Source organism: Dioscorea cayenensis, chromosome 12 (genome assembly GCF_009730915.1).
Source record: "Dioscorea cayenensis subsp. rotundata cultivar TDr96_F1 chromosome 12, TDr96_F1_v2_PseudoChromosome.rev07_lg8_w22 25.fasta, whole genome shotgun sequence".
Lineage (NCBI taxonomy): Eukaryota > Viridiplantae > Streptophyta > Magnoliopsida > Dioscoreales > Dioscoreaceae > Dioscorea > Dioscorea cayenensis.
In genome coordinates, this window is record NC_052482.1 from 14247657 (window position 1) to 14319745 (window position 72089).

Here is a 72089-nt window from a genome sequence, read left to right on the forward strand (position 1 = left end):
TCAGCCACTTGTGAGTCGCTTGCGCCCATCCATATCAAACATAGAAATCAAACAATGAAAATGATATTTAAACAACATCAGTTATAGTTAAATGAGATACAATGTTATTTACATAGTATCAGTGTTGTGAATAAAAGGGATGTTGCCGTCGGGGGAGGGGGTGTCATTAAGTGAACGGCGTCGAGGGCGCATTCAATTTAAACAATAACATATATTTTTAAACAATTAAATGAAAATATTTAAACGGTTTACATATGTGTTTAAAAGGTATCCAAAATATGTAAATAATTAACCGATAGTTTGAACACTAAATCATATGTTTTAAACATAAAATCTTGAAGTTTAAACAGATACTCATGATTTATTGCCTCCTTTCCTTCGAGTGATGACAATATGGCTTCTATCGTCGCTTAGCTTTCTTCTCGGCGCATCTACGCTTGCGAGTCGAGCGGCCGCTTCATGGGGACGTCCTCCATCGAGCCACTTATGCGTCGCTTTGCGGTCGGCGCGCATGTCGTTCCATCATTTTTGCAAAAACCATAAACACAACTTCTTCAACGGCGTCCTCGGCTCATCTCCATCCTGCGCTATGAGCGTGAAATGCGAAAAACTTCTTGAGACAATGGTGGAAGCGAAGAAGAACTTTGAGACAAGGATGCCCGACCGAAAGAAAACACTGAAGGCGAGAGCAGGAGTATAAGCTGGCGCCCGATAATGATTGTCTCCTGGGATTACCTTGTCGGGTCGCTTCAGAGTGGGTCCATGTTATGAAATTCTTTTTTTGCCCTGGCGATGGAGGAAAAAATACCTCCAAATCATACCATGTCTAACCTTTATGCATATAATTGTGCACTTTTTTTGTTTGCCTTTCTGCTTGTTTTTTGTGAAACAAAGTTTAGAAGGCTCTTTACATCTTCTTCTTCTTCTTCTTCTTCTTTTTTCTTCTTCTTCTTCTTCTTCTTCTTCTTCTTCTTCTTTTACTCATTTGGTTTGTTTGATTTGAGTTCTACCATTATATTATGGAGAGTTTTTGTGGTATTGCTAGATACAACAGGGAGGGAAGAGTGATAATATTCACGGCGCTGACTTCTTGAGAGTCAGTGTTAGCTGAGATATGTGAGTGATGGGGTCTCGATGTTTCATGCGTCAGGGTGAATTTTATCACACCCAATGGATATAAAACAGTTTGTCCAATAGAAAATGATGTTGACTTCCAGCAGATGTGTCACGTGTACTCCATCTTCAAATGCGCTGTCGTCGATCTTGTTGTCGAGACAGACTATGTGCCATTGTCGAATCCAACTGAAAATGAGTTTTTCTCGTTGTAAGATTCTTATATTTTATGTTTATCTAGTTGTATAAGTTTATTAGTGTTTAACTTTGACAGTCTCTGGTTAAATATATTGCGTTTACATTTAAACTTTATCTTCTTCGTTTAATTTATTTGTCAATATTTAAATATTTCATTTAACATTTAAATTTTGAATTTATCATTTAAACACATTATGTCTCTATTTAAAATATTGATTTTTCGTTTAAACCGAAGTATTGGCGGGGAATTGGATTACTGCGAGTGCTCGGTCGACCCCATGGCGACCACGGCGGTGTGGGATGCCTTCCTTTCGTCGGATCATTACGAAGTGTTGTCGTTGGATATCGGACAATGTTTTGAAGGTGTTGAACATTTTCGGGGACATACTTCAAAATTTTTGCAATCAAAGCGGAATTTTTGACTTCAAATTCATAAAAGAGCGAAAAAAACATCGGGTGATTGTGGAATGCGCTGCCGATGGTTATCATTGGCGCCTTCATGCATCAAAAGAGTATAATAAAAATACTTTCAAAATCAAGACAATCAACCCATCACACACTTACGGTGGTGGGATAGGTTCGGCGTCACATCCAAAAGCGTCCAAAAAATGGGTAAGCGCACGAATGATTCAAAAGCTCAAGGACCGGCCCTTGTACAAGGCCATCGACATTCAGAAGGACATGTTGCGGGAACATGGTGCCCACATTCCATACAAGCAGACTTGGTTGGGAACAGAGCATGCCCGGGTAGTCCTCAATGGCAGCGACATCTCCAACTATGATTTGTTGCTTTGGTACGTGGATAAGGTGGTTGAGACAAACCTCGGTAGCATTGCGATTTTGGAAAGAGATGGTGAGTTTTTTAAACGTGTATTCTTTTCTTTCAGAGTGTGTATTGTTGGATTTAAGAGGGCTTGCAGGCCGCTACTGTTTCTCGATGGTACCCACCTCCTTGGAAAGTATTGGGGTACTCTAATGGGTGCCACAGGCAAAGATGGAAACAATGGTTTTTTCCACATCGCCTTCGGTATTGTCGACAATGAGACCGATGCCAATTGGACTTGGTTCATATCCAAGTTAGGTGATGCTTTATACGAGGATGGAGATTATCATGAGATAATTACATTCGTGTTGGACAGGTCCAAGGGCCTTGTGAACGCTATTGCGAGAGTCTTCCTTTCTTCCCCACATGCATACTGTCTTTGAAACTTGGAGGCCAATTTTATGAAAGCCAATGCCAGACTTGGGAAGGCATTGAGGGAGGATTGCTGGTCCATATACTTTCGTATTGCGTGGACATCCACGGCTAAATAATTTTATGATACCGTGAATGAACTGCAGGCTACATCACCCGAAGCCCATCACTGGTTGAATAATAAATCGGATATGACACATTAGTCGAATTATCTATTCATAGGTGAACGTTGGGGTGAGATGTATTCAAATGTCACAGAGTCATTCAATGCTTGGATCAAAGAAGCTCGGCATTTACCTGTGACGAAAATGGTCAACTCTATAAGGTACTCGAATGTTGATTTACACTTAAGAATTGGTCTTATCCTTTAACACATTTCAGAAATGTTCAAATATCATTTTCCATGTTTAACTATCTGCCTCATCGTTTAATTTATTATCCTACTGTTTAACAAAATGTGTTTCTGTTTAACTATCAATGTCTTTGCTTAACCTTCTTTTAAGTGTTCGTGTTCTACATTGTACAGGTTCAAGTTGATGCGCATGTTATGCAACCGCCGTGAGCAAGCGAATAAATGGGAGACCTACTTATGTCCGAACATACATTCAAAGGTAGAGATACTTGTTGAGGATAGCCAAAATCTTCGTATTGGTCGTTGTGTCGATGATCGTTATAAAGTGATTGACAAGTACAGCAACTCTGTAGATCTTGCCATCAGAACACGCTCATGTCGCAAATGGCAAGTTTATGGTATCCCGTTCAAACACGCTTGCAGTGCAATAATGCAGACAGACAGCAACATTCATCGATTTTTTAGCGGCTACTTCACCGTCGACAATTACAAACTGTCGTATAAGAAAGTTATATTCCCCATACCCAATGATGACAAGCCTACGGATGGAAATCGTGAACTGCTTTTTCGATCGCCTGTGACGAGAAGGCAACCTTGGCATCTTAGATGAAAGAGGATCGAGTCACAAGTGTTTGAGGTCCATGAGTTATATTGCAGTTGCTGCCACGCTCCAATTATAATCGCAGATCTTGCAATGAAACTGTCGCCAACTAGGCATTGTAAACAAACAAATTTTTAAAAAAGAAACAAACTTAATTGTGTCCCAACTTTTGATATTTAAACAGAGAAACTCTTATTCTTAATAGGTAACACATATATTTAAATAGAGACAGTGTTTGTTTAAACAGAGACTACTTTATTTTAACATATTATCCTATGTTGTTTGTTTAAACAGAGACTACTTTATTTTAAACGTAGACACTAATATTTAAACAATAAAGTTGAAAGTTAAACAAAGAAAGTCAAATACATAAGTATACAGACTAGTAAATTTACATTGAAAAATTTGTCATGTTCTTCGAAAACAATGAATTGAATTTAAATTTATAACGACATCATTGAATTACATTTGAAAACAAACAAGATCATGGCAATTCTATTTCCCCGTAGTCGAAGACCCCCCTTTCTCAGTGATGCCGGCTGCCCTCCCTTCCTTAAGTATGCGGGCAACATACTTTAATCTCAGATAAGGGACGTCCGTCTGCGGTAGTCGTAGCTTTTCATCGTTGAGTAATTGCTCGATAAACCGTATGACATAAACAGCGCAGTCGACACTTCCTATTTTTTGTCGTGGGGTTTCAATGTCGTGCACTAGTGGGCACTTTGTCGTCACCGTCTCGCCGAACTCCATATCGATACACGTGTTGAATAGAGTACGCTGTCGAGGTATACAATTTCAGATTAGAATACTGATGATTTACCAAACACTATTAGTCAAACTCTATTTAGTAAAGAACTTACCATTTCTAACGCGTCTTTGTCGTACTCCTCACTTTGGCGTGAAGAATAATGCCTGTATTCTTGTTTGTTATTGTCAAGGACCACGACATGGAAGTGGCCATTCATAATTATCGAGAGGATGACAATGTCAACATCATGCATCTTGCGCGCGGCTTCTCCGATCATAGCGAAAGTCGTGTCAGACGCGTCATCTTGCTTTGACATAAACGGAGCTAGTGATCGTGTGATGGAGACGCGCTTCTTATAAGGATATGGTACTCTGCTCAGCGATTTTTGTATTATGCATACAAAAGCGTCCATCACATCGTCTAAGACCATCTCCTTCCCCTCAAACAGCGTGAATAGTCTGGACCGTATGGTGCTTAGACAGTCATTCATCCACATGACAGTCCTACAGTTAAAAAGTAAAAGATATAATTAAACGACATTGTAAATATTTAAACGACATAGCAAATATTTAAATGATATTATACATATTTAAACGGTAAGTATATAAATTTAATTTTAACATACAAATTTAAATAATAACATAAAAACTTCAAACTTACTTGTCCATAGAGCAGTTGAAGAAGATCCTTATCAACTCCTGCTCGAATTTGTTGAGGCACGATTGTCCAATGTATTTTTCTTCTTCGGAACAAAGTCTTTCCGAACTTTGTCATATTGTTGGTTGGCAAGGATGATATCTCTCGTTGCGTTTTCGGTGGCATTCCCTTGCCCCTCGTCAATAGTTGTTTTGGGATCATCATGCGGTACTGTTGTTGATGGTTGTTGGTGTTCAGCACCAGCAGCATCATCCTTCGATGCGGGCACGACGACAGCATCAACCGGAGACATATCCTTACATGCTTTTTGTTGTTGTGGGATTGCGTCTGTCTTTGATGCGGCACTGTTGGCCGCTGGTTCCACGTGGCTATGATTTTGTTGATAACGGAGTTAACGATCTTCTCAGCCGCGCCCACGGCAACAGCATCAACGGGAGACACATCCTTAGCTGGTTGTTGTTCTTCAAGGATAGTGTCCACCTTCAATGCCGTATTATCGGCCGCCGGTTCCATCGTGACGGGAATTTCATTAACAATAGAGTCAACGATCTTATCAACGACGGCAACAGCAACATAATCTATGATCTTCTCCACCGTGACGGCCATGTCATCAACGACAGCAGACTCAATAATAGCATCAGCCGCCAATGGTGCCGTTGTTGTTTCATCACCAGCCTGTGATGGAGACAGAGGCATTATTGTTTTCCTCTTTTTTGCAAGTCTCTTCGAATGTGGCCGTCTTGGAATGGCCATCCCGATGCAGTCGTCGTCGTCAAATTCTCGACGCCCTCGCCCCTCCCGAAAGTGCTTCATTTGTTTGGAGGGACGGCGCAGTCGATTATAACCATCCTTCCAATGCCTTATCCTGAGCGACAAGCCGAGGGAACTCGGTCATCAATATCTGGCATGCCTGCAGAAGAGTTGCAGTGACATCATCGCCTAGTGCCGTCCGGGGGGCTGCCACGGTCGGGAGGTGCTGAGGCGATCAGGGGACTGTCGTTGTCGTGGTCGGGGGAGGGGAGTGTTACAATCTGGCGGGGTGGGGGAAGGCTTATCCGGCGTCGAAGAATGCGTGAGCGCGTTGGCCTAGAAGTAGGAGAACGACCTTGAGCTAGCACGGAAGAGGTTGGCCTCTCATCTTGCCTTCAAGCAAGTGGTTCCAGAGCAATACCATCCACCCGGCGGTTGCTCCGAACAAATATAACTTCATCAACATTCACCCGGATCAGCTCGGGAAACTAACATATGTAAACCAAACAATCTCAGCGAAATCATTCAGTTTAAACAATAACAAATATATTTAAACATTTAACTAATATATTTAAATGGTATCGCATGTTTTTAAACGGAAAACAAAATGTTTAAACTCTGATGAATAATTTTAAACTGAAAATAAACACCGTTAAATGCTAAATACTATATGTAAACATTAACTACTACTGTTAAACACATTGTTCATGATTTATTACCTCTTTTCCTTCGAGAGATGACAAACTAGTTTCTATCGTCGCTTGCTTCTGGTAACTACTTTCACCGTAGCACAGCATCCTTGGGGTCTTGCAGAAAAGGAATTTCTTTCCAGTTCCAGTCAGCTTGTAAAACCAGATGTTTAGCGTGACTAAGCAACCCTTAATATACCCTGTGTTGGTCTTCTTCCTCGCACATCTAGCTTGCACTTGAACGGCTACTTGTGGAATGTCCTCCATAAGCCACTTTTGTGTAACCTGCGCCCATGCGTATCGCCCCATGCCAGGTAGATCTTTGACATAATCAACGATCCAATTCAGAACCAAGCATGAGGTATTTGGGAAGAGGATTGTACCCATGAGGTACACCATCATGAGTTTGACAAAATTTTCTTCTTCTTCCATCTGTCGAAGAAGTTGCTCAAGAGTGCTCTTGATGGAGTCTCTGTGTCTCTCGTAGGTTTTTGATAAATACCACTCTTCGAAAGCTGAGTGTGTTTTCTTCTTCTGAAACACGACTGCGTCTCCATCGCAATGCAGACCAAGAACGAGGGCCACATCTTCAGGCCTGAAACTCAACAGGCTTTCCCCGATCCTGAATTTATTGTTGCGGCCATTGTACCTTTGCAATAGAGAATCGAGAAGGGCCCTCTTATGGAATACAGCTTCCAGCTCAGTAAATGTTGCAGACGGTGTCTTTTAGATGATCTCCCAGTGTCGAGGGGTCATGTGAACTTTCAATTCAGCCAAGGTCTTCACTACCGGTGTCAAGTAGCATCGCCCATTAACTAGGTTGACTGCCATAATCACAAGCATGCGATAATAACAACACATTCAGAAGTATTCACAAATTTTTAAGCGGAAATATAAGGTTTTAAACGGTAATATCTCAAATCTTAAACAAAGATATCACTTGTTAAACAGAGACTTAGTTTCTTAAACAGAGACAATAATACTTAAACAGAGACAACAATATTTAAACGGTAACCTCTCATTTCTTAAACGTAAACCTCATTTGTAAAACTGCAACCATATCAAATGAAAGGGGAAACATACATTATAAACATTACAAAAATCATAATAATCAAAAAACTATTTCGATCGTGTACACAGATGAAAGTGTAAAACAAAACAAAACCCTAGCCGACAAATCCCCCTGCAGACTAACAAAACCCCAACTGACAAATCCCTCTGCAAACTTCAATATCTTGCAATAAAAACAGAACCACAAAACAAAACCGAAAAATCTTTCTTTGTAACAAAATAGTTAACATAAACCCATAATCAATACCTTAGATTGCAAACTGATGAAATGCCGAATACTTGCACGGGACTTCTCATTCGAGACACCGGTGGAAAGAGAAAAGCTGAAATTACAGAGGATGTGCCGGTAGAGACAACTTTGGATAGGGAAAAGCTGAAGACGTGAGTTGAGAAACAACAAGTATACGGCTCCAGTAAAGTCATCTCTTGGGGTTACCCTAACAAAAACCCCCACTTCCTCTCAAACCGCCGAAATGGTTGCAGTACCACGACATCCCATGCAAGGGCAATTTCGTCCATAAAATTTAAAAATAACTCAATTAATCTCCATTACATGGTTTGGGGGTTTGGAAAACATTGAGTTTCAAAGAAAGGGGTTTCTAGGGATTTCCAAATTAAGGGGGTGTTTTTGCCAATATTGCAAACTTAGGGGTTTTTTTTGGCAATTTCCACTAATTTTATTATTATTATTATTTTCTTTTAATTAATGATTATTTTTAAAATTATTTATTTATTTTTTAAAAAATAAAATTATTATTTTAATTATTAAATAAATGGGTAAATTGGTCATTTCTCACTAAAGAGTGAGGGGGGAATGAGCAATCCTCTCATTTTTTGGGAGGATTGCTCACTCCTCACTCACTCCCCACCCACTCCTCTTTCATTCTCATTCATGCTATCCAAACAAAGACTTGGGTTTACTCCATTCCTATTCCCATTCCAAGCATGGCAACCAAACACCCCCTTAAAGATATTCATGAAACCATAAATGGGGGTATGTGTGTGATTACATGTTTTATAGAGGGTGCATATCTAAAAATATTTTTATACCTATATATTTAGTGGCACATATATAATCCGCTGCCAAAATTTGTCGCCATAGCCCAACTTTCTTGTAATAATAAAAATCTGTAGAAACATATAACACTTCATAGAGACAGAAGTATTCAGGTCTTCAATCACTCCAATAGACACAACAATTAGCTAACAAGTGAAAGGACTCTTTTTTTTTTTAAAGTTTTAGAAGATGGTTGTTTTGCTTTCTTCACCACTAAGAAAATTCTCATTAATTTTGTTTTTTTAAGCATAAATTGGAAGAAGGAAAGAAGGATACTTGGGCATAGATCTATGCAAGCTTGTCAAACAGTGTGCATGATGACATAAAACAGGAAATTTTTTTCTTTACCAACTTCATTTATTGTTTTTGTATGTATATATAAGGTGGGCATGCTTAGTAGATAGCTCAGTTATTGTTTATTTTCTCCTGGGAAGAAGGAAGAACTAGTGACATTCTACAATTAATGGATCGGAAGATAACCACCCATGCAAGGTCGTGAAAGGATTCGCTGCCTCCTACTCCTCCACCGTGTTTCTATAAAGCCATTTTTGTTCTCCGTACTTTCAAAATGTTCAATATCATGTGTTTCATTCTTTTGTTCATTTTAAGTAACTTTAAACGTAATTTGACATATCATTTAGAGCGTATGACTATTTTTTTAATTTTTTCAATTGAGATGAAATTTAAAATGAAAGTAAATGATAATATAAATTTTTAATTAAATAGATCGGATGTCATCTTCACTGACAGCTAGAATCACTTCCATGGATGAAATTGGGAAATATATATATATATATAAGGATCACATTAAACATTTTCAAAATAAAGACACTACAAGAAAAATCACAAATTTGCACGGTAAAATTGGCACGGAAATGAATTTAAAAACGGTGCCAAAATAAGTTTGGCACCGTATTTGGCACCAAAAAATAACCGTTCTTATAGCCATCATGACAAATATATTTTGGCACCATTTTTAATACCGTGCCAAACTTTGTCACTATTTTTGCTACGGTTTTTTTACTATTGTGCCTAACATTACCATTGATTTTTGTGCACAGACTTTGGTTCCATATTTGTCACGATTTTGGCACGATTTTATCTTTTTAGTATTTCGCACGGTTTTTAGCATGATTTTATTGGTTCGGTATTTGGCACAATTTTTCGCATAATTTTACATGCTATAGTTTTTTCACGGCATTTGGCACAGTTTTTAACGAGATTTTTTTATTACGCTTTAGGCACGCTTTTGTTTATTTTGTAAAAAATAATAAATTATATGAAATTAATTTTATTAAAATATATTTTATATTTTATACTGATTTATTTGCAAAATGAACAAAAAAGTTACTAAAATCACAAATTTACTAACAACTTTAAGTTAAAACTCAACAAAATAGGTAGAAGTTGAATGAAAAGAATAACAAAACATCCAATGAATTAATAACAATTTTAGTGCTCAATTGTGAGTTTTCTACAAGACTATAAAGCAATTCCTCAATCTCATCAAATAAGTAAAGCTTCTTCCTTATTGCCCTAAAGTCCAGTGGATGCTCAATCACATCAAGATAACAGGAACTTACAAAAACAAAACAACCGATACAAAATCACGATCAAAGCACCCTTCAAATCTCACCAATAACTCCCTGATTATCCCATCATGATAATCAGGGAGCTACAAATATTAATTACTGCATTTGTAGACAATAAGCAAATTTCTTGCCGTAGTTTTCAAGCCAATCCAAGGTCACACTCTTGGGCCTCTTAATAGACCAAAGTTTTTGGTTAGGTGAGGAGATAAAGCCAGTAGGTTTAGAAATGATCATGCATATACTTAGTGATGACAAGCTAGCTCTTACCTATCTTCACTTAAACCAAAATGGTTCAGTGATAATCCACTAAGTATATCCAGTGGCGGAAGGAGGGGGGCAAGGGGGTGCTTGAGCACCCCCTTGCTTGAGAAAATTCCCTTCCCTCCTTGCATAAATAAAAAGCAGCACCCCCTTAAATTTCATTTAAGCCCCACTGCCCATGTTAACATCCAGCCATTAAGCATATAAATGGATTGATAATGGCTTGTTAAAGTTAAGTAATCAAGGTTATGTACTTTACTTATTGTATTGTGTGATGAGATTCAGACACAAATCTCAATGTTGTTAAAAGTTAAACAACCAACTGTGAAGCATGTGACTTTGTGTCTTTGTGTTGTCTGATGTTTCTTCTCTCTTCTCTAAGTGTTCATCCAATTAAAACTCATAATCTCACACAATCATAATTCACAAACAATTAACCAAGTTAGGCTAAAGTTTGGACCGTTGGAGCAAGAAATCTCAGCATCATCTCCTCATCAGATCGGCAAGTTGGTGAGTGGTGCTCTAATTGTTTTCCTTTTTTGTGTGTTTTTTAAGGGTTTATTGGATTTGATTTTTATTCTTGTTTAGTGTGGTATTTGATACATGAGTGATATATATATTTTTTTGGGAATGGATTTAGTGATGGAGTGTTTATGTGTTTGGAAATTGGAATCATTGGAATTTGGATGGTTCATGGTTGATGGTTCATCCGTTCATGGTTGCAAAAATAAGGGATTTTTAATTGGTTGATGGAAATTATGGAATCATGGAAATCATGGAATTTTGGACTATGAATGACATATGAAAAGCAAATAAGCAATGGCTAGTCTCAGTCTCAAACTCTTAGATGATAATCATTAATCATGATATCATGATAATAAGAATTTACTAGTATTCAATTTTCACACTAAGAAAATTTGCAATTTTTCACTCAAAAAACAGTTCAATTTTGGAGTTCTTGTAGTACATGCTGTAATGGTCCATATAAATTAAGCACTTATCACATGAATACTCAGTCAGTTTGCTTAATCCATTTTTGGTTTGCTTAATCATGTGATGTGAGTGTCTAATTAATTAATCACATGAATACTCAATGGCAATGCTATTTTTGGAATTATTTTTTGTCAAAATATTCTGAAACTCAGAAGCTACACATTTTGGAATGATTTCAATTATTTATACTAGTTTGAAATTTGGTCTTTGTTTCTAGTGAAAGTGAGTATATCAACAGCTATATTTATTTTTTTAATTATGCCATGTTATCTAAATTTAGGATTTGGCTTTCTATCAACTCAATCAAGGTGAAGGAAGGGTGATGAAGTTGATGCTTTCTTGAGTCTTATTGCAAAGATATAAATAGCAGATAGCACTTGATTATTATTCTACAATATTGCAACATAATTTTGGGGTAAGAAGTCTTCCTTTTATGATTGTTCTCATAGGTGTATAATCTTAATTTTTGTAGTAGTCTATACAAATATTTAGAATTTATGATTTTATTAATTACGTTTTTATTACTTATAGTTTTAATTGAGTTTAGTTGTTTTTTTATTACATTATTTGTTATCTTAGGTTTTAATTGCTTGTTGAATTAATTATTAATTATATAGATATGGAGAGGTTTTTTAAACCTAAACCGAAAAGTTGTGAATTGGGAACAAATGTTTCTTCAGAAGCTAGTACTGGAGCACAAAAGAGAACTCGTGTTGAGTTCAGTCCAGATGATATCATTGCTAATCCTGGAATTCGTCAACCAATTGAAGAATATGATGTTGATATTAGAGATCGAGTTCGAAGATCATATTTATTGAAAGGCCCATGTCAACCAATTGGATATGAGTTCCCCAAAAAACAACAAGGAAAAGAAATGCGACACTTTCAAGAAGCATGGTTTCAAAAGTATAATTGGTTGGAATATAGTGTGGCAAAAAGATGAAGCCTATTGTTTTTATTGTTATCCTGCTCGAAAGCGTGATAGAAGCGAAAAGGGAGCAAGTGATATTTTTACAATAAAAGGGTTTTCAAATTGGAGGAAAGCACTTGAGGCTTTTAATAAACATGTAGGCATAGTAAATAGTGCACATAATGATGCTAGACAACATTGTGAAGATTTTAAAAATCAGAGGCAAAGTGTGTCACACGTGTTATCTTCTCATGGGCGCAAATGGAGATCGATTATCGCCTCGCTCTAACGACTATTCTAGATGTCGTATGTAATTCTTTTTGGTACAAGGTCTTGCATTTCGTGGTCATGATGAGTCTTCAAGTTCTAAAAATAAGGGGAATTTTCTGGAGATACTCAATTGGTATGCAAAAAGGGTTGAGAAGGTTGGGAATGTTATTAATGAAAATGCTCCCTGAATAATCAATTAACTTCTCCATTAATTCAAAAAGCAGATGGTGAATGCATGTGTCGCAGAGACAACATTAGCAATTATTAATGAAATTGGTGACGTAATTTCTCACTAATTGTTGATGAGTCTCGAGATAAATCAATAAAGGAGCAAAATGGCGACTCATTTTGAGGTTTGTGAACAAGTAAGGTCGGGGTTGTTGAAAGATTTCTTGCGATTCGAAAGATGTAGCCGACACTTTCAAAGATTTTCTCTAAAAGTAACTTTTAGATGAATTATTTGCTCGTCATGGTTTATCAATTTCAAAATTAAGAGGACAAGGGTATGATGGAGCCCTCAAATATGAGAGGAGAATTTAATGGTCCGAAGACATTGATTTTAAAAAGAAAAATCCTTTTCGCGTTTTTATATCCACTCGCCCGCCCACCAACCGCAATTAGTAGTTGTTTTCACTGCTAAAAAGTATTCTGGTTGTTTCTGATTTTTTTTGTTATACAAATATGATTGTAAATATTGTGGGTGCTTCATGTAAAAGAAAAGATGCATTGCTACAAACACATCATCAAAAAATTGTTGAAAGATTAGAGTCTGGTGAGATTTTTTCAGGAAAAGGAAAGCATCAAGAGACAAATCTTGCAAAAGCAGGAGATACTCGTTGGGGTTCACATTTTACAACTTTGATTCGTCTCTTGACAATGTGGGAATCAGTTTTAGAGGTTTTACAAAATGTTTGTCAAGATGGATCTATTGCAGATCAAAAAGGTTTGGCATCAAGCTTGATTAGTAAAATGGAGAGTTTTGAGTTTGTCTTTGTCTTGCATTTGATGATGAAAGTGTTGGGGATCACAAATGAATTATCAAATGCTTCTGCAGCAGTAAAAGATCAAAAATATTTTTCAATGCCATGGCGTTAATTGATATTGTAAAAGATAGTATTCAAGATTTCAGGGATAACAGGTGGGATGAGTTATTAGAAGAGGTTCAAAGCTTCTGTGATAGAATGTATATTCCAATCCCTAACATGGAAGATAAAAATACCGTCGGGAGTCGTTCTAGGCGTGAAGGGCAGTGGATTACTTATTATCATCATTATCACGCAGAGATTTTTATTGCAGTTATTGATTTAATTGCCATTGAGATGAATAATCGGTTCACTGAGACAACTACAGAGTTGCTAGCTTGCATATCATGTCTTGATCCAAGAAACTCATTTTCCAGATTCAATCATGCCAAGCTACTTCGACTTGCAGAAATTTATTATGATGATTTTTCTATACAAGATCTTCAAGTTCTAAAAGAGCAACTTCACACATACATTTATGATGTTAGAAGATGTTCTGATTTTGTTGAATGTGATGATCTTGCAAGTATTGCTGTGAAACTAGTTGAAAGTCGAAAGCATTTGGTATTTCCGTTGGTTTATCGCCTTATTGAATTGGCTTTGATCTTACCGGTGGCAACAACATCAGTTGAAAGATCTTTCTCGGCCATGAATATCATCAAAACCGATTTGCGCAATAAGATAGGAGATGAATGGTTGAATGATATGATGATATGCTATATCGAACGCCAAGTGTTTGAAACAATTGATGATGAAGCTATTTTGGTTCGATTTCAGAATATGCAAAGCCGAAGGATTCAACTTCCACTTCATTAGTGGTATGTATATTTTTATATTTTTTAAAATTAATTATTATAATCTTAAGTTTGGATTAATATAATTAATTTTATATATTTACTTTTTAGGTTAAACCCAACACCCCCTTGGTTTTACTTCTGGTTCCGCCACTGAGTATATCAACATTGGCCCATGGGTTCTTAACCTCTAAAGGTAATATATACAGACTTTTAGCAAGGGATAATCTCAGAACATTTTATATAGCAATATACAATTCTAATGAAGAATGATATGTATAAAATTCTGAAAATACAGATATTTTTAATCTCAAAACATTTTAAAAATACTCTCAAATCTAAACCCTAAACATATCATGAGAATGATGCAAATGATCTGAAAGTCCAATAGTATGCCATGCTTTCACTTTATCTCCAGCCCAAGAGTCCACAAGGTTCAAACTAAATGACCATGTCATGACTATCTAACAAAACTTTGATTTTTTTTGTGCATCTTAGCTATTATACATAGGGTCTCACCTTTAATTATGGACACAACTGAAGACATTTGAAACTCGGTATTCAAACTGAGGCTGTAGGACAGAGATAGGCCTACATATTATGCATCACAAGAAACACATGTGAGTTCCCACATACCACATGCCAACCACAAACAGCCTTTGTGTTATAGTTGAGCATATTCAGATATCAGCCAAACACCTATGAGTCCTTGAATGGTTATTTCTAAGCCTACAGCTAATTTTAACTCCAAAACCTGTACGTTAATTATCATCTACACTATACTAGTGTGATATGTTATCAAACTAAAGAAAGCAGAAAAATGGGATAGCTTTTCAAGAGGTACCTGGTTGGATAATATTCGCAGGAAGCATGACAATGAGCAAAGCGGCGATGCAGAGGACAAAGCTCCCAATTAATTCTAACCGGAATCCTTGCCATTCGTTGGATCCATTGTTGTGAAATCCATCCGTAAACTTGAATTAACCCTGTTATGTGATTGAATTTCACCAATAAATCATTATAAAAAAAATCAGCAATAAATCAGAGCTATTTTCTAACTTCATATGGTAAAAATGAACAAATAAATAATAAAGAGGAATCAAAGACTACTCACGTAGATGCAATTGATATTGTGCAAGAAGTCAATTTGGTGAGTAACAAGCACGACAGTTTTATCTTTGACAGCTCCTCTGACGCATTCCTACGAAACACCACCACCAATGAATCAAAAACTAAGAACTAGTAATATCAAAGGCATACAAATAGGAGAAAGGAAAGAGAATGAAAACCTTGAAGATCTCACAACTAGTATGAGCATCAACAACACTGAAGACATCATCAAGTAGATAAACATCAGAGTCCTTATAAACAGCCCTGGTGAGTTGAATTCTCTGCTTCTGGCCACCACTCAGATTAATCCCTCTCTCTCTCTCTCTCTCTAATCTTAGTTTGGTCTCCAAACTCCATCATCTCCATGTCTTTCTCCAGACAACAAACTCGAAGAACTTCCTTGTATTTGCTTGAATTCATTGGCATGCTAAATAGGATGTTCTCTTGTATAGTTCCATTCTGAATCCATGCAGTTTGGGCAACATATCAATGCTCGTACATACTCTCACCTGTTCATAAACGTAGTTATAGTTGTAGCAGTAGTAATACCAGTAACATAAGAATAAGTAATAGATTCAGGGAGGGTAGTATGAAAATAATATCTTCTATTCAAGGCTGTATATGCACAATACGGTATGCATGCATGTATAAAATAAAAAAAAAGTCTACATAAAATAGAACTACAACCACTAAGCTATCCATCCATTAAAGAGAGTCAACTTAATGTATAGAAGGATATGATTTAGAATACATAAATACAATGTATGCACACATTAAATAGAAATAAAACCACTTAGAAGATTATAATAGAGCAGCAATTCAATTCTACAAAAACTAGTTCAAAAGACAAATATTAAAGGCATATTAACGATGATTACATACCATGAATTGGAGAAATACAAGGGAAAAATCCATCCCAAAAAAAAACTAACTTAGAAACCAATGGATTATGAATTCTGAAATAACACTAACAATCAAACTTCATGGTGCAGCCGTAGTCACTTACCTTTGATAGAGATAAGCAGCCACTGCTGGAACTCGTGCAATCAGTTTATATAGTCCTAATTAATGACATTCAAAACCAAAACAAATTAAACAATGTATATAAATACATATATATACATATATATATATATATAAACCACATGTCATTAATTATCAGGATAAAACCTAATCCTTTGTATTCCAAATTCTAATTTTACTAATCTATTCATAAGATTCAAACTAAAATAGATTATGTATATGTTATAAACACAAATAACTCTGTGAGAAACTAAAAAATTAATAAAACCTAATTTAAAGAAGAGATCCAAACCTAACACATTGACTTTAATATTTAAAGAAAGAAAAAAGAAGAAACAAGAGACAAGAAGAAGATGATGATGATATAATGATGAAAGCTCAAGTGTGAGAACGGCGAGCCCTACATTGCTCAGAGATCCTGCGTTGAAGGTAGTAAGGGTGGTGAGGGTGGTCGGAGGACAAGAAGCCCCAACGGCGATGGTTCTTGGTGATCCTAAGAAGATGAAGAAGGATGTTCATATCCCTGTTTCACAAAACCAAGTCATATTCAGAAACATATTAAACAATTTGAAACTTTGATTTAAATCTTAGTAAAAAAAATTGCTAATATTACGGATAATTTCAGTCGGCCAGAGCAATAATTTTGTTCATGGCATCAACACAACAGACATGCACAAAAAAATAATACAGACATGCACAACACAATATTACTATGCAAATACGTCAAGAAAAGATATCAATGTTTATGTGCAAATAAGTCAAGAAAAATTGTATATTTTTTATATACAATTTGGTCTATCCATTTAATTTAGATTCTAACTTGATGACAATCCTATTAACTAATTATTGTTAATTTTTTTTAGATAAATCTACAGAAAATGTTATTAATCTTGTTCTCAATTTGTTAATATTATGAACCTTATAAAAAATGAAAGAAATAGTGAATAGAGAGTGATGAGATGGGTAAATTTTTCCAGTGAGTACCTAAGATTGGACTTATATCAGTTTGAGCACTAACATTCAATTTGTATCAAAATGAGTATTAACTTTTAATTTTATTTCTCCCGCGGGGTAATTGGGGAATTCCGGTGGTTCTTTAGTGACGTGGAAGCCGGAGTGCTTGCGTGAATTATCTTGGTCCACATCACCTAGTTGCCAGCTCAGTAACTCATCATGCAAGTAATCTTGACTGGCACGTCACCCGTCACCCCTTCTCTGTTCCTAGCTCCTTTCTTTGATATCCCCCATCACCCATTCTCTCCCTTCTCTTCCGTTCTTTTCCTCTTCTCTTTCTCTCCTGGTAAACCTAAGCGGTGAGACAGATGCACCATCGATGTCCACCGGAATCAGAATTCACACGCTTGAGTATTTAACTGAAGTCTTTGTTTGTTCTCCTCTTATTTGTTATTTTACAATATAAGACTTTCAAATGAATTGGGTGCTGGGAACTCACAAGCTGCACGTTTAGCAGTGCTGGTAAGTGATGTCTGGGGCTATGTTTTAGCAATGATGCTAGTTCTTGTAGCTTCTGACTTCATGGATGGAATACAATGTGCACTTTCAGGTTTAAAATGAAACTGCACTTACCTAGCAAATTTGTTTCTTATAATAGTTTGGGAATTCCTATGAAAACATTGGAGTCTAAAAAAGCTTGATCCTTACTTATATATACAGACATTGCTGAAATATTTCTGCAATGTACAATGAAGCATTATATACAAAAACATAAACCATATAACATTCAACTGTACAAATTAATTAACATAAGCACAAAAATTAATTCAACTGTACAAAAAATTCACCCAATGTACATTGCATTCAATTCATTGTGATAATTCACAAAAAAATAACCTATCTCAGCGATAACATAGCATGTTAATTGTACAACATTTTCAAATCAATAGCATAAGTTGTAGAGACAATCGGTTTCACTGCCACAGTCTTGGAAAGGAATAGAAGAGGGAAACAACTGAGAGAAAGCCGTCCTTGGGAGAGAAATTAGGGTTGCTGGAGAGAGATAGTTGCCCTCGGGAGAGATTAGAGTTGCCGTCTCGGGAGAGAGACAGCCTCCCTCGGGAGACTAATTAGGGTGTCGTCTCGGGAGAGAGACAGTCGCCCTCGGGAGCCCAATTAGGGTTGCCGTCTCAGGAGAAAGAAAGCCACCCTCGGGAGAGAAAGAGAAGAGGGAAAGAAGGAGAAGAGAAGGGATGACGGGAGACGTGTCAGTCAAGATTACTTGCATGATGAGTTGCTGAGCTGGCAACTAGGTGACGTGGATCAAGATAATCCACGCAAGCGCTCCAGCTTCCACGTCACCAAAAAACCACCAGAATTCCCCAATTACCCCACCGGAGAAATGGAATTAAAAGTTAATGCTCATTTTGATACAAATTGAATGGTAGTGCTCAAACTGATATAAGTCCAATCTTGGATACTCACTGGAAAAATTTACCCGTGATGAGACCATATACGATTAGTAAGATGTTCTGTTAATAATCTAATTTTTGTCGTTTCTATAAAAATTAGCAATCTGAATATACTTAGTTTTGAAGTGTTTGAATTGATGCCTTACTAACTGATGTCTAAATTTTTGAGGAAGTTTGGACTGATTTTTGTGCTCATATTATGATCAATGGACAGGTAGCAGATCGAATATTGGATGGGCCAAAGATTTTGGATGACTATTATCTCAATCTATTGGATTCGGGCAAGAACAACATTCTCGCAATCGCATTGGAGTCATCGTTATATTTATGGAATGCTGCAAATAGCGAGGTGCGGCTATTACTGACAATGGAGAATAAGGAAGATTACCACACAAGTGTCTCATGGTCTGATGATGGGAAAACATTAGCTGTTGGGTTTGCAAGCTCAAAAATCGAGCTTTGGGATGCTGTTGCATTGTACAAGGTTAGATTACTTGTATATTCAATGATCGGTCATCAATGAATACAAGTAAAGATGATGCTTTTTAGTTTCTAGAATTCAAACAAGTTCACTATTTTCACAAACAAACACACTCAAATCAATAAAATCATGAAGTTGAGTTTGAAGATACTGTGATGAGAAGGTCATTGGTCAATCAAAGTTAGGTTAACAACTATTGGTTCAAACAACAAAAATGAATATTGTCTAGTACAATAAAAGATCCCACAGAGAATCAGACAAAAAAATAAAATAAAATAAAACACAGAATTTACATAGCATAGTGAAACAAAAAACCTCTATTGCCAATCAAGAAGAAGAAATGAAAAAAAAACCATGTCAACAACTAATGCTTAGAAAACATAACAATCCACATCATTCAAAGTAAAGAAAGAAATTAGGCATGTCAAGAACAAGTTAAAGTTCAAGCTGACGTAGTATTTTTCGAGTTGGGCTTCATATATGAGGAGTTCAATCAAGTATAACCATTGAGACTATTTGAGTTATTTGGCAGAAATACAGAAAACCTATATATAGCAAAGAAAAAAAATAAGAGAATTCTTACTTCTCGCAAGAGACTAGTGAGAAAGGATCTGCACAGTAAGATATACACGGCGTAGGGGTTGAAAGAGCGGAGAATGAGGCTCTCACTTGAGGTTGCTTGGAGATTTTTTTATTTGCAGGATATGCTTAGGTTTGATAAACCAAGAAAAATCATTCAGTGGTTGCTTAACAAGCCAAAGTCAGCTATCAGAGATCTAACTGCAATTGTGAACCCCGGAGGAGAATTCACGTTTACTAGTCGTAGTAGTAGTAGTCAATCTTCTACTTCAGAATGCAAAGATAAGTTAACTACAACAACAATGACTAATGAAGTGAATGTGATCAAACCATAGAAGATCAAAAGGTCATTTGTTCAACAAACTAAAAAAGTACTGCCAATCATGATTTGCTAGTACCATGGAGGATACAAAAACTGGTGAAGTTGAGGAAGATGATGGTTGAGAAGAAGTCAGACCAAGAAAAAGGAGCTAACTCTAAATCTAATTTTCCTGCAAAGAAAAAGGTAAATAGTTTCTGGTTTGTAGATTAAAATATGTCAGAAGAACTTTTTTTGTGACTTTCATTTTGAAAAAAGTACTGCCAATCATGATTTGCCAAAGTTGAATTTGGGTTCATAGGTTAACACATTCTTATGAATTTTTAAATATTCAAGTTTTACATAATAGCATCTCAATTTGAAATAGAATTTCCCTTCAGTACTTTAAAATGAAACAATCATTATATCAATATCTTGTTTAGCCCTCCATGTTGAGAACTATCAGGCACCTCTCCTTTCTGGCATTTTAGTACACATGCTGAATGTTAACCTTTTATCATCTATGGAAGCCATTATTCATGATTAATCTCTATAGAAACCTTTAGAAATGAATTGTACTTTTTTAACATTTGTATGATTGAACTACAAAAGTAAGCCTGTTTGTTCCTTCTGCTAATTATGCCTTATATTCTAAAAATCTAATTACCATGCATCTTCAGGTGAATAAATGCATTTTCTCCTCTTGTGCTGGTAATTATGTCAGTAAATCAAGTTTATAACTGAAATAGATCTGACACAAACTAATGGTATTCTCTTCAAGAAAACAAGGTGTATAGTTGTAGACAGTGAAGAGAGACCAGAGTGCAGAATCCAAGAACTCTTGTTTCATATTCAATCAATGCAAGAACTCTTGTTTGTACTTCTTTTTGATCTCCAAAAAAAAATAAACTTATAATTTAAAATCCAATAGCAAGCATGGTAACAGGATTTATTAAAGGAAATAATACATATTGGCAATGCTAGAAGAGATGCTTCGTAAAAGAAAATGCACATAGTTACACAACTGATGGAAAGAGATTATGGTTGGCATCTCTGATAGCTGTCACTCAAGTCCAAAACCAGTGTTCACATTTTTAATGTGCCAGTTATCTCTGATATCTACCCTTTGACCCACCCATAAACATTGCCATAGTCGCCTTTATTAAAACTCTAGCGCTTGAGAGACTAATCCTGATGCTATTTTATACTAGGATGAATCCACAATGCAGTAGATTTATTCTGAAAAACAAATTTTGCAAGCCAAATTATCACAAGGATAATTCTTACTATTCAAATAGTTATTCCAATCTTTGGGTAGAATAAACTCTTTTCTAGGTCATTCAATTTCATGGATTCTATACATCAAATATAGGAATGGAAACAAAATAAAATAAAATGCAATATACTTCAAGTTAGCTTTCAAATTAAATCTTATTTCTGGTAAGGTGTTCCAGTGCCTAATGTAGCAGAGAAAGCAAAAAATTTTACTTGAACAACAATAAATAATAAAGACAATCAGTTTATGCATAACAATGGTGTCATTAGGGCAACAATTTGTTGGCAGTGATTGAAGCCCATGTCAAAGATGTATCTGCAGTAGCATGGTTGTCCTATTAAGAAGTGGTATGTTAGTATAGCTAGTATGGCAGTATGAGAGTGGGCACCATGTTTGTGTTTTTTTGAAGTTTGTAAAAGCAAATATTATGTATGTTTGAATGCTGTTTGTCTAGTAGTGCATTAAGTGCACTTAATTATTGTACTGAATATGTGTGATGTAACAACACTAAGTATAAAAAAAATAAAATGAGGATGAAGAGACAGAGAGGAGGTCTCGGTTTTATCAATCAAGAAATTTTTTTCTAACACTGGTATCAGAGACTAAGAGGTTTTTTTTCGCTTCGGTTCTTCCATCAAAAATCACACACAAAAAAAATATAATATATATACCATGGCCACCAGCTCAAATCCTGGATGCATTATTCAGCTTGGAGTTCCAATGTTTGATGGTGAAGGATATGAACACTGGTGTATAAAAATGAAGACGTATTTCAAATCTCAAGATCTGTGGGATCTTGTAGAAAAAGGCTTTGCTGAGAGTGATGCAAAGGATGAGGAAGAAGCTAAGATGAAAGAGAGCAAAAGGAAGGATGCAAAGGATGAGGAAGAAGCTAAGGCGAAGGAGAACAAGAAGAGGGATGCAAAGGCTTTGTACATCCTTCAACAAGCTGTACATCCAGCTTTATTTTCCAGAATATCTTCTGCAAATACAACTAACGAAGCTTGGGAAAGATTGAAAACACAATTCTTAGGAAGCCCTAAGATCATGGCAGTGAAAATTCAGTCACTGAAGCAAGTTTTTGAGAACCTGCATAGGAAGGAAAATGAAAGTGTACAATTCTATATTTCAAGGGTGAATGATCTTGCAAATCAGATGAGAGGATTAGGAGACACTATGCCTGAACAGCTAGCTGTTGGAAAGATTTTGAGAAGTTTGGGGCCTAAATACAATCATTTGGTTGCAGCTATAGGTGAAGCCAAAGATCTCACTAAATTAACCATGGATGAGTTAAGTGGTTCTCTCCAAGCACATGAGTCTTTGATGATTAGTCAGGATGATAAAACTGAAAGTAAAGCTCTTGCAGTGAAGATTGAGAGTTCTTCAGTGAAGCAGGAAACCAAGACTTCAAACAGAGAGGAATCTTCATCATTCAGAGGCAGAGGTAGAGCAGTTTGGAGAGGAAGAAGTTATAACAGAGGCAGAGGTAGATATTCAGGTCAGAGATCAACTTTAATGGATCACACTGGCCAAAGACAAGCTCACGGAGATCACAGGTTTTCTAAAAGCCATATTCAGTGTCATAATTACAAGAAATTTGGACATGTTAAAGCTGACTGTTGGTTCAAGGATAGAAGTGCTAATGTGGTGGAAGAGCAAGGAACTTCAAACCTTTTCATGGCTAAGCTTGAAGCACAAAATGAAGCAACTTCAGTTTGGCTAGTGGATAGTGGATGTTCAAATCACATGACTGGCCAAAAGACTCAGTTTAAAGACTTAGATGAAACACAGAAACATACTGTAAAACTTGGAGATAACAAAGAGTTAAAAGTTGAAGGTAACGGTACAATTTCTCTCAAGACCACACAGGGTGAAGTTAAATTATTACACAATGTTCAATTTGTTCCAAGTCTTGCACACAATTTGCTTAGTGTGGGCCAACTGTTAAATTATGGTTATACTGTCATTTTTGATGATTCAGCCTGCACAATTGTTGATAAGAAGACAGGGAAACAGATGATTTCTATTCACAAAACTACAAATAATATGTTTCCTTTTGATGTATCAGATATACAAAATTTTAGTTTCACAGTGAAGAGTCATGAAAACACAAAGCTCTGGCATCAAAGATACGGCCATCTGAACATTGGGAGTTTGAAATTATTGTGCAAAAGGAACATGGTTCGTGGGCTTCCAAATTTACAACACCTGGACTTCTGTGAAAGTTGTGCATATGGGAAGCAGACAATGAAGTCATTTCCATCAGAATGTGCATGGAGAGCTAGTCAGTGTCTTGAGCTAATACATGCAGATTTAGTTGGACCCATGCAAACAGAATCTCTTGGTGGAAGTAAGTATTTTCTACTGATCACAGATGATTTTAGTCGTATGAGTTGGGTTTTTTTCATGAAGTTCAAGTCTCAAACACTAGAATGTTTTAAGAAGTTCAAAGTTCTAATGGAGAATCAGTGCAGTTTAACTTTGAAGACTCTTCGTTCAGATAGAGGAGGGGAGTTTATGTCCAAAGAATTCAGTGATTATTGTGAAATTCATGGAATTAGAAGAGAATTGAGTGCACCTTACACACCCCAGCAGAATGGAGTGGCAGAGAGGAAGAACAGAAGTGTCATTGAGATGGCAAGAAGCATACTAAAGAGTAAAGAGCTACCCAACAGTTTTTGGGCAGAAGCAGTATCTACTGCTGTCTACTTGTTGAATATTTCTCCAACTAAAGCCTTGAGGAATATCACTCCATTTCAAGCATGGAAGGGTGTTAAACCATCAGTCAAACATTTAAGGGTGTTTGGTTCCATTTGCTATACATTGGTACAGTCGCATAGACCTCAAAAATTTGATGCAAAATCTGAGAGATGTATATTAATTGGGTATTGTAATGAGTCTAAAGCATATAGACTCTATAACCCAATGTCAAACAAAACAATTATAAACAGAAATGTCATCTTTGATGAAGATGCAAAATGGGATTGGACAGGGAGTGATAAATCAAGCATACAAGTACCACTTGAAGAGGTGGATGACTTAATTGCAGATATCAGAGCTTCAACATCATCAAATGAATCATGTTCTCCAATAAATTCCACACCATCAACACCAAGCAAGGATATCTCAATTCAAGCTACACCAAGGAGTACTACTGAAGCTAGTTCAACATCATATGATTCTTCATCAACTGAAGCTACTCCAAGAAAGGTCAGATCTTTAAAAAAATATTTATGAGACATGTTCATTTGCTCTAAATATCTCAGATCCTATAACCTATGAGGAAGTTGCAAAAGAGGAGGTATGGCGAGAAGCAATGAAAGATGAATTAGCAGCTATTGAGAAGAACAACACATGGAAGCTTGTCACACTACCAGAAGGCAAGACTACAGTAGGTTTGAAGTGGATTTACAAGACCAAAGTAAATGCAGATGGTAGTATTCAGAGACACAAAGCTCGTCTAGTGGCCAAAGGTTATTCTCAACTATATGGTGTGGACTACAATGAAACTTATTCACCAGTTGCTCGAATGGAGACAGTAAGGGCTTTCATTGCTTTAGCAGCTTACAGAAGATGGAAAGTCTATCAACTTGATATCAAATCTGCATTCCTAAATGGAGAATTAAAGGAAGATGTATATGTAGACCAACCAGAAGGATTCAGTGTAACTGGCAACGAAGACAAAGTATACAAGCTGCACAAAGCCTTGTATGGCTTAAAGCAAGCACCAAGAGTATGGTATAGTCGTATAGATTCATATTTCCTGCAGAATGGCTTTGAGAGAAGTCCAAATGAGCATACTTTGTATGTGAAGAAGCAAAGTGAAGATGAAGTGCTCTTGGTTTGCCTTTATGTTGATGATATAATTTATACGGGGTCTTCACAAACTCTAGTTGATGAATTCAGGAGTGATATGAAGAAAGTTTTTGAAATGTCAGACTTAGGAAAGCTGCAATATTTCTTGGGTCTGGAAGTTGTACAAACAGGCACTGGTATATTCGTTTCTCAGCAGAAGTCTGCAAATGATTTGCTCAAAAGGTTTAACATGAATGGATGCAGAGAAGCTTCTACACCAGTGAATGCAAATGAAAAATTGCAAGTCAATGATAGTTCAGGTAATGCAGATGGTCAAAGGTATCGAAGTCTGATTGGAGGATTACTTTATCTAAGCCATACACGTCCAGATATAATGTTTGCAGTTGGATTAACTTCAAGGTTTATGAATAAACCTACAAAGCATCACCTTGGAGCTGCCAAGAGAATACTAAGGTATATTGCAGGGACCTTCAATTATGGCTTATGGTATGAAGCATCAAATGAATCAAAACTGCAGGGTTTCACTGACAGTGATTAGGCTGGTTCAATGGATGATCGGAGGAGCACCACCGGCAATGTGTTTATGTTTGGGAATGGAGCAGTATCATGGAGTTCAACAAAACAAAATGTTATAGCCCTATCAACGACAGAGGCTGAATACATTGCTGCATGTTCAACAGCTTGTCAAGCTGTGTGGATGAGAAGACTCTTGGCTGATATGGGCAAAATTCAAGATGAAGCTACACCAATCTTTTGTGACAATAAATCCACCATATCTATTGCTAAAAATCCAATACATCATGGGCGCACAAAGCATATAGATATAAGATTTCATTTTATTAGAGAATTGATCACAGATGGCTCAATTACCTTGTAGTATTGTACAACAGATCAGCAGGTAGCTGACATATTTACAAAGGCTTTATCTATATACAAGTTTAAAGAGTTGAGAAGCAAACTAGGTGTATGCAGCCTTCAATCAAGGGGAGATGTTGGCAGTGATTGAAGCCCATGTCAAAGATGTATCTGCAGTAGCATGGTTGTCCTATTAAGAAGTGGTATGTTAGTATTGCTAGTATGGCAGTATGAGAGTGGGCAGCATGTTTGTGTTTTTTTGAAGTTTGTAAAAGCAGATATTATGTATGTTTGAATGCTGTTTGTCTAGTAGTGCATTTAGTGCACTTAATTATTGTACTGAATATGTGTGATGTAACAGCACTAAGTATAAAAAAAATAAAATGAGGATGAAGAGACGGAGAGGAGGTCTCAGTTTTATCAATCAAGAAATTTTTTTCTAACACAATTTACATGTTTCAGTATATGCAAAACTATCAATGGACAAGTGCAAGGGAAAGAACACGAGAAGAAAAGACTGATTCTTGGAACTAGTGCTAGTACCATCGAGGAATCTGGCTCTCATGATCTCAAGTCATCATTGGAATTGGTTACCGATGTTGATGAGCCAAGTCAGAACTTTGATTATCACCAGAACATCATCACCTGCAATGATATGGTGTCATCATTCCCAGACTAATATTTTCTCAATACTTCTTCAAAAAAATTTCCCTCAAGTTCAGATTCTTCAAAAATGTCATTCAACATTCTTCCTCAATATTTCTCTTAGTTAATATAATGTCTAAGTCATACATATCAAACAAACTAGGAGGTTATACAAAGATAATTGACCCATTTTAAAACTAAAAATGAAGAAGCAATGATCATGTATTGTTGTCCAGTCACAAAATGATTCACTAATAACCAATTCAGCCAAACAGTTTATATTTTAAGATCACAACCAAAGGATGTCATACCATTCGGTGAATAAATGCTGAGATGAATAGGCACATGACAGATTTGCTTTGTCTTCCCAGTTAATCAATCAGTGGCGTATTGAATTTTTCAAACATCTACATATGAATTCAGAAAGCAAACCAAACAATGGGTTTAGAACAACGTGGAAAAGCACAAACCTAAAAATACTAAAGTTATTTAACTTGTTTACTAAATCCACTTCTTACAATCGTTCAATTTCAAAATTTATAAACAATTGCACAAGAAATCAATGCAAAGAATTCTTCAACCCTAGCTACTGATCAATACCTATAACATTCGCAATCACAATTATGAAGCATACCAAAATCAATGAACTTCCTTCTTAGAAAATGCAGGATCTCAGCACACTCTAGTTGTTCTGCCTCCGTCTTATGCCAATTATAGCACCAATGGCCTTCTCGTCACAATCCCGTCAAACCCAACCCCAAAAATGATAAAAACACATAAAGTACTAAAAACCTAAAAACTCAAAGCTAGACAATCATGCGTCATTGGCATACCTGAAATCCCCGGAATGGCGGCTTTAGTGATGATTGTGGGACATCCAAGACACCAAGGTGCGATAGCGATCGCCGATCAGATCCAGGTGAATGAGGAGTAGATGAGGGAGGTGGCCTGGTGGTTGTTGGCGTCACGATCGGCGCCACAACAGCAGGAGCGAAGCTTGTGCTTGAGTCTCGAGAGAGCGAGAGAAAAGGGAGAATGGAGTCTGGAAAGATCGGGATCGAGAAAAGGGGGAATGGAATTATAATTATATATATAATATATACAATTATATATATAATTATCTTAAATCATGATTTATCAATGTATTAATAAATCATTGTATTGTATATTTGGCACGTTCTTTGCTATGGTATAAATCAATAAATTATTTTATATGTATTTTTAGTATTGTATTTGGCACCGTATTAATATATTAGTGTATTTATATTTTTGGCACAGTATTTGGCACAGTATTAATATATTATTATACTTATATTTTTGGCATGGTATTAATATATTATTATAATTATATTTTCGGCATAGTATAAATATACTATTATATTTATATTTTTGGTACAGTATTTGACATAATATTAATATACTATTATATTTGTATTTTGGCACATTTGGCACTGTATTAATATATTATTATATTTGGGTATTTGGTATGGTGTTTGGAACGATATTAATTAATTATTTTTTAAAAAAAATTATGTTTGGCACTGCATTTAGCACCTTCATATTAAATTATTAAATTTGTATATTTTGGCACGGTATTTGACACAGAATTAAAAAAAATTAAAAAATTCATATATTTGACACCGTTTGTAAATTCCGTGTCGAATATTGTAACAAATTTGTTACGATTTTTTTTGTGCCAATATTTCCGTGCCGATTTGGGATTTTTCTTGTAGTGCATAAACAATAAGGTATTTACTTTCACTATTTATTTTTCTAATTATTAGTTAAGATGTGGAGAGTCATGAAAATCACAACAATTTGATAAGGGACAGTAAAGATTGAATTGCTAAACATGAATCCACGTTCCTGTCCAATTTTCATTATTGCTGAAATTGTGTCTGAGTTCCAAGGCTTGGACATAAATAATTGATCTAAGGTTGTTTTTAATATATCAATCTCACTGATTGGCTAATTCCATGATCATGAGCACGTTAGCAGCATAGTTAGCAAAATTTTAAGTTATTATCCATATGGGATTTGCTGGGGCCATTTCAATAGAATTATGGTTTAGCTAACAAAATTTTGTACGATAATTTCATGACTAACAGGCTGATGGTAGATCGTCAAACTCATTTTGCGTAGTTAGGGTGAGTTTATGCAAATTTGATTAAATGATATGGGGATTTTATCTGATTTAATAATTTATTTTAATAAGACTGCATTTTCTCACCATTTATGTTTTAAGGCCTGCATATCTTTCATCAAGATAGTCCCATTGCTTTGTTAGGTATTTCTTATTGAAAACAAGTTAATTATATGGTTGCTACTTGTGTAAGGATAGGTAAAGGACTGCAATTGAGTCAAAGAATGCTGAAAATTTTCTGTCTATTTGGAAAAACCAGACTTACCCTGTCACGCCCCGAACCCGGCTCGCCGGACCCGGTGCGCAGACAAACTGCCGCAGACCCATAAGGTGTGAGCCCCATAGGCCTGCAAGGCCTCAAAATCTGATACAGGACAGATAAAACTATAATAACCCAACTGAGTTACAGAATTACAAACTCTACAAAGTACATAATACCGGGATATAGAAGTTCAAAATATAAAATACGGGAATACATGGATAAACAATAATACGAACTTAAAATTTACAACGAGACAAGACAACATCTACGACCAATCTTTCAAGATCCACGCGGTCTATCACTCTTAATCCCGAAAAAGGATTTAAAATGAATCCATGAGCTCACTAGGCGATAAGTAATCCGAGAAATTATTTTTAAAACAACGGGGTTTATGAATCTGGAATTCAAATATTAAGAATAATTCAAAGTTTAAACATAGTTTAAACAAATACAAAATAAATACTTCAACAGAGGTATAGTTCTCAAGTAATACCACTATTTAAGAATACTTTATTCAAGAGAATACTGATTCAAAAGTCGCAAATCGGAAATATAGAAAATTTTTCTAGATATGAGCATAAGCCTCCAAACCATAGTTAGACTAAATCGGAAATTACAAAAGTGACTTTTCAAGTATACCGGATTTTCAGAACAGCACAAGTCTCCGAAACAATAATTTAACAAAATATAGAGTATAATATTCTAATAAAAGAATATTTCCAAATATGTCATTCACCAACAAATGAAAACCAGAAACGCGATCTCAAGATGCAAAAACTTCAAGGCAGGATAAAAAGAGGGCCTGAGATATGCCCGGAAATTTAAAAACACATAATTAGTGCAACTGAGAGAATCAAAATCAAAAGTCAAAGCAGAGATTAACGAGTTCCAAATGATATGTCTCCAAATTCACTCGTAAATGCCAAAGGTCATTTTGTTTATCATCGATGATGCATCCGAGCCAAAAATAACATAAATCATTTGTTTACCCTCAGTGACTCGAGATCGAATACCAGGGTGGTCGTTGATTATTTCACCGAACGGACACGTGCAGAAACTGCAGATCTCATTTTTCTCAAAATTACTTGTCGAGAAGGTCAGGGTTTAACCCCCCCACTGACAAGGTTGCATATTACTCATTTGGAGACCAAAATATTCAGATACAAAAAATATTTACCAAGATACGAGTTCAAAATTTCTCAAGTTCACAAAATACCCAAAAATACTGATAAATTTCACGATGACATTTTAGGGAAAGATAAATAGATAAACAAAATAATTTATAAAAATAAAAAGGAATTGATACAATAAATCATTCATAGATATTAATCACTTTTCCAAAATAAAAGCAAGCCAATTACATAGATGAATAAGTAATGAAAATAACTTAACATAAAACAATAACCAAGCAATTCACCACCTGAATATGGCAAGATCTAATTTTATTTTTATTTTAATGAATAATCATTCAAATAAGGTCAAATGGCCAGCAAAAGTACTAATTCAAAAACCCATTAAAAACAAGTAACTTGAAATAGAAGGAAATATTAAATCAACAATAAATGATTTTATAATTAACAATATTAAGCAAAAGTGCCACCAAATAATAGATAATAATTTTGCCGAAGAATAATTTCCCCAATACTTAAAATATGAGGTTCTTAGTGGATTACTTATAACACTCAAAATATTCAATTCAAATACCCATAATTACTGAAATACTAAGGTAGAGTTTCTAAAACATGCCAAACTTTATAATCCAAATATGATCAAATATTCCTTTAAACAAAAAGTTGCAAGCTCCCACTCCTATGAAATTTTAAATATAGAATCAATTAATATTAAAACTTTTGAAATTAAAACTTGTCAAAAATATTAGGTGCGGATTACTTACCTCAAAAATACTATACTCCAAGACACAATGCGAAGACCCAAAGTCATTTCTAAAGTGGTCCTATAACCCAAGGATTGCCAACCATTACAACTCAAGAAAGAATGAACCATTCAAAACAAAAAAATGAACAACATAAACTAGAGTTGTTGGTCATCATCAAGGCAACTACCTAAGATCACACAAGGACTGCAAGGTCACTCTCAAATGCAAAAACACACATCCTAAGGCTGCAGAATTTAGAAGGTGAGTGTGTTTTTCTAAGCATGCACTAGTTGGCCCTTAAGCATGGTTGAAAGAAACAAGAAGACATGCAAAACAACTAATTTACAAGCATAAAGCTTGGATTTCTAATGAGTTCAAAAACATAACAGGCTGCAGGTTTCCATGCAAAAATATGCAAAGATAAACACTCAAATGGCTGCAGTTTTCATGCAAAAATATGCAAAGATAAACACTCAAATGGCTGTAGTTTTTGATGTAAATATAAGTATATATGTATACCAACAAAAGGCTATAGTTTCATGCAAAAATATGCAAAGATAAACACTCAAATGGCTGCAGTTTTTATGCAAAAATATGCAATGATAAACACTCAAATGGCTGTAGTTTTTGATGTATATATAAGTATATGTGTATACCAACAAAAGGCTATAGTTTTCATGCAAAAATATGCAAAGATAAACACTCAAATGGCTGTAGTTTTTTATGTAAATATAAGTATATATGTATACCAACAAAAAGGCTGTAGTTTTCATGCAAAAATATATGCCTATATATTCTTTAAAAAGGATAAAACTCTTGAAGCAAACCTAAGAATATAAACAAACAAGTTTTCATCTTGGCATACAAACATGCTATGAATGGAAAGCTAAGCTTTTGATCGAGGTGGAAAATCATTGGTAACTACCTCTAGGTTTGCCGATAAGTTGGCGGCGATGATCTCTTCCCCGGCTTGATCACCGTCGCTGCAGTGCTCCGCAATGATTCTCACACTTGAAGCTCTGAGTGGAGAAGTAATGGAAACCAAGGAGATGAAGGAAACAAGGGAGGGAGGGAGGAGGCAAGGAGGTTGACACTTGATTTAATCAGCAAAGCATGGATGTGATGGAAGCCAGAAAACACTCCGGAAATTCCTCCTTCTAACAAACTTTTAACAACAAGATGACAAGGAGAAGAGTGATTATGGGAAAAGCAAACAAATGATTAGCATCCTAAGCAAGGTTAATGCATGGGCGGGGTCCACATACCCATTTTCATCTTGTCAAAGAATGCAAGGTGAAAAGAGCATTCAAATGGAAAGATTTGGCTTCCCTTATTTAACTATTCCATCATAATCAATGTAACATTATTTGTGATGGCAATCAGCTGGCTATTGCACTTTCAGATCTGGCTGCAAAGTGGAGTCTTTATAAACACACACACACACACACACACACACACACACACATATATATATATATTAATGTGCATTAGAGACAATTATATATGGTTTGCCACACTGTTCATGAAAATTGGTTTGCCGCATTAGAGACAATTATATTAATGCGCACTTTCACATGAAAAATTGGTTTGCCACACTGTCATTTGACGATTGCTTGACCTAACGTTTGCGCTCTCCAATGTTCATGTGAGGATGGATGGTGGTGCTGTTTGTTTTGTCCCTTTTATTTTATTTTTAATGCTCTTAAAGCATTTTTCTTTATTTAGACTTGTCTATAAAATAAATGTATAGATTTTTCCCATGTTAGAAGAAGATTTGCCAACAGTATGAATTTTACACCAACAAGAAGAGTGGAAGAAACATAAAGTTCAATGCTTTATTGACCACATATGAAGTCATTCTTAAAGATAAAGCTATATTATCAAAAATTAAGTGGAATTGTCTTATGGTTGACGAGGCTCAAAAACTAAAGAATTATGAGGCATCATTGTATGTGACCGTTTCAGTGTGACATCCATTTCTTCTCATGCATATTGTTAATGCTGACGAGTGATTGAAGGATCTGACCGGAAGAAGCACCTGCAGGAGATTGCAGGCGATGGTTGCAACGGAGTACACTCTATGGAAAAGAGTGGACTAAGTCAATGATTTTGTACTTGGGGTGTTTAGTACAGTATGGCTGAGATAAAGTAGCTAATATTAAATAGTATCTATGTTTAGGTGGGAACCGAATACGGATACGTTGGGTGGAGTATTATGGCCGATGAAAAGCCAGGAAGGGTTGATTGGAACTTTTTGGTTTTTACTTTTTGATATGTTAATGAGATAGGGCAAGAAGCTCATTGGTTGCTGCTTACCCTTTGAATGGTCCACCTTTTCCTCTCAAGAGAAATAACAAAGCAACTGCTCATCTTCTTCTTTCTTTTGCTTCTCTTCCTCACGGTTTTTTTTTTGGACCGAAAAAGCTCTCAGAGCTAATTTTATTGATAACAAATAAAAGTTTACAAAGGTTTAACATTACAAGCCAAAACAAAATAAAAAGAAAAATACAAGATCAAACAGAACAAATAACAGGAAAAGACCAAAGAAACAAACTGAAAAAAAAAATAGGTTACAAGGTAATTCCATTCTTTTTGAGCTGCTTCATGAGCCAATAAGGGAGTTCCCTGCCTTGATGAAATAAGGTAAGAACATGCGAATTTAGGCCATGCAGAGCCAAAGAAGCAGCAGCTGTCATCCAAGTATGGGGGATAATATGAAGCTGGGGACATCCCAATTCCGCCAAATAATCATTAATGCTTGTAAGTAAAGGATTAAGTCTCCAAGAGTGATGATGATTTCCAGCCTTGAGAAAACCATGAAGCTCAAAACTGGCAATAAAGATTGTCTTGATTTGAAGATCAAATACAAAAATGCAACCAAGAGCAGCCAATAGAGCGAGAGCCTCAGCTTCAATAATAGACTCAGCAGGATTGTTGCAGCAGCTAGCAAAGATGAATTGAGAGTTTGAATCAGCAATGAAGAAGCCAGCTCCAAATAAATCAGATCCATAGTTTCCAGCAGTGGCTACAAAGAGAAAAGGGCTGTCAGTATAAGAAAAATTATTAATTATAAGTTGCTTACCATTTTGAGAAAATTTGGAGTGAGAATACTCCCTGACGTGATTCATTACTCGGACTTAAATAAGCTGGAAATCAGGAACTTCATTTCGGAATATAAGATTACATCTCGCTTTCCAAATTAACCAAGAAGCAGCAGCAATCACCGATTGAGCATACTTGTCAAATCCTGCATTAGTCTGGCAAAGCCAACTCCCAGATGAGAAACCATCAAGAAAAAGGACTTGTTGCCCAATGACATTACTAATCATATTCCGTACCAGTTGAGCCTTTGGGCAGGTGTTAAACAGATGTTCAGTGGTTTCAAAGCTAAGATTGCAGAACTTACAAAGAGTTTGTGGCCCAAGATTCAAGCTGTAAAGATAGTTATAAGTTTTAATATCATTCTGGAGAAGTAACCAAATGAAGTGCTTGGGCCTGGGAGCAATATGTAAACGCCAAATATTACCCCAACCATCCCAAGGCACTAGGCAACCTACAGTTTTGTTAAAATGGGAATAAACCATTGAAGTGAGCTTGTGTTTTCGGGATTTAGGAAACCACACCCAATGGATATCCTTGCTGCTGCTGAATTTATCATTCATAAGATAGTCAAGGTTCAGAAACTCACCAAAGACCTCATGAAGACGAGAGATATTCCAAGCATTATCCAAAAAGAAATCAAATAAAGTCACCACCGAGTCCAGATTATAATCCATATTCATAAAAGTAGGTTTAAAGGCTAGAGGAATATCAAAATACCAAGGATCCTTCATTAAATAAGTAAATACAGGATTAAAGTGAAGCAACCAGAGATGAGACATAATAGTAACAACATTATGCCAAAAACCTCTAAAAAACCAAGAACAATTGGCAGGAATGGAATCCGTCGAAAAATTAACTTTGCCATTTGGTAGCACGCAAATTACGAATCGAGAGGCCCCCCTCAACATGATTAAGTGTAATATCTGTCCAGCTAACTGAGTTCATACCTTTTCTATTGCCACCCTTAGATCAGAAAAACCTTCTAGCAGCCTTCATTATTCCATCCAAGACGTATTAGGAATAGGATAAACTGACAGGTAATACACAGGAGTGGACATAAGAATAGAATTGATAAGGATTGTTTTGCCGGCCATAGAAATGTAAGAATGACTCCAGAAAGACAAGAGTTGCTCAGTTTTGTCAAGCAGGCAAACGTAGGAAGATTAAGTCTTTTAGCAGAGATGGAGATCCCTAAGTAGGTAAAGGGGAAGGTCTTGTATTAAGGCCAAGAATTTGACAGATGCTTAGTCTAAGCCTACAATTGAATCTAGTAGGAAAATAAATATCAGACTTAAATTTATTGGCACACTGACCAGTAAGTCTCTCAAAAATACTAAAGCATAGATTAATATTGCGAGCAGCTTTCCAATTAGCCAAATTAATAAGAATCAAATCATCAGCTTACATAAGATGATTAAAATTGTTTCTAAGAGCATGATCAAAACCAGGTATCATGTTGCATCTGATTGAAAAATTCAAAAGGGTCGTCATGTTTTGGGCAACAATAATGAACAAGTAGGAGGATAAAGGATCCCCCTGGCGAAGGCCTCTAGAAGATTTAATCCAAGGAGTAGGCTGCTTATTAATCAAAAAGGAGAAGGAGGCAGAGCTGAAACAAGCTTGGACCCAATTAATCCATTTACTAGGAAAGTTCATCCAATAAAGAGTGGCAAGATTAAGTGCATTCCAACTCAGAGAATAATAGACTTTTTCAATGTCCATTTTGACTAACATCCTAGGGGGGCTCTTAGTATCACAATCCATTGAGTGCACCACCTCTTGTAAGGCAATAATATTGTCAAACGGACTACAATTAGAGACAAAACCGCATTGTTCACGGCCAATAATTTGAGGAAGCAAGTTTTTAAGCCTATTTGCATGAATTTTTGAGATAATCTTATAACAAACATTGTAGAGAGAAATAGGCCTATAATCCGAAACAGTTTTAGGGTTGGAATTTTTAGGAATAAATGTAATATAAGTCCGACCCCAGGAATTTGGAATAACAGAATTATGAAAGAAAAAACTAATAGCATTGAAGAGGGAATCACCAATATCATTCCAAAAGAAACGATAAAATTCAGACTTAATACCATCAGGGCTAGGGCTCTTACCAGAAGGAAGGAACTGGAGAACAAGAAAAACTTCCTTTTTAGAAACATCCATAGTAAGAATATTACCATCATCAAGAGAAACCGTGGGAAGATCATTCAGGAGAGCCTGAAAAATTTTTGACACAGAAGCATCAGAGGGTTCAGTCCAAAGGTCAATAAAATAATCACAAAAAACCTTCTCAATATCTTTACGATCAGTGAGACAAGTCCCATTAGAATCAAAGATAAAGGATATGTTATTTTGATGATTGCGACATCGAATTGTGTTATGGAAAAGGCTGGTGTTCTGCTCTCCACTCTAAACTCACAAAAGCCTAGCTCTTTGAGCCCACTTAGAAGAAATTTGCCTTTAAAGGGCTGCAAGCTGATCATAGAGAGGGTTAAGAACATTAGTGGAATTACTATTTATTCCATTCAAAGATTCAAAAGCTTCAACCTCCATAATATCCTTCTTAAGTTTGAGAATATTAGATTCAATTGAATTCAGACCCTTGCTCTTCCAAGACAGGATAAAATGCCTGGTACGACAAAGAAGATGAGAGAAAGCATGCATGGGTTAGAACAGGGAGAAAAATTCCAAGCCTCCCTCACAGCAGTATGACAGCCAATATACTCAAGCCAGTAATTATCAAACCGGAAAATTTTATTATTAAAAGAGGAACGAGTAGTAAGAGTGAGAAGGAGAGGAGCATGATCAGAGAAAATGCGCGGGAGGTGCTTAATAAAAAACGAACCCAGCAAGGCGGTGCAACAAGTATTGAGCAAACACCTATCTAGGCGTGCCCACTTCCTTACTAAACCAAATTGATTATTACATCACGTGAACTTGGAACCTGTAAAATTAACCTCCAAAAGATTATTAGTAATGATAAAATCTGAGAAAATACGAGCCTTGCGCCGATAGTAAGAGCGAGGACCACCCTGAAAATCATTAAGAGAAACAGTAGAGTTAAAGTCACCAATGAGAATCCAGGGGAAATTAATGGAAGCAATATTAGTTAACTCAAGATAAACAGAGGACTGATCCTGAATGCGAGAAGGATTATAAATAGTTGACAGGATCCAAGTCTCATTTTTGGCACTAGTAACCACCACGTGAAGAACATACCTTGATATGGCAATAAGGGTAACCTTCCCTAACTGTTTTTGCCAGATGACAAGAATACCACCTAAGTATCCTTCAGCAACAATAGCAGCCCACACCCAATTATGACCAAGTTTGGAGCAAAAGTTGTCGATTCTACCATTATCTGCCCTAGTTTCCACCAATCAAAAGATAATAGGACTGAGTTTCTTCAACATGAACCTGACATGATAAGAGATATCCTACCCGGAAATCCCCCTACAATTCCAACACTCAAGCTTAGAAGTTTTATCAATCATATAAACGCAAAAAGTAAGAGAGCACAAAGATAAAACTACGATAAGAAAAGGAACCAAGAAAGAACAATAGCAAAAAGGACTAGCTTAAGAAGATGGGCCAGATCCCTAGACCTCATCCCCTCCCTGGTCTAGTCTTCCTTTCTTAGGCAACAAAGCTAAGGATTCTGGAACCCTCTGGACAAGAGCTTCTTTGCGTAACCCAGACAGAAACTGATCCAAGGTCAAGGAGTCATCTGGTTCTCCAAGATTATCATACTCGGATATTTCACTATCACTGTCTTCTTCCTCAGAGCCATCCTCACCAGAATCGCTCATAGAATGATCAGAGATTGCAGGAGAGAGAGAGGGGTATAAAATTCCTTTAAGTTTGTCAACTACCATAGCATGCGAGGAGGTAATGGGATTATTGGAAGTACTATCAACCTGATTATCAAAAACTCTTAACATAGGAGAAGGGGCCATGGGTTGATGAGTTCAAGAAATGTGTTTTTTTGGAACTAACAAAGACATTGGAACTAGGTCCAAGATCCACAGTGATAGGGGGCAAGAGCTTTATGAAACTTGGAGAGCCTCGCTCGTTGGAAGCTCAAAATCTCGAGAAGAGTAACCAACAGCGCTGAGGGTCAAGTCAGTATCATTCTCTACCAAAGGAGCCGTTCCTCGATATCAGTTTCCGACGTGACTGCCTCTATCATACGAGAAGAAGCCTCCACATGGCGAGATATTCAAACCAGGACACAGCTGTGTATTGGGAATAAAAAGAGATGGATCGATAGTGCCCACATACGCCGCACCTGATACTGGACATCCAACACCACCGCCGATGCCCCCACGGCCACCACCTCTCCCCTCTCTGACGCGAGACAAAAATCCAAGGGCCAAAACTTAACTCAATATTCTCATCAATGTGACCCTCTTCGGTCGGGGAAGAGGAATCGATCATCACCTCCAAGCCTTCATTCGTAGAATCCATTATCGCCCCCGTCTCCAACCCTATCGGTCCACTGGGAACTTTCAAAGAGGGTGACAAGGAGCAATTAATGTCTACGGAACTCTGACGGCTGTAGTGAATCGATCCATGCCCAACCATCCCGTAGAGATAACAGAACGTAGGGAGCTTTTCATATAGCACGACAACAAACACCCTGTGAGCATCATCTCTGATCCAAAATTCCTACATCAAGGGTCTGGTCAGATCAATTTCCACACAAAGGTGAGCAAATTTAGATCAAGAGAGTGTAGAACAATCGCCCCAAAGAAACAGAGATGGTCTCAAGTGCTTCTCCATCCCAAAACTCTACAAGGTGGTTGTGAAGCTACACCCAGACAACAGCCGTGGATAACTTGGTAAAGGCAAGTTCAAAAAAAGGTTTCCAAGGAGCAAGCTAAAGGATGGCTCCATTGACAGACCATGGACCCTCAAACAAAAGTTTTTGAGTGAGATCAAACAATTCACATCTTAGAAGAAGATAGCCATTCGACAAATCAGAAATAACAACTTCACCAAATTCAGCCCAACGGGTTTGAAGGATTTCCTTGATCTGTTCAAAAGGAGGCAGTTTCTCAAAAAACTTGCTAATCAGCGAATGTTGAAAGTGAAGACGAGCCCTAGCCATAGCATTTCCATTAAAGCAGATGAACTCTGAAGTAGAAGCCTTAAGCCTACAAAGCACTGGTCCGCCAACAAGAGGTGATAGACTAGGAAGACGATTATTGACCGCAACTACTATCTCCATCCACGACGAAGGGACAGGAGATGAGGAGGGGCCCCCACTTGCCATGGCAAGGGAGGCTAGTGGGAGAGAAGGCCGCCGGAGAAGAAAACGTAGGGAGATGGAGAGAAGGAGAGAGCTATAAGTAGTTGTGACTTTCTTCCTTATAGTTAACTGATACTTCTCAGGTGTTATCGGTGCTATCAAAGTGTTGATCCTCAACACATATTGGTTCCAATAATTTTGTCTGGAATTTGATTTTGTGCCATGTAATCTAACTTCCAAGTCATTCTATTTGCTTATGGTCTGAATGAAATATGATCTTCTTTCAAGAATTCAGTACCAAAAACAAGCTTCTTATACTGGTACTCCATTGCAGAATAGTGCTGAAGAGTTATGGTATGGTTCTTTCTTATTATATGTGTGAATATCAAGCCCATGTGATGCAAAATGTTTTGGCCATATTTGCATAATATTTTTATGTTTTGTTTACCACCCAGCCGAAATTGCTTTCATATGGTTAGTTTTGCCTGTACTATATCTTGGAAGCAAACCTTTATTTTGTGTCCATATTATTATTGTTCATTCAGTAACATGGATTCAAGCAGGTGCATGTAATATATTTATAAGTGGCACTATTGATGATTTGGGCTGGTTGAGTCTAGTTGTAATTGAATTTCAACTTGAATGTCCTAAGGAAATCTTGCCAGAGTGGCTAAATATTCAGGTCATATTCTTGGTTATACCATTATAGTACCATTTTATGGAGATCAGAGATAAGTGATGGTGAGGATAGAAGGACTGTTTATAATAGGGTCAAAATAGTTGTCTCTCTTATTTTGAAAATCTGTGAAGTTCAACACTTAAATTAGCTGCTTATATTGAATCTTCTGTTATGTGTCATTTGGTGAAGCACCTTGTTGACTCTTGTCTATGTTTTGCTACATTTCAATGCTTGTCATGGAACTTCTTTTTCTCCTGCAGTGATCAATATCATTAGATGACAGAAAATTTTTCATTTACAGTCCACTTATTGATGCCTTGTTAGCTCAGCTCGAAACCATTTTTATAATAAAGAAAAGGGAAGTACAATCCTTCTCACTGTTATAATTAGGCTTATAACCATCAAAATTCATTTTTTACTATTTGGTCTATAATCATGATGTTGTACTCTGTAAGAATCACTTAGCCATGCTTAAGGTTCACTCATACTAGATCATCAACATAAATTATACAAGTTGCAATTGCAATTTCTTTTTTTCCTCCTACGAGTGGCTTCATGAACTTAGGTTTATTCCTTTCAATGAAAATATAATCTTCATATTAGACATCTGAGATGGTATTCACATATTTGGCTATACATATGTATATATATTTCTGCTAACATTTTCTAGTTTGAACTTCACAGTCACTGCTAGTATGATGATGCTTTTGTATGTTCATCACACACTTGGGAGTGAAAATACCTAGCTCATGGTTTGTTTATGATGTTATAAATAGGGCTTTTGCTTCATTTTCTTGATCGTGAGAAGTTCATCAATAAGGACGACTTTGTAGAAAGATACAAAAACCTTAGTTCTTTTAATGAAATTGAGGTATATTTTCTTTAGTTGCTCATTTTTGTATTATTTTTTCCCACTCTCATTTTCAAACTAAAATGCATTACCTACTGTTTATCTATTACTTCACAAAGAATTGAGGCCTCACATTCTTTGAAGAGTCATAAAGGATGTGGAAAATCCCCATCTAAAAATTGAACAAATTCTTAGGGTAGAAATGTCTCCTATTCAGAAACAGTAAGTACTTAATCTTTTTTAAATGTCTGTTTTAATCCTTTTTTTTTACAGTTTAACATAAGCTTTAATTTGAACTTGTTAGGTATTACAAATGGATTTTGGAGCGCAATTTCTGTAGTCTAAACAAAGGGGTTTGTGGGAATCAGGTTTGTATACTTACTGTTGATACTCTGTTGATGTTTTCCATCATCTTTTATGTACTTTTCATCATGTACTGATTCAAGTGTAATCAACTCTACAACCAACACTATTGTCTAATGCATGGAATTGTTACAGTTGACTGAAGACCGTTGACTGAAGCATGATTGAAGCTGTTATGATAACATGAGAAGAATGGTCAGTATCTTGTGACCATGATGAAGATTTATCTCAGTATGCTCTCAAGACTAAGTATGTGCACAGAATTATGGGTAAAAGGCTCGTACAAGCATTGGGAGACAATGCCGAGAATGTACTAGGTGTCCTTGTATGTCTTTTGATATTATGTTTTGATATATATGTTGTTTTGATCTATCTTTGAATATAAGCCTGCAACTCTTTCTAGTGTTTGTTATCAGAGAACTCTTGTTCTTTTATCCCTTTCTTAACACTTTGAACAGTGGTATTAGAGCTAGTTATTCGATCCACTTGTGTGTGCTATTCTACCTCTTGTATGTGTCCTAAAGCTACAAGTATGGCTACAAATGGTATATATGCCTCCTTTACCGGTGTTCAATGGTGAAGACTGTGGACCTTGGAGCATCATGATGAGAATACTGTTTCATTCTCAAGATCTATGGGATTTGATTGAGAAGGGAATCCCTGAAGGTGAGGATGAGGCAAGGATGAAGGAGTACAAGAAGAGAGACTCAAAGGCCCTCTACTTGATCCAGCAATCCCTGAACCGCAAGTTGTTCTCTCGCATAAAGGCAGCTGAGACAGTGAAAGCAGCTTGGGATCGTCTGAAATGGCATTATGAAGATAACCCCAAGCTGACGGTAGTAAAGTTGCAAGAACTACAACAAGGTTTTGAAAATCTCAAGATTAAGAATAATGAGAGTGTCAAAGAATTTATTACTCGTGTTGAAGGGATAGCGAACCAAATGAAAAGGCTTGAAGACACTATCTCTGAAGCTATGGTGGTCGGGAAGGTGCTGAGAAGCATGGGGGCCAAGTTTAATCATGTAGTGATGGTGATAGAAGAGTTTAAGGATATTACTAAGCTGACCTTGGATGTTCTTACTAGATCTCTGAAAGCTCATAAAGCAAGACTGATCAATCAAGCTGATCAAGTTGAGGAAAAGGTTCTTCACATAAGATCAGAGCCCTTGTTATCATCAAAGGAAGTTGATCGCACTCCATTGAGAGGTAGAGGAAGAAGCTCGTTCAGAGGTTCTGGATGAGGGAGAGGAAGAGGTAAAGGAGCAGAACATAAGCAACAACATGGTGGAGAGCAAAGAATGTACAAGAGTAATATTCAATGCCATCATTGTAAGCAATTCAGACACATCAAAGCTCACTAATAATAGAGGAAGAAGCCAATAGAGAAAGGGGAAACCTCTCGGGTTGTAGAAGAAAAGGAGAAGGAGGTAAGAAATATATTTCTGGCTCACTGTGCAGGAGAAAGTCCGGCGAGTTCTGTGTGGATCATCGACAATGGGTGTTCTAATCATATGACTGGTGAAAAAAGCTTATTCACTAAACTTGATGAGTCTTAGAAGCACAAGGTGCATTTGGGGGACGTTAAGGAGATTACAGTAGAGGGGAAAGGCTCAGTGGTCATCATCGCTAAAGAAGGATGAGTGAAGGTCCTCCATGATGTGCAATTCATCCCTGGTTTCGCTCACAATCTTCTGAGCATTAGTCAGCTGCTTTCTAGAGGATTCTCTATAGTGTTTGAAGGAGATGCATGCTCCATCACCAAGGAAAACTCAGGCAAGCTCATGATGAAGATGAGACAAACGGATAACAATATGTTTTCATTGAGGTTTCCAGGCTGTGGGGAAGTCAACATAGCTGAAAAAAAATTGACTAAAATGATGATGTGGCATCAGCGCTATGGCCACTTAAACCATCAAAGCTTGAAAGCGCTGAAGACAAGAGATCTTGTGACGGGGCTTCCAAGCATTTATCAATTGGATTCGTGTGACTCGTGTGTTTTTGGAAAGTATACACGTGCTCCATTTTCATCAGTTGAAACCCGGAAAGCCACTGAACAGCTACAACATGTCCATCTTGATCTTTGTTAACCAATGCATGCCAAGTCGCTGGGTGGCAACAGATACATCTTCCTATTGGTGGACAACTTCTCCAGGATAACGTGGATTCATTTTCTCCAGTCAAAAGGTTAAGCCTTTGAAACTTTTTTGAAATTTCAGGCTCATGTGGAGAGGTAGACCAAAGATAAAATCAAAATCATCCGCTCTGACAGAGGTGGTGAATTTTTATCAAAAGAGTTCAACGAATACTGTGAGAAGTTGGGAATTCAGCGTGAGTTGACTCTTCTATATACACCCCAGTATAATGGGACCGTAGAGAGGAAATATCGAGTTGTGGTGGAGAAGATCAGGTGCTTGCTAAAAAGTAGTGGTCTTCGTATTGCATTATGGGCAGAGGCTACAGCGGCAGCTGTATACTTAATCAACATCTCACTAATGAAGGTGATATATAATTCAACCCCCTATGAGCTGTGGACTGGAGTCAAGACAAACGTGAAGCATTTGAAAGTGTTTGGATGCTTGGCTTTCACTCAAGTCCCATCGCAGAAGAGAATGAAACTTGAAAGCAAATCAGAAATGGAAATTTTTGTTGGTTACTGCCTACAAACTAAAACCTACAAAGTCTACAATCCCATCACATGCAAAATGGTCTTAAATTGTGACGTGGTGTTCAGAGAGGATGAACATGGGGACTGGAAGACTATGATAAACACTCCTACATAGTTGATCTGGGACATAATGTTTCTTGATGAACACGAAGTGAAGCAAATGGTACTGAATTACAAGATGGTAGGCCACATATATCCTCTGATTAAGAGAATCAAGGACGCAACTTTCAAAGCCCAATAAGTCACATTGGTGCATTAACAGAAGACTCATCAGATGACTCATCTCCACTCAAAACGCGCCAGCTAAGTGACATCTATAATACCTGTTCTTTTGCTTTGAATGTCATTGGTCCATTGTCATATGAAGAAGTGATGAAGTGTAAACATTGGCAGGATGCTATGGACGATAAAATGAATTCAATTTAGCGCAATGAGATATGGCAATTGGTGGATCGGCCAACAGACAAGAAGATCACTAGGTTGAAGTGGATCTTCAAGACGAAGTTCTAGTTCAATGGAGACATCCTTAAGCACAAGGCCAGGATTGTACCAAAGGGCTACATACAGCAGTTGGGAATTGATGTAGAAGAAGTATATGCACCCGTAGCCCTTATGGAAACTGTGCATTCCCTATTTGCACTTGCTGCTCAAAGAGGTTGGGGTTTATATCATTTGGATGTAAAATCAACATTCCTTAATGGTGAGATTATTGAAGAGGTATTCGTGGAACAACTGATTGGTCTTCAGATTTAAGGAAAGAAAGGCATGGTGTACAAGCTTTATAAGGCCTTGTATGGATTGAAGCAGGCTCCACTAGGGTTTCAAGAGAAGTGAGAATGAACACACATTGTATAAAAGAATGAGAAGAATGGAGATATTCTTCTAGTGGGCATCTATGTAGATGACATAGTATGCTTGAGTTTATTTGTTGACTTCATTACTGAATTCAAGCTTGGAATAAAGAAGCAATTCGATATAACAGATCTCGGACTACTAGACTACTTCCTAGGTGTTGAAGTTATACAAGATGAAAAGGTTGTATTCATCTCACAGAGGAAGTATACTCAAGAGCTATTGAAGAAGTTTAACATGCTGAATTGTAAACCATATTCAACACCCATGTGCTCAAATGAAAAATTCAAAAAGGATGATGGCTCAGGAGATACAGAGGGAGAAAGATATAGGAGTCTAGTGGGTAAGTTGATTTATTTGATCCACACACGACCCGACATCGCACACTCAGTAGGTGTGTTGTCCTAATTTATGAACAAATCCTCTAATATCCATGCAGGAGCTGTGAAACGGGTTCTCAGGTATCCTGCAAGTATAATTGACTTTGGAGTTCATTACACACATGCTATTGAATGCAAACTGGAAAGCTTCTGTGAAAGTGATTGGGGAGGCAACGTGGATGATAGAAGAATCACCTCTTAAGTCATCTTTAATTTGGGAACTGGAGCAATTACATGGATGTCCAAGAGGCAAGATGTGATCACACTGTCTACAACCGAGGCTGAGTACATGGCAATGGCCTCAGCTGCATGCCAATGCTTATGGCTCAGGAAACTCATGAAGGATAGTGAGATGAATGCACATAGTGCAAATGTTATCTGGTGCGATAACAAGTCTGAGAAAGCTATTGCAAGAAATCCTCAGCATCATGGAAGAACAAAGCACATTGACATCAAGTATCACTTCATTCGAACACTTATTAGTGAAGGAACGATTGATGTGAAACATTGCAGTACTAAAGATGAACAGGCTGATTTGCTAACTAAAGCCTTGACTACAAAGAAGCATGATGTTTTGATGAAACTCCTAGGTGTTTGCAATCTTCAATCAAGGGGGAATTTGTTACAGTTGACTGAAGACCGTGGACTGAAGCATGGAAAAAGCTGCTATGATAACATGAGAAGAATGGTCAGTATCTTGTGACCATGATGAAGATCTATCTCAGTATGCTCTCAAGATGAAGTATGTGCAAAGAGTTATGGGTAAAAGGCTCGTACAAGCATTGGGAGACAATGTTGAGCATGTACTAGGTGTCCTAGTATGTCTTTTGATATTATGTTTTGATATATATGTATGTTCAAATCTATCTTTAAATATAAGCCTGCAACTCTTTCTAGTGTTTGTTATCAGAGAACTCTTGTCCTCTTATCCCTTTCTCAACACTTTGAACAGGAATAGGCCTATCAAATGGTGCTTCTTTCTTGTAATGATTAAATGGTTAAAATTATTTTAGGTGTTCCTACGCTTGATGAACTTATATATGCTTAACAACATGTGGATACTGAGCTGTTGGTTGATTTAAAATGCAGGTTTCGCTCTTAAATATTGTTGTTGAGTTGAAGAAATGCCGCAATCATCCTTTCTTATTTGAAAGTGCAGATCATGGTTATGGTTGAGATACTAGCACAAGTGATAGTAATAAAGTTGCTAACATAGTATTGAGCAGTGGGAAGCTAGTAATCCTTGACAAACTACTGATTCAGTTGCAAGAGACAAATCATCGTGTTCTCATATTTTCTTAGGTTTCATGTTCTTTCTAAATACAAATACTACTACAATAATATAGTAAAATTTAGGAATCCTGTAATCTAGATTGGAGAGCTTCTCATCTTGATTCACATATAGGAGCGTAGGGAAATAATTGTTATATTTTTCTGTATAAACAGTCTGATTAATATAAAAAATATGTTGGACCTAGATCAATCGATGTTATATTAAGTATTATTGCCCTTCAGTCATTTTCTTGGATATATTTGCCTTTTCAGATATTGCACATAATTTTGTTTGTAGAGGAAACATGACCAGTATCCTAATAACATATGCAACTTTGGTATATTTTATTAAAAATGCAAGACTAGGAATGAGGTTATGTTGCCATGGGAATAAGGATCCTAGCAATTGTTTAGATAATTCTCTTGGCTCCTATAAATCTTTCCATATTATAAGCACATTCTAGTTCATATATATATACATATATATCATTTTGACATAAAAGCATATAGATTCATGCAACTATGCATCTTTTTTTCATATTTCAAAACCTAGCTTTGGCATTGTACTATGCCCATGCTATGTCATGTTTCTTTCATAAGTTTATGATTCAATTCCAACTCCAAAATTCAAGGTTAAGCTAGCATGCATAGATTTTTTTGAGATGCTTAACACTTTGTAGTTGGAAGGTTGCTATTTATGATTGTACCCCAAAAAAGCACAAGCTATCGTTGTTTCTTCAATTATTGTGGCCATAACTTGTCCTTTTTGTTTTTATTTGTACTCATTTCCATTGAAACCCTGTAAGTAGGTGATGTTGCTTCTCTAGTCATTGCCAATTCTTGTTAGCTTATTTATTTATTTATTTATTTATTTATTATTGCATACATCGTTCTGATAAGTAATTCAGCCTTGTTGAAATTTTGATATCTAAATTATACTGCTAATGATCACTTCATGATGCTTCTTTCATTTTCAAACCAAAGATGGAGAACTTTGAGGTGAACATGATAGTTGGATTCTAGACATAACCTGTTTTATCAGAGGATGAAGGAGCTTCTAGGTTACATTATGTACCCTGAGTACTGGTGGTAGTGCAACGCCATAACTACCATAAAGATTACCATTTTGCTAATTCATGCAATATGGGCATGGAATTTTGTTAAGATATCACATTTTTTACAAACATAGACTTTTGTTAAGCATTTAAATATGGTATCAAATGTTTCAGTTATATGCAATGTTTTTCTTATTTCCGGAGGGAAATGTCAATAAGCACTTGGCGATAGTGTGGACCCCGCCAACATTTGTGGACATGCCCCTTTTCATTAAAGCCTAGTTAGGTTGCTAAGCTTTTAGTTTTGTCCCTTAATCCCTTCTTCTTCTTCTTGTCACCTTGCTGGGAGAGTTTTGTGAAGAAAGGAAATTCCGGAGGGATTCCCGGACTCCCATCCCATCCTTGTTTGCTGTCAACCAAGCCTTTACCTCCTTTGAGCATCCTTCTTCTCCATCCTCTCTTCTTCATTCTCCCACTCCACCTTGCTCTCATGGGAAAGTTGAGGAGAAGTTAGTACCATCATCGGAGCTCATACTTCTATCGGAGATCTTGACGGCCGGAGACAAGGCTAAGGAGATCAATGAACCTCCGGTGCTCTCCCGAAGTCTAGGTAGGTGTCTTGCTCTCTTGTTGGTGGTAGAGTTGGTGCTTGATTAGTATAAGAAAGTTTCTTGAATCAAGTTTATAGCATGTTTGTAGACTAAATTCAGGTGTGAAGCATGTTTGGAAGCTTTTAGTTGCATGACATTAGTGGGTGATGATCTTAGTGCAAAGCTTGTTCATGTTAGCTATCTTTAGCCTTTGTGTACACTCACCTTGTTGGTATTTATGCTTTTTTTTCTTGAAAAGCTGCACTCTTTGATGGTTTTTGTTTGAACTTGTTCATGCATGAAACACTATCTTCTTTATGCTGAAAAACACCTTGGTGTCTAGTGATTAATTGTAGTTCATGGCCTTGAATGTACACATATACTCACATGCATGGAACCACCTCCATATATATACATATATGTTTAAAATCACTCATACATGTGTAGGAAACCATGTTCTCATTTGCATGAAACCATATGTTTACACCCTTGAATGTTAGCTTCCATGATCCATGCATTGGTGTATGGGTTTTGCTTGCATATACCTGCCCTTATATATATAGATTATATTTATTTAATATGTGTGCATGTGGGCATTACAATAGCTCTTAAGTGGCCTGCATCCTAGTTGTGATAATGTGAAATTATGTATGTATTGGCATAGTTAAACCACTACGTTGGTAGAGCTTGAGTTGTGTTCAGTTAATTATAGCTTTTGATGCTTTGGTTTTGTTGCTTCCTTTGGATCTTTGAGTTCTAATTTGTGGTTAGAAAGACCATGCTTTGTTGTAGAGTGTTGGTATTTTAGACTAGCATATCTTTAGCCTTTGTGCTTGAACTCTTCCAAGTATTCATGTCCATTTGGTTTGGTTCTCCCCTTGGGTTATAGGACCACCTTGAGAAGATAACCTTGGATTTCTATTGGAATTAGAAGATCATCAAGTAAGTAATCCCCTCAAACCTTTGTATTTATTTTGTTTATTCTTATAAAATTTCATAAATTTATTTCAAGCTATTCCTTATAATTATTGGTTTGAGAGTGTCATCTTATTTTGGAAGTTTATATCATCTTATTTTTATGAATTATGTTTAGTTGGTAATTCTTAAACTCAAGTGGAATCATTCTATTGTTACTTGCAAATGTTTCTATATGTTTATTTTCCATCTTTAAGAAATTTTGTATATTAATATATCTAATTTCAGCCTACCAATATTTGATCCCTTCAAGCCTTTGTTAAATTTGAGTGATGGGTTATATTATTATTATTATTTTTCCTTTCCATGAAATTATGCAATGTAATTACTTTTGAAATTTTATTTTGTTTCTTCAAAGTGGAAATCAAGTTTGAAAAGCTTATATGCTCCTGGTTTGTTTTTCTTATTTTAGTTTATTGTATTTATTTAATTGCTTTTTTGTTATTACATGAATTTGTTTTTGGCAAAATAATTGTAAAATGGTTGTTACTATCTTTTCAAAATGAGAACCAGGCTAAGGTTCAGAAAAGTTGGTATATTCTTTTGCATTTGATTAATTATTTAATTATTTATTATTCATTTATGTATTTACCTTATATTATTACATGAATTTTTGGATGATACTTGTGAATATTCTGTATTCTTGGCTTTAAAAGTTGTCTGAATATTTTGGTCTCCAAATGAGCGATATGCAACTCCATCAGTGGGGGGTCAAACCTTGACCTTGTCGACAAGAAATTTTGGAAAAATGAGACTGCAATTTCGCACTGTGTCCGTTCAGTGAAATAATCAACGGCCACCTGATATTCAGTCTCGGGTCACCAAAAGTTAATAAATGACTTCTGTCATTCTAGCTCAGGTCATCGAGAATAAACAAATGGCCTATGAAATTTACAGTAAATTTGGAGACATGCTGTGGAATATGTTATTTTATGCTTTACCCTTTGGTTTTGTTTATACTATTTTGTATTATTAATTTTTATGCAAGTTTTAGACTTGAACTTTTGCTTTCAGTTTGTTTTTGGATTACTTACTGGGCTAGTGAGATCATGGATTTATATTAAATCCTTTTCATATCAGGAGCAGTAGACCCAAGAATCTTAGAAGGCTTCCAGTAGATGCCTTCCTTTGGAGTCGTGTTTTATGTCTTTATATCAGTTGTATGGTTGTATAAGAACCTCCTTGTAGGTCATTCTGTATTTTATTTGCTTTGTATTCAAAATTGGTTGTAAACCTTAAGTTGTACTCGTATTTTGTATTTCTGTCAGTTTATCTTCTACTTCCCAGTCTGTGTTTAGGCTTTTAGGCCTTGTAGGTCCACTAGGCCCAGTCCTGTGGGTTTGCGGCCATTTGTCAGTGCACCGGGTTCGGGGCGTGACAGATAGATACTAGAATGTTACAATGTTGGCATGCTTTTCTCATCAATGTGGCATAAGATTATCTTTTATCAAGGTGCCACTGTCTCCTCATCATGTCTCAGAAAGAAACTTATTAGATTAGTTCGGTCAAATTGACACGAAATTATCAAAATGTAAGCAATTTTAGATATTAGCTATGGCCACTAGCATCTAAGATTCTAAACGAGTCCAGAGTGTCTATGCTCTAAAAATGTGATTTAAGAAAAAATCATTGTCTTTAGTATGTAGAAGGTCAGGCCTATGAAAGAATCGGGGACAAGTTTAGGGCTTCAAGGGAAATTTTTAGGTAGGAATTTAAGAGGTCTACTTGGAAAAGAACTAGCATATTTGAAATTATCATTATGTTTTTCTTATTTATAAGTTATTTTGTCAAGCCTAATTATTAGTTGGAATTACTATCTATATTGTGTTTATTCTTAATTGACTGTAATTTTTTTGGGGTTTTAGGAATCTTAGACCTTAATTTTTATTATTTTTTCATGTATAGAGCATATCTCATAATGAAGATGCAAAGCAATTAAACTAACTTTATGATAATCCATCCTTGCAAATGGTAAGGATGTTGGATATACTCGCTGAGTACTTATCCCTTCGAGGATTTCAATTGCAGATGCTTCATGGCAGTACCTAAGCTGATCTTTTTCATCAGGCTATGGAGCATTTTAATGCACCCAGAGGCGACGATTTTTTGTTTTTTCCTTTCAACATGTGCTGGTGGTCTTGGTATAAATCTTGCTCCTGCTGATACTGTGATAATATTTGATTCAGACTGGAATCCCCAAAATGACTTGCAGGTTAGATTTGTTGTGTATATTGTTCAACGTAATCATTATTTTGGGTGTGTCAGTCTGCATTGCTTAGAGTTGATCCTCAGATGCTTGGTTATAGCAATAGTCTTTCTACTTGATGATTAGGCAATGAGTAGAGCTCATAGGGTTGGACAATAAGAAGCTGTGAATATATGTATCGATTTGTTACTAGCAAAAGTGTTGAAGAAGATATCCTGGAGCGTGCAAAGAAAAATATGGTATTTATTTTTTTTTATGGGAAGCACGGACACGGCAAAACTGTCGACGTACAGGTGTCGTGCCGGTGTTCGACACGGATACACTGTTGACATGGTCAGACACCGTATCCGACACCCTCTCATACGATTGGACACCTCTCGACATGCCTAGATATGGCCGAACTAAATTTTTGGTGGCGAAGCTTCGTCTAACCTTAGGTTGCAGAGGTTCGGGATTAGATTTTTACTGGCATGAGACTTGTAACAGGATGAAATTGAGGTGATGAGAGGTGGAGAGAAAAGGGGTGTTGCGCATGATGATAGAGGTGGCAACTGTGAGAGTTTGAGGGAGGGGCTTTATGAGGATCTACGCGCGGAGGTGACGAGGGCTAGAGAGATGGAGGAGAGGTGCTGCGCGCGGAGATGAAGAGGGCTAGAGAGGTGGTCCGGTGGAGGAGAGGCGCCACGCGGGTAGGTGACGAGGGTTGGAGAGAAGGAGAGATTAGTTGGCTGATAGGCTTCCAGGCCTTTTAAGATCTAGGGTTTCTCCACAAACATCAATCCTGATTCCTAACCGTTCAGTTATTATTTTTTTAAAAAAAATTTGTTTAGACTCATTTGCAATTTAATCTTTTTAAATATTATTATAAGATATTATAAACTGAAATATCAAATTTAAATTACAAATTTAATATTATTATAATTATACATTATATTATATTATATCGTTATTTATTTTTCAATTTAACATGAAGGAAGTGTTTTTTTTATATTAGTGTATTTACTATTGTTATGTCAATGTTGAAGACTTTTTCTTTAGCATAATTGCAATAGATTTACTATAAAATTTATTTATATTTAAACAATAAATATAATTATTTATATTTATAATGAGTATTTTACATTAAATATATATATATATATATATTGACATGTCCCGCGGTACCCGTGTCTTTAATTTTTAGAAATTACTGTATCGCTGTGTTCGTGTTCGTGTTCGTGTCGTGTCATATCCCCGTACCCGTGTCCATGCTTCACAGTATTTCTTCCATTTAATCATTTACTTTTAAAGTGTCTTTAAGAATGTATGTTCTTTCTCTTTACGTAGTTATTGTTTAATGTTTCTAGGTTCTTGATCCCCTGGTCATTCAAGAGCTGAGAGCTCAATGCGGAAGGCAGGCTGGAGAAGAAAGAAACTAAGGGGAATTCAATGTTTGATAAGGTGCTTTTCTTTTTTCACTTTAATATTTTCTCTGACAAATAAAGGAGTAAATGTGGTGAATATAGTGATATTATGAAAACCATTTTGCAAAGTTATTTGGACTTCCATCAGGCATGAACTTAGGTATTCCTACAAGTTTTATATGTATCAGATGTAACATACAACATGCCAAATATATTTATTTATTTTTATTATTATTTTTATATTTTAAGCAATACTTCCTTTCAGTATCTGTGTGCTACCAGCTTCTTCATTTTTTGCTTTGGTGATTCTAGAACGAGCTTTCTGCAATATTGAGATTTGTGGCGGAGGAGTCTTTTAAGGACGAAAAGAACGACTAAGAAAGCAAGGGGAGACTCGAGAGTATGGATATTGATAAAATTCTTGAGATTTACCTCAAAATCTTGAGATAGCTGCGAAAGTTGTAACAAAGGCGGCAGATGGTGGACGGGGAAGTGAATTGTTAAGTTCTTTTAAGGCATGTCATCCTAATTATTTTCTAGTTACACAATTGATCTGTGAGTTTTTTTGCTATCTAATTAAGAAAAAGTTCTTGCTTGCTCATCCACTTGTGCCCACTTTGGTTTGTTGTCTAGGTTGCTAATTTCTGCAGTGCCAAAGATCAATGATGGGACTTTTTGGAGTCATTTGATACAACTGGAAGTTGTAGATCATGATGTATGGATCATTCCCCTTATGTTGGGGGAATGCCCATTACTTTGTCTCACAATTACCCTTTTGCCCATCCCAAATGCACAAATGACCCATATATAAACCACCTTAATTTATATATTTATTTAATATATAAAATATATTAAATAAATATAAATGTATTAACATCAAAATAATTAATATCTAATTATAATAATCATATAATAATTATGTTAAATAAATACTTATTTCAAATATAAATCATAAATGTAAACATAAAATTATAATAATTATAACTATTGATATAATTAACATTGATTACTTAATTTATATATTTAACCCTAATAGTTAAATTTAAATGATATTTTTGTCTCTAGTAATATATTTAATTAAATAAAATAAGTAACTTAAACAATAATTATAATAATTAAAATTTATTTAAAATATTTTATAAACTTTAAATTTTAATTTCCTTATATTAATTAAGGACATGAAAGTAATTTTAAATGATATCATTTCATTATTTTTTGAATTCCCAGTAAATTACTCTTCTACTTTCTCATTCTCAATGAGTTCTCCTTCTAACCAAACACTTTTTTTATTCCCATCCCGTATCCATTCTCATCTCCCCTAATCATTATCCCATCCTCCTCTATTCTCATTAGGTAATCCAAACGTATAACGGAAAAACATTGAATACTCTTATAGAAATCAATACTTTTATTAAAACCCTTGATTTTCTTACAAATTTGATAGTTAAGTATGACCTTTATACCTTTAATACTTTGAAAAATTAATACTTTTGTAAAATATAAAGTAACAAATATTTTTCAATTTTTCAACCTCAATGAAGGGAAGCTGAGAAATGATTAATCTGTTTATACCTTTTATATAAACTTTTAATAAAATGAATATTATGATATAATCATTGATAAATGAGAAATGTTTATAAATAATTTATTAAAAGAGAATTCATATATAAACATTTTAAAAAGTATTATAGACTTCCACCCTACCTAAGAATACGAACGGACCATTATCCTATCCAAGATATTAAAAACTGATTATTATTAATAATAATTTCTGGGTTTTAATATTATTTTCAAAGAGTTAAGAACAAAAAGGAAAACCCATTTAATGCAAAAAAAACCTATATTACTCTTAAGCTTATATATTTTAAAAAACTTGAATAAAAGATTTCACATTTGTCTCCCAAGTGTTTCGTCCAAAAAAAATAATAAAAAAATAAAACTTCTCATTAATAATTTTTCATATTTTACAAAATATCTTCACTACTGTTTTTTAATTTCACATGTATAATTGACAAAAGTGTTTGTCGTGAATACAGCATTATTGAGATCTCAATAACATCTTTTTATTACAATATAATAACCACCATACTTGGGATATTAATAAGGCAAGGATTCAGTGGAGATACATTTCTTAGCCCTGGCCTCGAATTTAAAGGACGATTTTTGACCCGGTTCGGGGAATTTTTTTTAGTGATGCTATTTTTATCAAATAAATTTACTGAAGATTTTCCGCATGACATGTATGGCAACTTGTCATCGACGTTATTCTTTGTCATATCAATTCATATTTAAACTTTAAAAATTCCTAAATTCTTAAAATTTTAAACAAATTATACCATATCTAAAATTAAAAAATGGTAAAAATCATATACCCCAAAATCCAAAAATTTAAATCCTAAATAATAAATACTAAACCCTAAAACCTAAATCCAAAACTCAAAACCCTAAATCCTAAATCCCCATCCCTAAACTCTAAATTGTAAATCACAAACCCCTATTAAGGAGGTTTTTGGTTTATGATTAAAGGTTTAAATTTAGAATTTAGATAATAAAGAGAATTTTTTTTTTTAAAAGAAAGAATAACGTGGATGATGATGGAGATGCCAACTTGGCAGCTATGTCATTCGGGAAACCTATTCGGTAAAAATATCATTACTCTTTTTTCCATCCGTGTGGGCATTTTTTTGGATTTGGGGATTCCCAGCCCCGATTAATAAAATTAAATATTATTATTATTTCAAATAAAATTTATATAATATTTGCTAAAAATATCATAAAAGTATTTGATAATTGAGAAACTCATTTACAAAAATGAGTAGTTGACATGTTAAAGACCCAACACCAAAGACCAACATACACAATCATCATATAACATATATGTTAAAGACCCAACACTAAAGACCAACATACACAGTCATCATATAATATACATGTTAAAGACGCAACACCAAAGACCATCATACACAATCATCATATGATATATATGTTAAAGACCCATTGGGCCAACATTATTACATTATAAATAATTGAATGCGAAGTAAATATACACAATTAGCAAGACAAATACCAATACACACAATCATCATATAATGTACATGTTGAAGGCCATAATTGAATAAGAAGAAAAATACGCAATTAAATCCTAAATATCAAGAACAATACAAATAAAGATCTGCCATTAATAAAGTAAAAATACACAATAGGACCCTAACTCTTTATTAGTGATTTAATAAATTATTTGCAAAATTTTAAAAAAAAATTTAAAAATGCAATATACTTAATATAAGTTTAGAATTTTATTTTTTATTTTTTTATTAATATTTATTTAATTATTAATAATTTGCTAATTAAATAAATATATAAGTTTTTCAATTTTTATTTAAATATTTCTAACATAAAAATAATATATATATATATATATTAAATATTTAATATTTCGGTGCCAGGACGGGGAGATATTCCCCGGCCCAGAAGAAGAATTATATCTTGTCCCCAACACCGGCCTCGACCTTTGGAAATTTTCCTCAGCCTCAGGTTGACGCAGAGAGAAATCGGGGGTGGTAGTACGCGACATGTTCCTCTCTTCTCTGAGTTCCTCTTCCCTCTAAGTTTCTCTTTCCTTTTCCTCTTCTCTTCTCCCCCTTGCTATGGCAAGCAAGGGAAATGTTCATTCTCCCATTTCCAAACCTCCCCCTTCTCAGACGTGGGCTCAAATAGCTTCTAATGTTGCTTGTACCACTAAAAACTCTCATCTTCACAACCCTCAGCTCTTGACTAAACCAAAAATTCTACTTCCTAGTTTGTTCAGTTAGATGAAGATTCTCTTGCCAGAGCCTATTTGCACTTCCAACACTCTCTGTATGGATAATTCTTCCGTAAACCACCTTTATTTGACCAAGTGAAGATGAGTCTGATGGCTAAATGGATGGAAATTGGTGAAGTTTCTATCTCTGATCTTCCTATCAGTTTTCTTTTGATTCCCTATGCGTCTTATGAGGTTCTGCAAAGGATTATTGTGGAAGGTCCTTGGCATATTAATGGGATTATCCTTCAACTATCGCCATGGCAACCATTCTTTGAGCCAGCCTTTGCCAAGCTCAACACGATTGTTATTTAGCTAAAACTTCACAATTTACCTGTTGATTCCTGGGACGCTGAAACCCTAGAATCTGTTACTTCTCACATTGGTAATCTTCTTAAGGTTGATGATCTTACTTATTTCCTTTCCAGCTCTAGATTTGCTCGAGTTTGTCTAGAAATATACCTCTCCAAACCTTAAGCCATGGTTTCTAGCTTGGGGGTGATCTTCATCAAATCTTTGTGATGGTTTTATATGAAAAGCTTTCGACTTTCTACTATACTTATGGGCTTGTTGGACGTGGTTCAAGCTCTTGTCCCTGATCCTTGGCTTTTGGAAAGGAATGATCTCCTCCACCACCCTGTGATTCATGGAGGTCGGCAGTTAAATTGAACCAGAGTATAGAATCAGTTGATATGGGTTCAGAGTCCATAAATATATGTCCCGGAGTGACATCTTCGACACCTTTGCCTGAAACCTCAAATCCTCTGCCTGAGAATGACTTTGGTTCATGGTTGTTGGCTCCACGCTGGCGAGGACGTGGTCGTGGTCGTGGTCGTGGCCGTGGTGCTAGCACACGTGCTACCCACATGACTATGGACGCAACAGCCGAGATAGGGAATGCATCTAACTTAATTTGGGATGATTCTACAATTGCTCGAGGAACATGTGGCAGCTTTCGAGGTCACGGCAGGAGTGGCCATGTCTCTTCCTATACCCCACACGCCGAAAAATTTAAATCTGATATGATTCCAATGAGTTACCTTCCCTCTGCTGTGAATCCAACTGTTGAATCTACAATCCTTGAGATTTCTCAGGAAGTTGAACCATCCAATAGCTCATCCCTAGACGTGCTTGAGACACAATTTGTTGGAAATACACAACAAGATTCTCTCTCTCATACACGTTGAGACAAAGGCAAAGCACCTCTTTTCCAACGTGCTAGTTCTCCACCTTCTATCCTTCATCTTGCTCCTATGGAAATACTTTCTGAACCCTCTTGGGTTATGAATAACTCTTATATGATGGCAGTGGATAAAGTTTCTGAAGCTCTTGTCTCGTCGTGGCAATAAGAGGAAGAATCTGACTCTTTGGTGGACGAAGATGATGAAATGTCTAATGAAGAAGATGAAGTTGATGACTTGATGATGTTTGATCAATATCAAGAAAAACAAAGACGAAAGTCTCTGGTCAGAAAGAGTCCGTAAGCTCTTAACAACTCCCATAAGAAGGGACGGGTTGATATTGGGGGATTAGCTCTTCCTTACCTATGGTGTCTTTGTCTTATTGTTTTTCTGCTCTTTATGGAAGTCTTTCTTCTCATCCGTTTGTCTCTTTCCATTTTTATGTTTTATATGATTGCTCCTAAGATTATTGGTTTAATCATCTTATGTATGCGGATGATTTAATCCTCATCTCCCAAGCTTCTAGAAGAACTATTAGAAATATCAAGCTTTGTCTTTCTATCTATGGTCAGCTCACTGGTCAACGTTCAAATCTGATCAAATCTGTTGTTTATTTACCTTTTTGGTTTAATAAAAGAGTATCAAAGAGTATTTATTCTATTCTCAACTTCACTCTTGCCTCATTTCATATTTCTTATCTTGGGGTGCTGGTTACTCCTAAAAGACATTCGATAACTTCCTTTAATCCTATGATTAATAGGATTCATCACATATGTACCAAATGGAAGCACTCCAAGCTTTCTCAAGCTACTAAGACTACTCTCATTAATTCTTCAATCCTCTCTATCCCAACCCATTATTCCTCTATTTATCCCATCCCTGATACAGTTCTTAATGAGATTAAAAAGATTGTTAGGGGTTTTCTTTGGTATAAGGATGGCAATGAAAAGGGATCCATGCTGTTGCTTGGACCAACTTAACTAATCCCAAACCTGAAGGGGATCTTGACATTAAAAATCTCTCAAACTCAAAAATTTCCCTAATGGCAAAAAATGCTTTAAGTTTTTAAATGGTGATGATGCTCTTTGCGTTAATATTCTTTTTCATAAATATGGAAAAATCAATTTTTGGAGAGATCTTATTCCTCCTTGTTGTTCTAGGTTTTTCAAATGTTTATGCAAATTGCTGCAAAGTTGAAACCTTTTTTGCGGTATGAATTCTGTGAATCCAAATCAAACTTCTCTTCTTTTTGATCCCTGGTGCTTTGACACTCCTCTTTCTCTTAATCCCACCTTGAATTGTGAGATTCTTTGGATTTTTTATTTTATCTTGCATGACAATTGGGATATTCAAAAGCTTTGGGATCTTTTTGGTGACAATGTTGATTGTTTCTTCAATAGACTTTGCCGCTTTGATGCCAATGCTCCTTGCCATTGGATTTGGACCCCCAAGTTTCACACTAATAGAATTTCTTCCATGACTTATCATTTTCTTAATCACAGTCCTCATGTTTAGCATTTCATTTGGAACCTTCGGGTAGCCCCTTGTGCTTAGCATTTCATTTGGCTTACATTAAAAGGAAAAATTGCTACTCATGAATATCTTTATAGCATTAATCTGGGCCAGCACAATCTGTGTAGCCTTTGTGGTCTAGATATGAGAATGTTGATCACTTTCTAGCTTTTTGCCCAAAAGCTCAGCCTGTCTTGTTGCAACACCAATATGTTTATCAAATCAATCATTGCTGATGCAGCATGGTTTACGTGGAAAAATAGATGTGAAGTCATTTTCAGACAAACTATTCCAAATTATGATATTTTTAACAGCACTCAGACAAATCTTGATTGGAGGTTTAACCAGTGGACTCAAATTATCAAAAATATGCTCAACACAGCGGGCAACCCTTATATTCATCACATTCCCAAAGATTGGCTTAGTCCGGCTACTAAATTAGCTATTCATGGCAGGAGTCTCCATGTTATTCCTCCTTTCAGTCATGGAAGGGACCTTCCCATATGGGTTATGAAAAGCTTTGAGCTTTCTGGTTTTAAATTCTAGTTAGTTCTTTTTATCTTTGTTAGTAGTTTTTCTTTTTCTTTGTTCCAGCTTAGTTTGTTGTTTTTCTTCTCCTAGTTGTCTTTGTATCTTCAGTTAGATCTTCTTTTAATAAATTAGCCTTTGGGCTACTTATTTAAAAAAAAAGATTTTTTAAAAAATAGGCCAGTATCCAAACATAAAAGGTAAACGATAAAGCCTTCTTATAAAACTATTGTGGTGGGATTCAAGAATCAATTCTTCTTGCAAATTTTCATAGTCTTTGTTGTTTTTATGGAACAATGGTTGTGTTATTAAGAATATTGTACTTGTTTTTTATGTAACATTTGTTTAGGAAATTGTGCAGTACTTTCTAGAATGATTTATGTTACTTATGTCATATTTGTTTCATTGTTTGGGAAAATATTAAGGATTGCAATAGAATTTTATTTAGTTATTTGAATTATTTTTTAAAAAAATAAAATTAATTTATTTTCTTAATAGGCAAGGAATGTCTTACAGTAATGAAGACCGAGGAAGTGCCATTGAAAGACATCTTGATGAATGAGTCAATGTCTATGACTTAGAAAATGTAGAAAAAGTAACACAAGAGGCTAATCGATAAACTCCAGAGATTGAACTCAGGAGATCTTCTAAAATAATTAAACCACTGAAGAGATACTTGCTTGTACTTTGTTACATTTTATTGGAAGATAAAAGGTGAATTGGAGACTTATGAAGAAGTAGCGCAAGCTTAATAGCCAGCTAGTGGGAGTTAGTAGTGAATAATAAGATGTATTCATTGTCATTTAATCAAACATGAGAGCTAACAAAAATTCTAGAGAGCAAGAAAGTTTTACACAATAAATGGGTATACCGTATAAAAGAATAGCATGATGGTGGTAAGTGACATGAGGTAAAATTTATTCTAAAAAGCTTTCAATAGAAAGAAGGCATTGATTACACCAAGATTTTCTCTCCATTGGTGAAGCTAAACACTATCAACCTTGTACTTGGGTTAATGACAAAAGAAGACTTGCATCTAGAATATAAAAGAAATTCATGATCTAACTACTTTAATATGTAAAATGAGTATGATGACATGAAGTTTATATTTCCAGGAGGAAGAACCTCTTTTGCAAACTTATCAAATAATGAGCAATTACTTCCTAAGATGCTGCAGAAGGATGAAACATTATTTCAAGCATACTTGGTGGCTGATACTATATATAAAGTATTTCAAAAAAGTTAGCCCTCACTGGAACAATACAACATGCCCCAAGCATATAGAATACCTGTCTTAAATTTCAGTAAAACACTCAACCATTTCGGGAAATATATCAACAAACAAAGCTATGAAAGGCCTGATTTTCTATTTCAACTAAAAACGCCAAATTCTGGCAAAGAATGCTAAATATTTTACAAAAGGTTAAATAGTAATATCCAAGGATAAAAATATATAGCATCACAATCTAACCAAATGACACACCCTTGTGTGTGTGCTGCAAGTGCACGGGTGTCGATGTAATAAAGTACCCAAGGGATGGGTAGTCGAATCCATAGGGAATAGACTCTAGAAACAAGTAGTATTGCTAATTAGCTAAGGTGATTATCAATTGGTGATTATTTTCAAGATGTTAATGAAATAAAAATGATGAGAAAATAAGCAAAGGATAAAGAGGAAGAAACACTCAATGATAAAGCTGGGTACTTGAACAGTGCTCCCCTAGGATTATTGTTTCAAGTGCAATACTAATATTATGCTTACCTAATTGAGATTTAAAGAGTTATGGAAATCCAAAAGCACACAGTCTCACATCTAAGGTCAACTGTGACTAGCCCTCTACATATGCCGGGAGGAAAAGAATACTCTCAACACCTCACACTGTGTGGGACTGCTTGGGGTTCTAGGGACTCCAAGTGATAAACCCTATTCCCAAATCTAGGTCTAACACTTTGGTCCAGGCAAAAGATCCCAAATCACAACTAAGCCCCAGCAGAAGGGATCTCTCAACACTTCACTCTATTGTGCCTGCACAACTAAGCCCCAATGGAGGAGATCTATCAACAGTCAACTCTATTGTGATTGCAAAGAACTCTTGGAATGTGGATATAGGATAAATCACATCGGAAGGGAAAGGGGGCGCTCCACTACCTCTCGACTCACCCTCCCAACCCTCTTCAATCTTGCTAAGTCTAACCCTAATGGTGATGGTCACTCGTCAAAAGGGTGACTAGATGGATTCTCAACCCTAGTGTCACTCTAAGGGAAAATCAAAACATACGCATTCAAGATTGAAACTCAATTAAAAAATCAATTAAAAGAAACATAGTAAAAGTCAATAAAACAAAATCATCCTAGGGTTTACATGTCCAAGCACCCATTAGGGGTTTAGCTCTCCATGGAGCAATACAAAATTAAAGAATAAATCAAAGATAAATGCAAACTATCTATAAGAATAACCCCCCTGTTGTCCGTGACGATGGTCTCCAAGAGCCGCTTCTCCTTTTCTAAGGACTCCTCCGTCGAGCCTAGGACACACCTTACCGAAACAATGCCGTTGAAAGCTTCCCCAAAAACTCTCTTTCGAAAGAAATCGATGTCGAACCCAGTAGAAATGCTCCAAAACCTGGTGAAAACCTCCTCCAAACCCTAGCCGTGCTCTCTCCAAAAGATAGGAAAAAGACTCCCCAAATAACTTTTCGAAGCATCCTTTTATAATACTGAAATCGGGATTTCACACGCCCATGTGGATTCTCTATTTTTCTGACTTTTGCATTTTGTGAACAGTAACATATACAGTGCAGTGAACAGTACTTCGCTACTATAACAGCTACAGTGATCCCGAATGCCTTTTCTTCCATTGAGGCCACATAGTTGGGCACACACCCGTGTATTAGGTCATGTCAAATGATGCTCTCGAAAACTCTGCACACTCTGGAACATGAGTTTATAACTGCCTTTGTGCCTTTTCAATTTGTAGATAACTTTGCACCCTCTTGGAAAGTTGGCACATACCCTCATGTGTTTGATCACGACTCATGTCTTGACACTTGTTCCACACAAGTGAATCCTCAAAACCTATGTTCATAACCTATTTTCGCTTCCTTTCTTCTTATACTGCCTCCACAACCCTGAATGCACAAAAGAACACAAAAACACTCAAATGTGCCATAAAACCTGATAAAAGCAATGCTCATTATAAGTAAAACATGCTCAATAATATGCAAACACAAGCACTTATCACCAACCAACTATGAATTAAAAACTACGATGCCAAATATTTCAAACAAAGCAACGAAAGCACTGATTTTCTATTTCATTGAGAAATATCAAATTCAAATTACATCACAAAAGGCTAAATATTTTGTAGTACTTTTAACAGCAATAATTGTGGATCAAATTGTATAATATTGAAACCTGACCACCAAACCATGAATTAAAAACTACTATATCCACTACTTCAACCAAAGCAATGGAAGGTATGATTATAAATTTCATCAAGAAAAAATAAACCCCACATTAAGCAAACATTAAGAAATACTTTTAGTAGTAGCATCCATGGATTGACATGTATAACATCACAACTTAACTAATCATCTATGGATTAACATGTAATTGGTTAATGAAAACATTAAAAAAAAGAGGCAATCATGTCTTAGTAAATGGCTATAAAAGTACATACTGTGCTTGTTGAAATTTCACCTTTAGAAACAAAGGAGCCAATGAAACACTCTAAAACTGCAAGGTCTCTAATGCTAGAATCTAGCGCAAAGTTCAACAAGTTTTTAGTAGTTTCCTCAGGATCTTTTCTTGTGTAAATTATGATAATTGCATTTTCTAACGCTTCATAGATGGATTTGTCTTAGGAAAACACATAGCAAGGTCCAACAAAAGAAAAACTTCAATATAAGAAGCCAAAAGGTAGCATACAATCATAATAAAGAAAAAAAACATTGATCTAGAAATATCTAAATTGCTAAAGCTTTACCAAAGGAAACATTTTGCGAAGATAGGCTATTGAACCATCAATTTGAAATTGTTTGCACCTCATGAATAAAAGAATATTGTAGCCTACATAAGTTATAGAAGATTTAGCTAATAGCTGGAATAGAGTAAACCTTTTAGAAGTGATGTAGTTTGCAAACTGCAGGCTTGCCTCAAGGGGTAACTGATGCGGGACGTATTGAGGAGATGGCATGCGCGTTCATGCGGAAGTGGGACGCGAAGTAATAAGGGTATTTTGGTAATTCGCCGGGCAGTGGAGTTTTTAGGTTACTTGGGTCTAGTCTGATGGGAAACGGGCCAACAAACACAAGTCACCAGTTTGCTGCGCAAACTTGTGAGTCATGCATGATTTCGGCCAAATTCCATCGTTTAGGCCTCGAAAACCCTAATTTTGCTATTTTTAGTAATAATTGATTTCGCCATTTCTTTGGCTAGAAATCTCTGATTTGTAAGCCGTTTATGGCGTTAGTCTTTATTTTGTTAACTCTTTTATTTCTTGCCGATATTTGAAAATTTACCAATTTTGGTATATTTTCGAATTATCTCCGTTTTAGGATTATTTTCATATCTTTGATTTTTTCCTATTTAATGTAAGCCTATGGGCAAGAGGAATTCAGTTTTGTAATAGTTATTCTCTTGAGTAATAAAATTTACTCTCTTTCCAATTCCTGGCTATCCTTTGATCAACAGGTTTTGAAGACTTGTACTGGGTATTCGTGCGCGAATCAACAGTTCGAGTATACCGCTGCATCAGTAACCCTTGTAGAAGTGATGCATTTTGCAAACCGCAATCCTGCCTCAAGGAAAGCAACCAAGGCTCACAATCACTTCTTCCTCCCTCTGCTCATCTCCATGTGGCAAGTAAATATCACTAACACTTTCTTCATGCACTTCAGCTAGAGCGTGCCCATGGACAACATCGACATTAGTGACATCCTCTGAAGTGGCAGAAGGTTCCTTCTGGCACAAATTGTCTTTGAACTTCTCCAATGTCACTCCAAAAGCTATAATGTGAAGTTGTAGTCCAAACGGATTGTGTTGCAGCATGAAAATTAGCAAATTAACAAATTCAAAGCTGACTTTCTCACCATGGCACTCTTGTCCTCTAATCTCTGTGAAGCCATAGATGCAATCTCATTCCATAAACCTATTGAAACAACATATTCCTCACCCAATTCAGCCTACACCTGAAGTACACAACTCGTTGTATATGTTGACATATCCCTACATTTTTTAATCAATATCTCCAGCATCACTTGCTTACCCCTCAAATGCAATGATTTCAATTGAGCTCACATCACCCTATACATCTCTAAAAGCCTTCTTAACAAGCTTTCCCAAAACACTAACAAGAGCATTCCTAATCGTGTATGACTCCCTGCAAAAATGTGGAACAAGAACACCAACATTCATTGACATGAGCTTTGGTGACCTATCAGCAAGCTCCATAAGCAACCTTCCAACATTCTCAGCACCAACACCATCTCTAGAATGATCCTTTCAATAAGCATGCACAATCTCCCTAATAATTGCAACTACAAGTCTTCCATCTCCATATTTGTTCTCAGCGACAGCAACAACATCTGCAATGTGAGTGATTGCAAAGTCAAACTTGTGAAACAAATGCAGGATTGACGCACATTCTTGTGTAGTCTAATGGTACTTGGTGGCAATTGCTTCAATGATATATCCAATACTCTCTCCACTAGATGAATCCTTCAAAAGTGTCTGGTTCTTATATAAAGTGAAAACACACTTGAATTCAACCAACAAAAAGCAAAGAATGTTTCAACCAAGGAAAACAAATAAGCTCAATAAAGGGGAAAAAAATGGAACTTACCTTGAAAAAAAAAAAGATAGTTCTCATCAATTTCACTCAAACCAAAAAACAGTAAAAGGTTGATCTCCAAAGAGTTTGAAATGAGATTGATAATGCGGCCTTGTATGATTACTAATTTCATGAATTCAAGTGATTCTTCTTCTTTGATTGTACTGCAGCTTGAGCTTACATAAAAAAAATTACAACTCTTTTCTCTTTCAAAGAAATCAAAAACTCAAAACGAAAACAAAGACAACCTTGGAGCCTCTAACCGGATGTTTATTCCTAGACTCCTCACCAAGCGCAATGGATAAAAGAAAGGTGTAGATCTTGCACGTATTATGTTGAGACAACACATGAGCAGCGACGACAAAGTAACCAGACGAGGATTAAGGGGCTGCCCTGAGAGCGAATTTAGGTTAGGAAGAAGAACACTGCGATTGGACCCGAGAGTCTTGGCGAGATTGAACTTGCATGAAGAATTTAGGAGAGAGAAACACTTGACAAGCGAGTGCACTCGATCAAACACTTGCTGCTCTTCCACGCAAAAGCTCTCCTTTTTTTATAGGTCAAAGGCCACTTCTTTTAAGATAGAAAAGGATAAATATCAAACAGAAATAGATCAGAAGGGAGAGAAAGGGGAAAAAACAAGATAGGGGCGAGAGAGAGAGAGAGAGAGAGAGAGAGAGAGAGAGAGAACCTTTGACAAGCTCTTCTAGCTAGGTCGAAGGGACAAAGGAAGGAGAGGTCGATATGGAGGTGGTCGCTAAAGTTGGACTCATCGGAGGGATGGAAATTGGCGGGGAAGGTGAAGGAAGGGATCATTTTTCTTGGGAAGGAGGAAAGAAAAGTTATGATTTTGAAATTGAAGGATTTCGGTGGGAAATTTGTTTTTTTTTTAATGGAAACCCCACTAATTTATTAGAAAACCAAACAGAAACAACAAAAGAACAAGTACAAATAGACATAACAGAGAAAAGAAGAACAACAAATAAATCAAACAAGTGCCAAAACAAACAAACTAGAGAAAAAAGGAGGCATCACCAAGGGTGAGGCAACCCTGACACAAAACACAAAAATGGGCTAGATGACTGGCGACTGAGGCAATGAGATCCACCTAAAGGTAGCAGAGGTCTCCTCAGTCAAGCGACAAGGAATCACTCCTGGGTTTGCGTTGTGCTACTGGCAAGGTCGACCCATCTAGCTCTCAGGAAATCAAGGGAGCATTTGATGATCTGGATAGAGTGGCTCGGTAGATGCTGGTGCAAGTCCCTGGCTGCAGAATTCCTAGAAAATAGCATATGAGAACTTTTACGCAATATGGAATATGGGGGAAGACACTTGTAATTAAAAATGTGATTATTTCTTTCCAACCATAAGCTCCAGTAGATAGCTTTAGAAAGAAGAACCCAAAAAGCTCTTAGGCCCACATTTAGGGAAGGAATCTAGGTTGTCCAAACCTCTGCCATGGAATGTGAACATGATTAGGAATTTAGGTTATGCGTGAAGAAACTCCAAATGTGTTCAAAAAAAGCATAGTGAATCAGAAGGTGGTCCACTGTTTCAGAATTTCTATGACAAAGTACACATGTATCTAAGGCTTAGCTTCAATTACCACAAAAGTATGAGTTGAACTAAGTTAAATGGCTTGTTATGTTATAAAAGGAAATAAAAAGTACCTTAGGATATTCCACCTTGAAGAATAATTAAACCTAGTAAAAAAGGAGTCAATACCTAACATTATGATGAATATGGACGGATCTAGAGTGGGGCCAGCTGGCCCCACTCAACTTTGAGAAATCTATTAGATAATATTGTTTTTTTATTTTTTTTTTTCAATTTTCTCCCATTAAAACCAATAAATACAATCTATAAAAAATAATTAAACAAATTATTTAAGGATTTAAATAAAAAAAGCTATTATATAAATTAATTCACTTGCCATGACTCAAGACTCAATTTTATAACCCTATCCTATTCTTCTCATTCGTTTGTCATCCTGAAGCTTAGAGTCAGAGGCACGAATAATGGAATCAGAGCTTTAATCCTCACCATTGACATGTTGCTTGTTAAAATCCAAGTATGTATTTACAATCCAAATCCCTACTTTTTAAAATCTTTGCGTCAGAATTATTATAAAATCATATCCTATCCAATTCTATTTAGGTATTTGATGCTGAGCTCAGAATCATTTAAAATAATTCTCATTTCTTCATCTTCATTGGATCTCAAACATCAATACCTAGGGTTCAACTAGAATATTAGTGTCATTTTTGTAGCTCATAACAGTCATATTAAAATTTGATTGATGGAACACTAAGACTGCAAAACCAAGAGCCAATAAAAATAATTAATAAATCCTTATATAGAAAAAATATTTTGTAGTATTGAGAATGAAAAAATCCTGCATCATTTTCGAAACATGAAAACATGGAGAGAGCAATTGTAATATGTTACTTTTATATGACAAAAACTTTTGATGCACTTATGTTTCATTATACTTTTTTATATTTAATATTAGTTTGTCCACCCTAAAGAAAAATCCTGGATCCGTCCATAGTGATGAACATTAATCCTAGAAGCCCTTGAATTTGAATTAATCACCCCAAGCCATCATTTGCCTTAGCTTAGTTAATTTAAATTTTCATTTCACTCTGTTTATTTTAAATTTTCACATCCAACATCATTTAGTCTAAATAACCCTAATCACAAAAAATTGGTAATCAACAATAAAGTTCTTGTGAGAATGATATTTTGTTACTACTTGAACGATCCCCACACTTGCAGTCTCAGTCATAATGCATGGTAAAGTTAAAACTTATACATTCTTAAATACATGCTCTTGATCATTGTCTTGACTACATTTGTATGTTTTGTGAACTAGAATGGGAGAATGCTAAGCATATTTCCTTTAATGTACTGAAATAAAACTTGCATGGAGCGGGGTTAGCTAGTGAGTTAATGGTTATAATATTAGGTTTGTTGATGATGTGACATTAGGTGTGTGGCTAGAGAATAGCAAGATGCCTAAGCTTAGATCAACTTTTTCTGTCATTGCTACTATCATTTGGTTGATTTGGAAAGTAGATGCAATATGATTTTCAAAGACATATAGCTAGACTATTACTGGATTGAAAGAAGGGCAATTTAAAATGTATTTGAATATAACTGAACAAATGAGGACATACGACCTTCTAAACTTTAGAATTCTAGTATCCCTATAGCTTCTGCTCTTTTCAAATGCTTCTTGGATGCCAAGAACTTTGATGGGTGTAGCTAGATTTTTCCATATTGTTTACTAACAATGGGATTTTAATACCAGGTTAGTTATGTAAAACTTTGGCACCAACTAGCTTAGTTATAGAAGCTATAATAATGCAATTAGCCTTGACCTAACCTCTGGATACCAGTGTTGAAGCTAAAGATTAATTATGTCTCACTAATTGTGCTGGATTATGTTAAGCTCTGAATCACATAGAGTGTTGTTCTAACTAGGAATGGAATAGGAGATAATTGTCATACAGAGAATACTATATGTTGCTAGAAATCTGAGTTTGGACTTAATCCTATGGGATTAGAACCAACTAGCTAATTGATTAGTAGTGCAAATGGAACATATATGCTCCAACATTTCATTATATCACAAAAGATGCACTAACCGACACAACTTATGAAGGATCGTGAGAGCATGAGTTTTTGGTTCTAGAACTAGGGTCATGATGCCAAATTTGCATATGTTTAGTTTATTGTAACTTAAAAAAAATCAATATATAAAAAGCCATGGTCACTCTTTCCAGTAATTGCTCCATACACACTTAGGTAATATGGATTTATAGTAATTAAATAAAACATTAATTTCGCCTATCTCTAATGCATCCTTATGCATAATGTGGTTTACATGCTTGCGGAATGTATTAACAAAATGATGTACTTATTTCTTTCTTTGTTTTTTTTTTTGGGACAAAGGTGACAAGGGGCGTGAGCGCATGAGTTAATGCTTCGAACGCGTCCTCGCCCTGTGAGCACACGTGAGGGGGTGCAACATCACCCGTGAGTTAATTTCTCCAACAAGAATTTGAACCCTTATAGAGGTGCAAGTGGGACGGATAATTCCCACTCCCCATGGGGTTCTGCCACAATGAGGCGAGGATTCCCAAAAACATCCCCCTCTTGTGGGCGGGGCGTGGGTGGAGAGTGCTCTCCCCAACCTGTGGTGTTTCCTTCCCACACCCTGCAAGGATTTTCAAACCAATAAAAATATATCATATATTTGATTGTATTTATTAAAAAATATTTCAACATGAATATAACATTATTATATATAAAACCACCAAATATAATATTTTTATTTTTAAAAAATATTTTTTGGTATTTATTAATAATATTTAGTAAATATAACTTTTATATTTAATATAAATTTAATTTAAAACAATTGAGTTTAAATTTAAGGGTATCAACAAATTTGAAATGAGGTTATATTTTCCTATATATATATATATATTCTTGATTTAATTATAAATAGTATTTGTTATACAAGATGAAATGCAAATGTTAGTTACACCCCTAAAGCCACTACAATAAATAAATAAATAAATAATGGTTTACACATTCTATAGGTAAATACACAAGAAATACTAACATCAAGATATATCAACTTTAACCAGAGAACAAACATGAATTTTAGAACATAGAAATTCTTTTGTACCTATTTTAAATAATAAAAACAAAAATAACTACTATTTTTTAAGAAAAAAACAAAAAAAAGCAAAAGAATTTCAAAAAGCCTTTAATTAATAAAATTTAATTTTTAAATTAAAAATATATTACTTATTTGTTTCATCATTTTTAAATTAATGATTAATTCTTTAATGAATATGTTTAATAATTTAACTTAAATTTTACTTTATTATCATTTACAATAACTTAACTATTATTAATAAACACAAAAAGTGCAATTCCCTTAACTGAAGGAACAGGTTAGCTTTATGTTTTTTAAAGGTTCCTAACTCTTCTACCATCTCTTCGTCAGTCTGATCACCTCTGCCATTGAGAATGGAATTGAAAAGGATTTGAAGGTGCCTAGGTGGTCAATGAATCAATGATTCATTATTGAGGATTGTTGGACTTGTGGACTATGAATGAATGAATAGATTATTGATCTAGTCATACGGCTGGGAAAAAAAAAATTAATACCTAAATTCTCATTGTATTATTAATTATTATTAATTATTATAAATTAAAATATATATTTAAAAAATTTTAAAAAATCTAAGATGGATTTATAAGAAAATATGTACATATATTTCAATGTACATTTTTTGATCAAATATATTTCAATGCAATATTAATTAGTGGAAATTGCCAAAAAAACCCTTTAAGTTTGTAAAATTGCCAAAAACACCCCGTTAGTTTTGCAATCCCCAAAAACCCCCTCCTTTTAAAGTCTATGTTTTTCAAACCCCCAAACCCTGTAACGGATGTGAACGGAGTGAGTTTCAAATTTTTTGGACGAAAATGCCCTTGCATGGGGAGTAGTGGCTGCAGCCATCTCGGCGATTTAAGAGGAAGTGGGCGGTTTTCCATAGGGTAACCCCGAGAGACGAATTTATTGGAGCCGTTTAATTGCTTTTTCTCAACTCACGCCTTCGCCTTTTCCATTTCAAGTCGTCTCCGAGTTGTCTCTACTGCCGAAGCCTCCGTAATTGGCATTTCATCGACTTTTCCCTTTCCACGGTATCTCGAAGGAGAAGTCCCCGCGTAACTAGTTGGCATTTCATCGATTGCAATCTAAGGTATTGAGTATGGTTTTATGTTAACTGCTCACTACAAAGAAAGATTTTTTTCGGTTTTTGTTTTTGTGCTCCCTGCTTTTTGTTGGAAGATATTGAAAGTCTCGTAGGGGATTTCTACTGGGGTTTTTGTTAGTCTCAGAGGAGATTTCTGGCTAGGGTTTTGTTTTGTTTTGCATTTTCAGTATGTATACACTATCGAAATAGTTTTTCGATTGTTATGATTTGTGTAATATTTATAATGTACATTTCCCGCTTCGCTTTGATATGGTTGCGCTTTACAAATGAGGTTGACGCTTTAAGAAATGAGATGTTACAGTTTAACATTTGTTGTCTCTGCTTTAAGTATTCTCGCCTCTGCTTTAACAAAAATGGGTCTCTGCTTTAACATTTTATATCTCTCGTTTAATAAATCGAGAGTTTACCGCTTTAAAACCTTATATTTCCGCTTAAACTTTTGTCAATACCGCATGTTGAATGTGTTGTTATTGTCGCAGCTTGTGATTATGGCGGTCAACCCTAGTTAATGGGCGCTGCTATTTGACACCGGGTCGTGGAGACCTTAGTCGAATTGAAAGTTAACATGACCCCTCGACATCGGGAGATTATTCGAAGGACACCGCTTGCGCTGTTCATCGAGTCGGAAGCCATATACCAAGAGAGGGCCCTTCTTGATTCTCTTTTGCAAAAGGTACGATGGTCGCACCAATAAATTCAGGATCGGGGAAAGCTCGCCGAGTTTCGAG

At 35.9% G+C, this 72089-nt stretch overlaps 2 protein-coding genes, 2 long non-coding RNA genes and 1 pseudogene across 5 annotated transcripts; 2 read left to right on the top strand and 3 right to left on the bottom strand.

Annotated features, from left to right (window-relative positions):
- The first annotated feature begins 13542 nt into the window (after positions 1-13542).
- LOC120273186 lies at positions 13543-14295 on the top strand. Its single transcript, XM_039279824.1, has one exon. It carries the CDS (start codon positions 13543-13545, stop codon positions 14293-14295), a length of 753 nt encoding a protein of 250 aa, XP_039135758.1.
- Positions 14296-14566: 271 nt separating this feature from the next.
- LOC120273026 lies at positions 14567-16444 on the bottom strand. Of its 2 annotated transcripts, XR_005540494.1 has the most exons (5): positions 16390-16444; positions 15563-15892; positions 15388-15474; positions 15118-15259; positions 14567-14864 (listed from the first exon to the last, which is right to left on the bottom strand). It is a non-coding gene; the product is annotated as an uncharacterized LOC120273026 (long non-coding RNA). The 2 variants fall into 2 exon arrangements; XR_005540493.1 differs by having other exon boundaries at positions 14567-15259.
- A 10089-nt stretch (positions 16445-26533) lies between these two features.
- Positions 26534-27843, bottom strand: LOC120273024. The gene is made up of 4 exons (XR_005540492.1): positions 27616-27843; positions 27417-27509; positions 27094-27189; positions 26534-26782 (listed from the first exon to the last, which is right to left on the bottom strand). It is a non-coding gene; the product is annotated as an uncharacterized LOC120273024 (long non-coding RNA).
- A 5755-nt stretch (positions 27844-33598) lies between these two features.
- On the bottom strand, positions 33599-34461 carry LOC120274163. The gene is made up of 2 exons (XM_039280929.1): positions 34402-34461; positions 33599-34320 (listed from the first exon to the last, which is right to left on the bottom strand). The coding sequence occupies exon 2, from the start codon at positions 34189-34191 to the stop codon at positions 33634-33636; it is 558 nt and encodes a 185-aa protein (XP_039136863.1). The 5' UTR covers positions 34192-34320; positions 34402-34461; the 3' UTR covers positions 33599-33633.
- Positions 34462-41063: 6602 nt separating this feature from the next.
- LOC120274150 lies at positions 41064-51149 on the top strand (annotated as a pseudogene).
- Positions 51150-72089: the final 20940 nt, after the last annotated feature.

Excerpts from the sequence above, each read along its gene's own strand:
- LOC120273186 (XM_039279824.1), top strand. The coding sequence starts at position 13,543 with ATGGCGTTAATTGATATTGTAAAAGATAGTATTCAAGATTTCAGGGAT.
- LOC120274163 (XM_039280929.1), bottom strand. The coding sequence starts at position 34,191 with ATGAATCACGTCAGGGAGTATTCTCACTCCAAATTTTCTCAAAATGGT.